The sequence below is a fragment of the Oryza glaberrima genome, chromosome 7, assembly GCF_000147395.1.
Source record: "Oryza glaberrima chromosome 7, OglaRS2, whole genome shotgun sequence".
Taxonomy (NCBI): Eukaryota; Viridiplantae; Streptophyta; class Magnoliopsida; order Poales; family Poaceae; genus Oryza; species Oryza glaberrima.
This window is the reverse complement of record NC_068332.1, coordinates 18,115,178-18,187,266: the sequence shown is the minus strand read 5'-3', so window position 1 is coordinate 18,187,266 and position 72,089 is coordinate 18,115,178. Positions and strand designations below refer to the sequence as shown.

Sequence of the window (72,089 nt, the reverse complement as noted above, 5' to 3'; positions counted from 1 at the left end):
GCGGATCAAAGTGCTGAAAATTCGACAGTTTTCTCCAATTTTTTTTTTTGTTGTTTTCTTCCTTCTTGCCCGCACGAACCACGGAGCGGATCTAAGGGCTGAAAATTCGAGAAAACTGTCGCAAGTTTTCTAGCAATTTTATTTTTGAAATATTAGTACTTGTAAGTACAAGACCATAATTCATAGTTATCTTTAATGACAGACCTTCATATTATTAGAGATACGACTTGGTCTCTAGCTATTTATATAATATAATATAAAACCGGAAAAGTACATACCACCGATGGATCATAAATAATTTTAATAAGAATGAACATTACAACTTACAACTGGTTGCAGATAACTTGTTCTTAGCTCCTTGATTGATTTAAATATTTTTTGACATAATACCAGCTTTTCTTACGTTATAGGGAGATTTTACCAGAACAGTTGTTTTTCCACATAATAATTATAAAACAACATCTTGTCATCGCCCAGTAGTAAAACACACCGTATCCCATCAGAACTCTTTGTCATTGGCCACGGAGATTAGCTAACCTGACGGTGCTCCACAGAAGGGACGAGGACACTGCAGGCTCCCTGCAGAAGCTAACCCTCCGTAAATATAAGCCCTGGTCTGGCCGAAGAACAAACCGTAGCTTTTCTTTGTTGCTAATTTCCCCCGGCCGATTGTTAACGATGCATTAGCAGCAGTACTATTTGCTGAGCTTGCACCTGTTTTAGTTCTCTTTTCCAACCTGTCAATAAATACTGCTTTGTACTCCCTAGTGGGCATGGGTAGAAGAATCTGTGACGAGTCGGTAGTGTCATGCAGCTCGGAAAGGATGGTGGCCGGCCACCGCAGCGGCGGCGGCGCGGGGCTAGGCTGGTTGATGAACCGCACGATGCTCTCCATGAGCCTCCTGCTGGTCGCGCGGAGAGGGCTGTAGAGGTGGAACCCGTGGTCCTCGCCCTCCGACTCCACAAGCGTCACGTCGGCGCCGCCGCGCATGCGCGCCGCCAGCCGACAGCCGCGGTCGCGCAGCGTGTCCATCCCGGCCACGGCCATCAGCACGCGGCGGCAGGACAGGGACGTGATCTCGTGGTCGGCGGGGTCGATCCGGTGGTCGTCGTTCCCGGCCTAGCCGGCCGTCACGAATGGCCAGAGCTCGTCCACCTTGTACGGGGGGAATAACGACACCCCGTCGTCCCAGACCGTCTCGGACGGCAGCCTCTCGGCTCCCCAGAAGAAGGGCTGCACCATAATAAGTCCTTGGATGTCGTCGTCGTCGTTCTCGCGGCTGGCGCGTGCCACCGTGTGGTAGGCGATGTTGCCGCCGGCGCTGTCACCGGCGACGAACGTCCGGCGGAGGTCGCCGTACTCCGCGAGCCACGGGTCGGAGAGCGACTCCACCCACCGGAACGCCGCCCACGCGTCGTCGTACGCCGCGGGTATCGGGTGCTCCGGCGCGAGGCGGTACTCTACGGACACGACGAGGGCGCCGGCAAGCGAGGCGAGGGAGGCGGCGTAGCGGTGGTACGTGCGGCAGAAGGCGCTCTCCGTGCAAAAGCAGCCGCCGTGGAAGTAGAGCACGATGGGAAGCCTCCTCCTGCCGGCGGCAGCGGCGGCACCGGACGGGAGGAATAGCCTCGCGGACACGCCGTTGTCTCGGTCGATGGCGACATCCCTTGTCGCGACCCCTCGTGCGGCGCCGGCGCTGCCGTCCTCCGACGCCGGCACAAAGGTGCTAGTGAGGAACCGCACGACGCAGCCGTCGTTGTACTTGCGGATGAAGGGGTAGAGATCGAGGGCGACATTACTGGAGGCTGCGCGGCCATTTGTTGCCACGCGAGCCTTCTTTGATTGCATGGTGGTGGATATGTACGTTAGTACGTATTACGAGGGCGTTCAGCTATAGGCAGCCGGCCGTTTAGTTTACAGGCCGTATTACGAGTGCTGTGCTGCTAATGCATGGCTCCGTCTTGTGGGGTTTTTATAGCCGACGGTCGCCTAGCTCCCTCCGGAGAACACCGCGAAAGGTATCTTCCTCTCTTTCGCCTTGTTCACGGCCCTAGTTACGAACAGAAGCCCATGGTGTGAAATGCGTAATGAGATCAGGGTTTGAAATTTCGGAATTGGTTTTCTTGCCGGTGGAGATCAAAATTTCGGAATTTTCTGTCCGAAATTATTTGAAAATTTGAGTGATTTTGAATAAAATTTGACCAAATTCACAAAAATTTGCAAAAAAAAAAAAAGGAAATTTTGGGCGAGATGTAAGCTTGCCAGTGGGGGGGGGGGGGCGAAATTACCGAAATTTCGAAAATTTCAAACCCTGAATGAGACCCTAAAATTTAACGGTCGAATACCCCACAATCATGTCATGACGATTGACATGCGATGAATTGTAGAACGGTAGAAAATACGGACAAACATCTAATCATGATGACTCGTAGAGCGTGATTACATCTATTTTTAGTCGATATAGCTTTAGGTATTAGGCATGTTGTGTCCTTTTACTTTTAGTTATGGGCATTAGTTTTGACCTTCTGTTCTTTAGTATTCGAGTTAAGCCACTAATTAAGTATATTTGATACTCCATATCCTATCTTACTATAAAGTTATCTCCCACTAACTACTTAAGCTTAACATGTAAAGATGCCACGTCATCATCCACTAACAAGATGCCACATCATCATCTACTAATTAATAAGATGTCACATCATCATCCACTAACAATGATCACATTTAAACATCATACAAACATGCTATATCTTTATAGTTTTTATAATTTAAGAGCTTTTCAAATACAAACATGTTAAATTATCATCCAACATAATTCACATAAATGTTTCAATGTATATCTTTATTATGTTTTTTGATATCCTATATACTTATATAGTCCATCCTCTCTTAGGTAGTGCTTAAATGATTAATCTTGTCGACGGGGATACCCGTAGACTGGATATAAAGGATATTGGGGTACGCTAGTACGAGGATCTACGTAGTACGACATCAAGCAAATAGGAAACAGGGATTATACTGATTCAGGTCCCTTGGTAGGTAATAGCCCTAATCCAGTTGATGTGGGATTATATGACGAAAATTACAGATTACAAAGGGAATAGTGGAACTCGGTGAAACCGACGAGGCCGTAGTCGAGTTGGTTCAACTAGATCACCCGGCGACTTGGCTCCAATAGGCTTCGGCTTCGTAGGCTGTGATGGTTGTCTTGGCTATGTGACTCGATGCCTTTGGTCCTCCCGAGGGGTCCCTTTTATATCGCAGGTCAGGTGGTTTCCTAGTAGGACTCGGAGACATCGGACCCTGCACGATACAGTGACGACCCAGTCCTATATGGGTAGAAATCTTTCCATTTGTGGACTTCGTGATGAATTTCCTTAACGTATACAGAGAACGTCCGTACACGCGCAGATATACCATATCGCTGTATAGCGTATATCCAAGGGTAGAGGATATGCCTTATCCGTAACCCTGACAAATCTATGGTCCAAATTATCTTTCTTCTTTTTTTCTCTAATTAAGTCATATCACATCAATTGTTTTTAGCCTTGAGATGAATAATCTACGGTCCAAACTATCTCCCTACTTTTCTTCTTCCATAAAGTTATACCACCTTACTTTTTACGTTTGAATCATCATTCTACATACTATTTAAATTTAAATTATCATAAACCATATTAATTTACTTAATCTGATGTTATCTAGCTATCTTACACATTATTTTTTTTATTGTTATCATACTAAATTCCCACAGCAATGCGCGGGGTTTCACCTAGTTATTAAGATTTGGCGGCTCTAATTTCTTTTTTTTGGTTCTTAGAGATCGCACACCTCGTAGCTCGCATATGCCATTATTGTATGGCCTTGGCCTTGTTCTACGTACAACTTGCATTAGGCTATTTTCAGCAACAGCTCATTGGGAGAAAAACTCCTTCGTTCTTCACGTGATCGACTCCCGAACTGCTAAACGGTGTGAGTCTTTTACAAATTTTTCTAAAAAGTTGCTCTAAAAAATCATATTAATTTATTTTTTAAAATTTAAATTAATTAATACTCAATTAATCACGCACTAATGGGTCATCTTGCTTTTGTGTATCTTCCAAATCTAATCTTTTTTGAGTTCCACTACGATGCTCTCTACTGGTAATAGAAAGCAATCTGAACTGTTGATCTTATTTGATCAATTTGTTTTATAAAGCAAAATTTTGTCAATCGATAAACAAGGGCCCCTCGCATCAATGTGATTATCGATTGACAAATAGATGACGTGATCACTTTTTAACAAACATTCAACTATTAGTTTTATTAAAAATACAAAATTATTATTTATTATAATGTTGATTTGGTTTATTATTAAATCTATGTTAAGTTTGACTTATATTTTTACATAACTTTTAATGAAACGAATGAGTCTAAAAAAGTTAATTAATAGCATTATCCATCAAAGGTCAGATGGAGTATTAGCCCTCTAATTAAACTATTCGTAGAACGACCAAACCCGGCACAGAAATGAGATTTTGAATAGATTAAAGTCAATGTGATTTTTAAGGCATTCAGGACAACTTGGAAGATTGTGCCAACGGTATAATTGAGCGTCTCTAAAGCGCAGGCAACTGGGTGCTTGGTACATTCAACATGAGGGCGCAATTTGTGCAAAGCCGACTGTTATCCGATCTGTCCGGTCAACGAGTCTGAAGCCTTTGGCATTAAGGCATTAGCAGCGCGCCACCCATTTTGCGGAGCCTGGGGCTGCCACATAGAACAAAGACACAAGAAAAATAATACTTGCCACAAGTCTCACAGTGCTATGTAGCATCAAACAGGAGACACACAAATAAAAAAAAATATTTCTCTCTCCCTTATCCTCAGTCCGCTCCCCACCCAGTCCGCCCGTGCGCCTCCTCCCTTCTCCGGCTGCCACGCCTCCCCTTCCTCCTCCGGCACAGCAGCAGCGCTGCAGATGGCGACGGCGGCACGGACGGCTCGAGCGGCAACGCCGACGCCTGGTGGCCCATGTGGCGACGACGCCAGCGGCAGATCGGGAGCTCGACGACGCTGGTCGGCAGGGCGGCTCGAGCGTCTCCCCTCCTCCTCCTCTTTCGGCCGCCGTGGATCGAGGGGCGGCGTGGCCGGTGGCGTGACTGCTCGAGCGCCTACCCTCCTCCTCTTCCGGCCGCTGCGGATCGGGGCGGTGCGGTAGCTCGAGCGCCTCTCCTCCTCTTCCGGCCCGATCCCCATCCATCCAGCGCCGGTGCCACCTTACCGCCGGATCCCCACCTCGGCGACGGCCTCTGGCAGTGGGAGGGCAAGGTCGGCAGCGTTGAATCGGCAGGAGTGAGCTCGGCAAGGGACGGCGTGCACGGATCTAGCGGCGGGGGCCGATGAGCTCGGCGAGGGACGGCGGACGCTGATCGGGCAGCAAGGGACGGCGGAGCTCCTTTCTCCCCATCGGTGGCCTCTCCCCTCTCCCCATCGGCGGCCGGTGAGCTTCCCCTTTATGCCCGGCAGCCTTCCTTCCTCCTTTGGCCGACGAGATCACTGGCGTGGAGCGCGAGGATGACTGTTCTCTCTCCTCCCTCTCTCATCCTTGACGCGCTGTGGGTCTCACCTGCAACCGAGGAACCCGTAGCTAAAGTTTGCTACACGGTCCTAGGGAGGCCGTGCATATGGACAATGTGGCATGGAATATTCGACTTTTTGCGCTGAAGCCAAATGCTACGGAGGTGTACTGTGAATGGCCTTATTGGCACTGGCAGCACGGACAAGGACATCAAAAGTGCAGGCGAATGGCGTGAGGGACAACTGACAAGCACGCCTTTGTCAACTAGTTGTTGGAGGAAGAAACTTCAAATTTTTCTAAACTAGCAACGGTGACAAGTGCGCTTCTCATTCTTTGCTCTACAGTTTATAAATTATGAAAATACAAACGAAATAATTAAAAATAAGTTATAGGTAAAAAATATATATCTATATATGTTCTTGATGATTTAAAATAAAATATTGAAAAACATGCTACAATAAAAGTAAATCTCAAAATCAATTCAAAATACAGATTTCGATGGCTAATAAGCCAACGAGCAAACGACGATGAAGTAGTTAGAGGGGCCACTCGGATTGATGCTATTAGTGTTGCCAATCCGTGCATTACAGATGCTATCATATTATTATAGTACAATTTTAAAATTCTAAAAATAGTCATCGTCGATGCTTTATCTTAAAAGAATATATATAGTACGTGTCAGTTACGTTTTTGTTAACTACAATTTCTTTTTAGTTTAAGATAAATTAATAAAACACTAACTTATATAAGAGTCCAAGAATTGTGCCATATATTATATATTTTAAAATTACTAGAAAACATGCCCGTGCATTGCAACTGGTGAAGTCTATTTTAATCTTATTATTGTTATAGAAAAAATACTCGTGCGTTGTAACGGGTAAAAATATTTTTGTATCGTTATATATTTTACTCTTTGGTTTTGGACCAAAAGCTCATTTCATTCCTTGTCAAGTGGAGCTGTAGATCCGGCTAGCATAGCCTGTCCTCTTCAACCTCCGAAAGACAATGTCGTGTCTGTACATGCCAAAACCGATCCTCCCATCAAATCTGGTCGAATCTTTCTTGATCTTTTAAAATTGGTTGAGGGATTTTGATACACTCGATCACCTCTTTCCGTTTTTATTAAAATCGGAGCGATAAAACTCGGGATAAAAACGGTGATTTTTAAATAGAGATTAAATTCAGTGAATTAAAGCGGAGTTAAAAGAGAAAATCAGAAAATGATGAGGGCAGTAGTGGGGAATTGATTTTTGGCGATCAATTAGAGGAGGAACGCATGGGAAGGCAGATCGACCTAGCGACGATGCTAGTGTTCAGCCGGACGATAAAAAAATTTGGCACATAAAAAAAATACTTACCGCGTGCGAGAAAATACAAGTAAAAAACAGCAACAAACATATGAAAACACCCGGTAAAAAGGCCTAGAAAAAAAGCGAAAAAAGGCGAAGAGAAAAAAGCAGATGGAAAAAAAGACGAAAAAAAGACAGACGGAAAAAACTGGGAAAAAAAGAAAAAGAGTGAAAAGGACGGAAAGAAAGAAAAATAATACGGATTAAAAAAAGAATCGGACAGAAAGAAGGAAAAGAAACGGACAGAGAAAAAAAAGGAAAACGGAAAAAAAAGGAAAAAAGGGCAAAAAAAATAAAAAAAGACGTACGAAAATTTTTTTTACGGGGTACTTGCTTATTTTTTAATTAGGTATATATAGATATAGATTAAACTATATATAGTCCATGCAATTTCTAACTGTATGAACTCTTGACATGATTGATCTGGATTGTATTAATTATTCATCAAACCAACGATCAAATCTTTCGTCTTAATTAACGTGTGGGTGTTCTCTTGAAGGGTCTAATTTAGTATTCCCTCCGTCTCATAATATAAGGGATTTTGAGTTTTTCTTACACTATTTGACCACTCGTCTTATTAAAAAAATTTAAAATTATTATTTTTTTTACTTACTTTATTATCTAAAGTACATTAAGCACAACTTTTCATTTTTTATATTTGCACAAATTTTTTGAATAAAACGAGTGGTCAAACAGTATAAACAAAAACTTAAAATCCCTTATATTATGGGACGGAGGGAGTATATGTATAGGTATATAAGGTTTTTTTCCATATCCTAATTTTAACTTGTATGTTTGTGGAGCGATTTATTATATATTAATCTATCTTTTTGATTTTTTTTTAATTTTTTATAACTATTTGGGTGAAATGCAAATATGAGAGGATGTCCCTCAAGAGTTTAGAATCACTCCCTTTTTATTAGAGGTAGATTGTTGATGTTTGCTGGTTTCCTGTAGTGCTACCCTAGCCAACGATCTATGTACTGTTTAGAATTTGTTTTTAGCATTATTAGCTGGTTTCGTTGCATGTTTGCTACCATTAATTGTTTAAAATGAAACGGATAATTATTTACCCTCTCCTTTGATCTGATCATAATTAATCATCCTGATGATGCGACCAAAATTGTTTTCGAATAGATTCTACGTCAACCTAGCTAGCTAGAGGATCTTGCCAACTATTACTGGGCCTCTATAAACCGTAGCCAACTGAGTGCTTGGTACATTTCACCCGTACAGTGAAATCGACTGCGGGCGAGTGTGCACCCGCGTACAGTGAATGTTGCGAGCGAGAGTGCCCTGATCATCCAAGAGCTAGCATGCATGTTGCAGGTTCGGCCATGGCATTGGCATTGGCATATTGCAGGTGCAGACGCGCCGGTCGTCGTCGTCATCCACGATCGAGCGAGCGATCTGGCTTTGGCACTGGCATCATGGACAAGGACCGTGAAGGTGCAGGCAACAAGCAAGCAGTTGGGCAAGTAGTGCCCAGAGAATGAGACTTTGTGCTCAGTATGTGTTGTAAGGACATTTGTGTGATCCTATTTTGAATTTTCACACCACTAGATATTAAGAATTGAAGCTGCTCGCATTGACTATACTAGATGATACCCACGTTTTGCTACGGGATATATGTTAGATATTGGAGAAATATGATGAAAATGATTTGGATTGAAATATTATGTTGATTTTGAGAATAATGATTTAGCATATATATGTTTAGTTTTAGAATGAAATAAATTGTGGATATAATTATTATATACTTGCATGTTGAGCTTTATTTGTTTAATGGGTTGAAATGGAATGCTTGCTTGTAAGTTTTAGGAGTGCAAATAAATAAAATGCTTGCATGTTGAGCTTTTAAGTGTTTAGTGTACATTAGCTTTATATAAAGAAGAGATATAAAGACATATTTTATCTTTTTTCCTGGAAGTATTAATGAGCCCTATAATGTTTAACAGAAAATCTATAAAACGGAATACCGTCCTAACGGGATAGATTAATGATCACCTAACACCCCACGCTCATCTTGACTCGTCGTCTACGCAACATCATCCACCACCCACTACGCGCACGCTAATCCCTTCGTGTCCCCTTCTGTGCACCCACGAGCCACTAGCCACTCGGAGCCTTTCCCCTGCCACATCGATCGTAACAACCTATTTGAGCTGGCCATCAGCACCGTCCTCGAGAAGCCGATAGGAGTGCAGCAGTAGCAGAGGCTGCATGGGGCTAGATGTCCACGAGGAGGAGGAAGATGAGAGTATGGATTTTCTACTAGTTTGTTGCCTGTATCTATTCACAATCTTTATTTTTTGGTTGTTGCTTTCATTTCATGCCTAGGGATCAACGGCTAATTGGGATACAACGTATTAGGGAGAGGAAAAAGAAGATGACTTGTTTGGTACCAGATGATACCACTAGGTACCACGCTTTTATACTTTTTTTTAGTACCAGGCCTAATATACATCTACTGGTCTTGATATGTCATGGGTATCAGACCAGGTACCACCAACCTTAGTACCATAGGTACCAGGTTTGGTACCCCAAGCATCTGATCTGATACGTACCTATAGTACTAGATCTGGTATCATAGGTATCAACCAGATATGATACCTCAGGTATCAAGTATCGGATCAAACGGTACTCCAAGTATATGATCTGATACCTATGGTACTATATCTGGTACCTTAGGTATCAACCAGATATGATACCTCAGGTATCAAGTATCGGATCAAACGGTACCCCAAACATCTTATCTGATACCTATGGTACTAGATCTGATACCTCACGTATAAGTATCGGATCAAACACTGATACTAGATTTGGTACCTGACAGTGCGTACCAGGTTTGGTACCCCAAGTATCGAATCTGATATTATAGTACTAGATTTGGTACCTCAGATACCAACCGGATCTAGTACCTCAGGTATCAAGTATCGTATCAGATATTATTGGTACCAGATTGGTACTACACAGGGGACCTGATGCCAGTGCATGGACACGTGGGGGAGTAGCAGACACATGAGGGGTATGGGTGAACTATGCAGACGTGTGGGGGAAAACGATGCAGACGCGTGGGGACACATGGACACGGTTGGTGGGGGCAACGACTCGTTATTAACCCAATCATAATCTATCCCGTTTAGCGGCGTGGTCTAGCAGTTCTCAATGTTTAATCACTTTAACAAATTATTCATAGCCGTGAAACATTACCTCATTCCGTATTGGAATTCGTTTCATATGGTCTTTCAAAATTTATTTTCACATCAACAACAATATATTTCAATGTTTTCAATTAATTATAGCAGATCGACCTAGATGGGAACGTAAACGCGATATGGGTTGCTTGATGAAATTATATATGAAATCGAATTATATCTCTATAAAAATTGAAGAGAGTTGCACTTCAAAATCAATACACTTTAATCTTGCTCGGTACAAGTTGCAAGGTCGAATCGACAAAATACCGTAAGAGCTTTTCTCCTGTCCTGTACCACAGCTTGCTTTAGTTAGTGCGCTCGTTGGGAGGAACTATATATCAGGTGCAGGTGCTACGGAACAGTTCTGTGCTCCCGTACTACCAAGCTTCAAAAATGCACCCAAAAAATCAAAAAAATGTGAAAAAAAATCAGGGATCTGTAGCACAATAACATGTAGAATCACACAAATCTCAGGTGAATAGTAAAGTGACATGTTTGAACACTGTTTGAGAATGAATTTATTGTTTTTGTTTCTCGGGAAAATATGTAGTGCAAATCCTATATGTAGTGGAAACTTGAAAACTACCGTTAGATCGAAAAATGGACGTCCAAGATTCGTCCACGTCACCATGAGTTAAAATTGTGCTCCTAGTAAAATTTTAACTCATGAGTGAATCTGCGAGTAAAATTTTTACTCATGATGATGTGGATGAATCTTAGACGTCTTTTTTTTATCCAACGGTAGCAGGTTTCTAGTACATATGTAGTACATATGTAGTTTGCACCGTATATTTTCCTTGTTTCTCCTTATGTACATCATATTTTAAGTTGATTTTTCGTGTGATGCTATGTGTCATAGTGCTGCAGACCTCTGAATTTTTTCACTTTATTTTTGACTTTTTGGGTGCATTTTTAAGCTTGGTAGTACGGGAGCACGGAACTGTACCGTTGCACCTGATACTTCCTCGTTGGACCACGACTTTAATTTGCTGGCTTAGTTTTGCCCAAGTACTGTCACAACCGTAATAGTTTGGGTTCTATTTGATTGGAAGAATATATATATGTAGTGTAAACTCCACACATATTGTAAGTCTAAAAACTACAATTCAATAAATATAAATGGACGTTTGACATGTGTCAACGTGCTATGAGTAACACGATTTACTCATAGATAATCTAGGAGTAAAAATAATATGGTTAAATCTAGAGTAAAAGCGGTAGTCATGATGACGTGGATAAATGTCATACACCCATTTGTTTAGGTTTGTAGTACATATTTTCCCTATTTGACTGGCCATCACAAAATTGACGTGAAATGATAAAATTACCCCTTACTCCCTCCCTCATGCTTGCATCATTGCAAGGTTACAATCCATACAACGTCTAGAGATAAAGGAAAAGAGAAAAAACTCTATACATTATACATGGTTGGGTAAGGGGTCGTGTAAGTGCTTTATGCTACGAGTCCACATGTCATTACTTCCTCTTTAATTAATTTTAGCGAAAAGGTATGCCGTGGTGGTTTCTTGGTGCTCGAAGATACCATATTTTCCTTCAGATTTTGCAAACGACGAGGTGAATAAGGTGCGCAGTCCTCTTTTCGAAATGCCTTTCTTATTTCCATCAGTTTTTAACAACTTGATGAGGGTGCCGAGGATTAATCGTCTCCGTAAGTGGAGCGAGCGTTTTCAACAGGATGCTGGGTGCATAGAACGTACGAGGGGGAGCAATAAGGCGACTACCAAGTTGTTGTCGATCGATCGATACGACAAGCATAGAGCCGTAGCATGTTGAACTCAGGGAGCACAAATTAAAGCTAGAGGTCATCGCGATCGCTGGCAGCGTAGCACCACAACAGCCAGGTACATGCAACAAATTAATGTCGTATTAGTGGATCGCAGATGAGAACGAAGACGCTCGCGACAAGGACAGTTCAGGTGCAGGCAATAGTGCAAAGTGATGGTGGCCATCGTGATAGGCAGACGCTAGCTGCCGACAAAGCAAACGTACGTACGGCCAACTTGGAGATTCAGGGGGAGTACGTTTAATTAATCGTCCGACTTAGACGTCCATTCGTTTATTACGTACTCTTACCGTTTCATATTATATTTTTTTCTTAATCAAATCTTTTTATGTTTGAGTACATTTATAAAAAATTTAACAATATCTATAACATCAAATTATTTTATTTTTTTATATACTTGATCAAGTTTTAAAAAGTTTAAAAAAAAAGTATAAATGACTTGTAATATGAAATGAAGGGAGTATCAACTAAATTGTTATGGAAAACTCTAAAAAAAATGGTAAATTTTACTACAAAACACTGAAAAAAATGTGATGTTTACTAAAGGATACTATAAAAATATGGTTTACTCATGGATATGTTCTTTACCACCAGACACCGAGCCTACTATTTTATAATTTCTTGCCATTTTCGACTGTCAAATGACACAAAGGCCCTCTGTAAAGGATCTGTTTAACGGTGACAACGTGGAACCTGCCTAGTCCAGGCAAAGATGAAAACGAGATGAAGCGGCATGCATGGCCAGGAATGGAGGGGGTTGCCTGGTATGCACTGACATAAAAAAATGGAAACATAATATGATGGGTATGCAATTATTGGCTTGGATGGTAGTGTGAAAGCATAAAAATGGAATCCCCTCAATGAATAGAATCCAATTGTGATCATGGTTTGTCGGATGTCCCATAATCGTTGAGAAATAAAATCGGGGGAAGAAGAACAAAGAAAGAAGAATAGCTAGATAAGTTAGGGGCATGATGCTTTGCATCCACACGTTGCTTGCAGCAGTATGCATTAAGAAAAGCAATCAGATTTAGATACAGAAGTAAGGAGAGAGAGGGCACTGAAACTCGGTTGGGATAAGAAGATGATCATGAAAAGACTAGAGAGTGGACACTGTAAAGTATATGTACACATATATATAGGTTTAGATCAATGATCAAATCAATCAAAACCGTGTTAGATCAAGTTAAATCGATCAAATATGAAAATGAACATGGATTACTTTCTTTTCACCTAGGCCACATCCAAGCTTCACTCTCTTTACCATTTATGCTGGCACAAGAGCATCGCCAATGGATTGTGGCAAGGGATGAAACAGGAGTAACAGAATTGCTTATTTCTGAATTGTACATATTTTTCATGAATTTTGTACCACAATTTGATCAGATTTTGAAAAATTCCATCAAAATTTTGCTATGAGACGTTGGTGTTTCTTTAAACAAAAATGTGGTGGAGCGATCTCTAAAATTGTCAAAACTAGTGTGAATTTCCTGTGTCCGCCATTGGGCATGACAATGTTGACGTGGAGAGAAACAAAGAAGGGCATTTTGGTCATTTAGTAGAGTTTCTCTCTCCAAAATAGCGAGAAATAAAAAGATAATACATGTGGTGTCCGGTAGCTACGAACCAAGAAGTTAGGGTATCCACTAGCAAATTAAACCCATATTTTTGCGTTATACGCTAGTAAAAATCATTTTTAATGTCCCTAGCAAACTTTGCGAAAAAATGGCAAGATATAATAATATGTGATTTTTCACTCCACAAACGTACAAGTTCAAATTGAACTTCAATAATATGCATAAAAAACAACAAACTAAACTATAATTTGTATACATATATTAAAAGTTAATATTTGGAAGCCACAATGCTCCTTGGAGGCGACTATGTGGAAGGTACCATTACTTGGATGGGTTAAAGTAAATAGTGATAGAGCGTATGTCAATCAGAAAGGGAATCAACTACTGCCATGATGGCAAGGTGTTGCTCACATCCTGGAGAGTGATAAGGAGTTGTGGGTCGGCAGAAGAGGCAGAAGCTATAACCTGTAGGGATAGTGTCTGTCTAAGGGCGTTCGTAGTGCGCTTAGTTGGCGTTCAGCCTCGGGCTGCCACATTGGAGATTCCACTCCAAGTACGCATTTGCCGCTACCAACCTAAGGATCGCGTAGCCAAGGTGAGCCACCCGTTCTTCGTCTTGGTTTGTCAGGGGTTTGTTAGAGCGGGGCAATGAACGGATCGAGTGACGCGTTAGGATAGGCATGGCCCCGTGCGACTCCCCCACACCCCAGGCAGCAGCGGTCGCTGGCAAGGCCACCACCCCGAGAAAAGAAGAAGGGAAGATGGCGGTGGCGGAGGAAGAGGAGGCGGCGGAACTGGAGTCTAACCTTGTTGTCGTTGTTGTTCCGCCGAGCCCATCGTTGTGACCCAATCCACGCTGCCGCTCGTCGCCGACCCATCCACTGCCGCCCTTCACCCCTGCTGTCGGCAAATCTTTTGGGAGGAGGGAGGGGAGAAGCGCTCGCTGCTATCATGTCGTCGCTTCTTCTCCCAAGCAGCACCGGATCTGTGCCACCAGATTTGTGATGCCAGTCAGAGGAGTGGAGGGGTGGGGTGTCGCCGCCGTGCGCCACCATGGAGAGGACGGAGAGGAGGTGGGGGCATGGGAGGGGGGGTCGCCGAGTGAGTGAGAAAGGGGAAAGGAGCGGCGGAGAAAGCAACGAGTGCTTTCGTGGTGGGGCCAACCTGGGTAGAAAGATTGCTAGTGGGTCCACCTTAAGAACCGCGCACTATGGAGATAGAAGCCTTGTTTGCATTTTCCTACATGGACGCCCTTGGGCTTCTTGGGAGACAGGGCGCACTGCTACTGCCCCCTAATGGCTGAGTGGGTGCAACAGCCCATGATCCTTAAGATAGACGATGCCAACATTATGAAATCCCTGACCTTGTGAGGGGAAGACAGATCCCAGCTGTTGCATATCATTCAGGAAGCAAAGGTGGCCTTAGCTTTGGTTCTGATGTTTTTGTTTTTTGAAAACTCAGATTATATTAAAGCTAGAAGCAAAGTACATATCTAATTGTACTGTTGTTCGAAGTGAAGTAATTTTGAGTACTTCTCTGCCACTCCATGGGCCGGCAGATTTGGTAGTGTGATCCCTCCGCTGCCATGCTACAATGTTGCAGCCCTCCTCCTAGATGATGTATGCCGGCACACTCTCGAGCTCCCCACATCTCCACGCCTCCCTCTCTCGGCTGCCGATTCATGGTGGATGAGGTTGCACCAGTCGAGCTCGGGCCTGTCGAAATCCAGCGGGCATGAATTTGGGGGCCGCCGAATCTAGCCTCCGCATACACTCTTCCACCGTGGCAGAGGACAACGAGTGGTGCCGATGGATCCGAGATGACCTAGACCGAAGAACAGCAGTGTTGTTAATTTGGATTTGTCAGATGATCTATGTGTATTGATTTGTGAATGTATACATTGATATGCATCGATCTGTGAAATGTTTGAGGTTGATTTGGATTTGATTTGGGGATTTGGTATTGATCTGGAATGCATAGCATCTGTGTGTTGATTTGGACGAGCCGGCTCAGTCATTTTTTTTTTTTTTTTTTGCAGCTCGTCAACCTCATCTGTACCGGTTCCTACACCCGGCAGGGATGAGGGGCTCTTATCAGTTTTGCAGGTTTTGTGCAGGTAGGGGACCTGGCACAGATGAGAGTTTCCAACCAGCACTAGAGGTGTTTTTTTGAAGTAATGAGATCGAATAGGAAAGGTGGAGAGAGAGGGCAATGGAGTTGCTCATGGCCCAGTGTACAAAACATTGTATTGTGTGGCGGTTTGCAAGCTCCTGTGTGTGTTTCCAAGCTTTTTGCTCACGGTTGTAATCTTCGAGATGATTAATCAATGGCAAATTTTGCTACAGTACACCTTGACTTTGTTGTTTTTCTGTAGGACACGACACGAAGTAACTTTTGGGGAAAACTCTCTCAAAAATTGGATATTTGCTAGTAGATACCGCACCTATTAAAATAATAATTTCCGGTCGAAGAGGAGAGAGAAATCGTGTGAAATGTTAAATAATTCCCTTGGGCCCACATGTCAGCTCTCCTATCTCTCTTCTCTCTCTATCCCCTCCTCTTCTCTCTCGTCTCTTCTCTTGGCAGGCGAGGTCTGGCGGCAGCGGGAGGGCTAGGGCGGAGTGGCCGCGGCGACGCATGGGCGAGGGCAAGGGCGAAGTGGCTGGAGGCCTCCTCACTCCGCATGCCGGCGCTCCTCCACCCTCCATACTCCAGTGCCGAGAGGCCTCCTCACTCCGCGCGTCGGCATCGGCGCTCCTCCGTGCACCGCACCCGTCGTCGTCTAGCCGTGCCACCGCTCCTTCACACGCAGCTGCCACCGCCAGACCTCGCCTGCTATCCGGCCGGCACCGCTGGTCGGGCGTTGCGGCTGCTCCGCTCTCGCCCTCCCGCTGCCGCCGCTGTCGGGCCTCGCTCTCACCCGCGCGTCGCCACATCCACTCCGCCCTTGCCCTCCCGCTGCCACCAGACCTCGCCTGTCGAGAGAAGAGATGAGAGAGAGAAGAGGAGGGGATAGAGAGAGAAGAAGAGAGATAGAGGAATGACATGTGGGCTCAAGGGTATTTTTGACATTTCACATGATTTCTCTCTTCTCTTCAACGGAAAATTATTATAATGGGTGCGGTGTTCACCAGCAAATATCTAACTTTTGGGAGTGTTTTCCCCCAAAAGTCACTTCGTGCCATATCCTACAGCTAAAACCGCGAAGTCACGGTATCCTGTAGCAAAATTTGTCTTAATCAATAGAGCTCACCTTTTCTTAAAAAACATCAAATCTGTTATTTTTGTCACAATTTTTGAAAGTCGACGCATGTTTATGAAAGCTTCTTCCTTTTTAAAAAAAATTGGATTATAATAATTTATTTGACATGTATTAAACGAGTGGATATTTATGATTAAAAGGGTTTCCCATGTAATTAAATAGAACCTTACTTGTATGTGAATTTATACAATAACATCTTTCTCTAATTGGTAATTGATGATTAATCACTCCTACTTTACGTTGTAAAAGTTGAAATTTATGTAAATACATGCTGAGAAATTTAACTATCTATGAGAAAATACGGCACTGTAAATATTGACGGAGCCGAACGCAAACATTAATCTACTGTATGAGGAAGAAATCCTATATACTTATATAGTTCATCTCCACTAAGTATAGTTAATGCTATTTATATCGTTCTCTCATTAAGTCACATCACCCTAATTATTTTTAGCCTTTGGATAATAGATCTATGGTCTAAATTGTCTTTTCTTTCTTCTCTTATAAAAACATACAATCTCAATTATTTTTAGGCTCAAAATTGTATCAAATTGTTTTAGTTTTGATAATCAAATTACATTTTATTTGTACATACTTAATTTTCCGCAGCAATACGGTGAGGTATTCATCTAGTAAATTAATATAGGCACACCTTGTCTATAAAATGAGAAGCAGGGCCAGCTTCATCTCCAGCCAACACTAGTATCCCATCCATTCTTGCCTTCGAACCTCCACATTTCCCAGAGACGCACACTATGGGCAGCCTCGTTGCTCCGGTCACCGTCCACGAGCACCGGCGTGCCGAACGAGCAGACGGCCCAGCCACCGTGCTGGCCATCGGCACGGCGAACCCAGCGAACTGCGTGACCCAGCTCGATTACGCCGACTTCTACTGCCGTGTCACCAACAGCGAGCACCTCGCTGGCATCAAAGACAAATTAGACACACTATGTAAGCTTGAAAACATGCTGAAATTAAATTGAAATTTAGAAACCATTTTCTATATATTGTTTGGCTTAATTTCTACATCATTCGTCTCATCGTTGTGGTTTTACTTGTGTTTGTGTGTTTTGTTGCTGGGTGATCTTCAGGTGTGTCGGCGTCGGGCAGTGAGAAGCGTTTCTTCCACCACACGGAGGAGATGATCAACGCGCACCCTGAATTCCTCGACCGCGCGACGCCGTCGCTGGACGCGCGCCTGCAGATCGCCGCCGCGGCCGTCCCTGAGCTCGCCGCGACTGCCGCGGCGAGGGCCGTCGTCCAGTGGGGCCGCCCCGCCACCGACATCACCCACCTCGTCGTCACCACCAACGCGGGCGCCCACGCCCCGAGCGCCGACGTCCGCTTCGCCGCGCTCCTCGGCCTCCGCCCCACCGTGCGCCGCACCATGATCCACCTCAACGGCTGCTCCGCGGGCGCCGCCGCGCTGCGCCTCGCCAAGGACCTCGCCGAGAACAGCCGCGGCGCGCGCGTCCTCGTCGCCTGCGTCGAGCTCACCGTCCTCACCTTCCGCGGGCCGGACTGCCCCCACACCGTCAACTGCCAGGCGCTGTTCGGCGACGGCGCCGGCGCGGTCATCGTCGGCGCCGACGCCGTGCGCCCCGTCGAGCAGCCGATGTTCGAGATGGTCTCGGCTTCGCAAACGCTCATACCGGGGACCGAGCACGTCATCACCATGCAGCTCACGGAGCACGGCCTCGACGGCAACATCGATGCCAAAGAGCTCGCCCCTCTCGCCGCGAACAACGTCAAGAAGTGCCTCTCCGACGCGCTCACGCCGCTCGGCCTCGACGGCGGCGAGTGGAACGACCTCTTCTGGGCGGTGCACCCGGGAAGCCCGTTGATCTTGGACCACATCGAGAGCGCTCTCCAGCTAAAGCCGGGGAAGCTGGCGGCGAGCCGGAGGGTTCTAAGGGAGTACGGCAACATGCTCGGCAGCACGCTGATCTTCGTGCTCGACGAGCAGCGACGGCGGATGGAGGAGGAAGGAGACGGAGCTGAGTGGGGGGTGATACTGGGGTTTGGACCCGGTTTCACCATTGAGACCATGGTGTTGCACGCACCTGATCATGACAGCCGGAAGAAGAATTAGCTTAGCTCAGACGAGCAAAGGTAAGAGAAGGAGAGAGCATTGATATTCTTCATCTTTTGATGAGGGTAATAAGGTTCCAAATGGATTCAGCTCCAAATCAGAATTCTACTTGTTCCAACAGGTTTCAGTAAAATTTCAAGCATTAATTCGTATTCTTTTAGATAATAAGGCACAGCAATATAATAAATGTTAAAGTGTATTTGTTTTTCGTATATCGTATTGTTAAAACACATGTCGCCTTTTTATATATTTTCTTGAGATAATTTAATATTTACAGCTCCAGGAGTTGTATTTGAGTATGTACTACTATTTACAACGTAATGGTAATATTAGCTACCTGTATGAGGCTGTATACTATGCTGTTTTTTTAGTTTTTTTTTTCACTAATTGAACTATCTACAAGGAATTGAACTATCTACTCCTTTGTCTTATGGCTCGCATGCATGTGAAATGCCTTTTTTTTTCACCTCTCAACTAAGTTTTTGGTTTTTTAGTCAATTTGAACATTAAAAGTTAATTTGATAAGATGCAACGCTTATTAGCAATAAAAATAATTTCTAGATAAAAAATATACATGCTTGTTTTTAGCAATTTAAAAGCTAATAGTAAAACTAGACTACGATGAAAAAACATCAAATAAACTCTAAAACTAAGCTTTAAGATTTAAATTTCAGCTGCAGCTAGGCAGAAGAGTAAACGCTTCTTATAATATCAATATTACTGTAAAGTACACTAGTGATAGTGGTGGCCACTACTTTTATAGTTTTTTTATAAATTGGTTTATGATATTTTCTGATATTAAGCAATAGCCTAATATTTGTTTGAATCAAATGAATACTATAGTATACTAGCATATTTCATAAAAAATATATATTTAGAACTAGGTGTATATAACTTCATTTTATTTTTCATAAGATTGTATACTAGTAAATAACAATTAAACCAATATCTTGGTAACCATGTTTTCAAAACGTTATTTATTTGCTAAGGAAGGTAATAATACATGATAGGGCTAGTTTGGTTTGAAGAAAAAGTAAATGATTTGTAATCCTAAGGATTAATTTTCATGAGTGTTATTCGGTTGGTAGGAATAAAGTATAGTAAAATCAACGAAAATTATTCTTTACTACAAGTTGTATAGAGAAAACATTGGAAAGTTTTCATTCACTCTTGGAATTATTCCTATGAATTCATCTGTGCATGTATTCTTATTCTTCCGCTTTTTCTATTCCTATGATCACTTAAAATTCATCCAAACTAAATAAACCCTAACGAAATACTCCCTCCGTCCAATAAAAAATAAATTTAGTATAAGAATCTATTGTAAATTACCAATCTCTAATCTGTTAAGCAGCAGATAAAATACACATGTTATTATACATAAAACCGGAAGCCCCATCATTAATTAACCAGGCGTTAATTGCCCTTTTAATCTGGACGTATAGCCCAAACTTTCATCCACGTCATTACAAAACTCTTGGGCCATTAGCCTGCTCTGGGCCATAGTACTCCATAAAAGGAATAAGTTCATTGGAGGTCCCTCAACTTAACAGCGAGATTTTTTTAGTCCCTTAACCACAAAACTAGAAATGTATACCTCTAAACTCACACAAACTATGCATAAAAGGTCCCAAGACAGTATATATGGGTGGTTTCGCTGACATGGCATCCTAGTCAGCAAAAATATTAAAAAAAAGTACATAGGACCCACATGTCAGCTGCACATATTTTTTTTTCTTCTCCTCTCTTCTCTCTTTTCTTCTTCAGGCCAGCGGCGAGCGGAGAGACGATGGGCAGGCGCGGATGCGGGGGCCGGGAGGAGAGCCGGCGGGCTGCAGGCGGAGCGGACGGCGAGCTAGCGCGGCGGCAGAGCAGCGGTGGGTGAGCACGGCAGCCAAGCGGCGACGGGCTGCGGGCGGAGCGGACGCCGGTGAGGAGGCTGGCACGACGACATCGGGCGTCATCGATATGCACGCGGCTATGGCGTCGGCAAGCGTGTCGGCTGGCGCAGCCTTCCCGCGGCAGACCGGGCACGAGGCATGGGACGAGAGCCACATGTCGATGCACTCCTGGTGGAACATGTACTCGTGCGCCAGGAGCTGCCTCACCTTCTCCCCCACATCAACGGTGCTGAGGTAGACCGCGCACTCGACCGACGCCGTCGTGTCCGAGACCTCGCCATTATCATGGGCTTACACGTACGGGAACAACAGGAGGCGTGTGATGATAGCGGCGTCTAGGCCGAACTTGGGCGGCGTCGGCTGCTGCTGCTCCTGCTCCATGACCAGTGGACGATCACGCCGGCGACGGGCAACGTGGAGGGCTTGAGGACAGATGAAGATGGTGATGAGGAAGAAGCTCAGGGCGAACGACGCGGCCAAGGCGCCGAACAATGTCGTGGTGCTGTAGCATCTGGAGGCCCCCGCCGCTGAGCTCGCCTGTCGTCCGCTCCGCCCGCGGCCCGCCGCCACTTCGCTGCCGCACTCGCCCACCGCTGCTCTCCCGCTGCACTCCGCTGCCGCGCTCGCCTGCCATCTGCTCCGCCCGCAGCCTACCGGCTCTTCGCTCGCCGCCCGTATCCACGCATGCCCAGCGTCTCTTCGCTCGCCGCTGGCCTGAAGAAGAGAAGAGAGAAGAGAGAAAAGAGAAGAGAGGAGAAGAAAAGAGAAGAAAAAAAATGTGCAGCTGACATGTGTGTCCTGTGTACTTTTTTAATTTTTTTTGCTGACTAGGATGCCACGTCAGTGAAACCACCCATATATACTGCCTTGGGACCTTTTATGCGTGGTTCGTGTGAGTTTAGGGGTATAAATTTCTGGTTTTGTGGTTAAGGGACCTCAAAAAATCTCGCTGTTAAGTTGAGGGACCTCTGGTGAACTTATTCCTCCATAAAACTGACGCTAACTGTGGGTCCATGCAGGCCCGACAGCTATTGGGCCCGGCACACGGATGCAAGTGTAGTTTCGTTAGGCCCGACAGCATCTTTTGGATGGATATTGGGCCAAAATGTGCTTTCCAGCCCATTTAGAATAACTGGGCGGTATGCCCTAGATAGTAGTTGTTCAACTCTTATCCTAACGCAACAAAGTACTGAAATTTTTGACAAATTGACCCCTTTAGCAAACTTATCCTAAGATTAAACCATACAAAAACTAATAGCAAAAAGAGCGCTGAGGTACAATGCCTCAGCGCCCTTTCTACAATTAGTTTTTGGCAGGATCTAATCTTAAAATAAGTTTTTTTTAAAGAGCCAATTTGTCAAAATTTCAACTGATGGAGTATAATAAGTAACAGGTGCACCTAATGAACGATGTTGAAAAAAATTCGTATTTTCTATAATAATAAATTACACTGGGAAAGGTGGAAATCTACGGAAAAAATATTATATGATACATGTTTCTTTAGGGAAATATGATACATGTTATAATTGAAGTAAAGTGCCACATCAGTATATGTCTTATATTTATAGAAAAAAACAAAAAGTACATAGAGAAATTAATTATGTGGAAAAAATAACTAAATAAAATTCAAACACAATGTAAATCTACTGTTCTAAACTTCTAATCGTTGCATGAAGATTGACCTGTTTGTTTTGCTTCCATATTTTAGGCAAACATACGATTGGTTGGTATTACCTCTTTTCTTTTTACTGATCATTTTGAACATTAACACCTTCTCCAATGTACATATTTAATCCCTAATTTTTAACTATATATATTACAAAAGGTATTAAAAATTATAACAATACATAATTTAGAATGTTCTGTTTTTCGATTTCATGACACTCTCATATCCACGTGAGTAAGCTCTCTAACACATGCCTAATGTCCTAATTAAAGAGACAGAGATGGATATTATCATTAAATTCCTATTAAGAACCCACTCATGCATGCATGTATCTATAATATTTTATAGGCAACATGATTAAACTCTGGTGGGTTGAATTATGCACCAACCACTCTACTAGCGCACTGCGCACGAGTAGTGCTTCCCCTTAAAAAGTTTTTCTGAATATACGATTTTTAGAGAAATTTTATGAGAATTAACTGAATAAAAAATATGGTTTGAAGGTACCTCTATGTTATGTGGATACGAATAAGCAGGAGCTAGCGCCAACAAACATGCTAATGTTCATGGTACAATATCACAAAAATAACAAAAGTAAAACATACTCCCTCTATCTCACTGAATAAGGCACGTGCACATTCTAACATTGAACTATTTAAATATTTAACCAATAATTATTTTATTCTAAAATAAATTTTATTTGATGAAAACACTATCAATGAATTGATCAATTTATATTTTAATTTATTTTCATATGGTTATGATTTTGTTGTTACAAACATTATATTATATATATGAAAAATTTAAAGTCAAATATTAATTTTGGAGACCGTGCCATTTTCGACTGCGTTATTGAGGTGGGACGGAGGGAGTACATTTTTAGAATATTATGTGCCATTGCACAAGATGCTTATCTTAGGCTGCCAGCTATCTACAACAACAATAATCTCAGATGACCGGAGTTCGAAAACGAAACTTATTATCATAACGAAGATAATAAATAGTATATAACTGGTTGGTAGCAAATTATGGGTAGCCGGCACTATTACGAATGAAAAGTTCCAAAGAGTAAAAGTTAAAAAGAATAACCATAAATTTGAATTTAGATTGTATACTAATATTAACATTATTAACATTAAGTACCAGTTAAAATTTAAAAACTTGGAGTACATACTTAATTGCTCATACATTTCATAGCATAAAAATTATGAAATAACATATAAATAAATTAGATAAAAAAGACACACGATGCTATGTTCTCCGATCCATATATGAAATAACATTATGAAATAAATTAGGTGAAGAATGTTGTTTAAGCATTAGAGCGCTCCAACAAAGACAATAGCTACTATAGCAGTTGCTAAGCACTATAGTTAACCGCTAAGTTCCAACATACCATCTTTGATCCGGTACATAATGGTAAAGGTATGCTATCGCTACATCGTCACTATTGCAGCCACAATTAACATTATTAATTTATTTATTACCTTGATCATAACCCACACTTAATACATACACATATATTGATATATATAGGTACATAGAGTTTATTTGAGAGTATACGAGAGCATGTGAGCACACTTCCATCCAAGCTAAAAGAAATTCTTGGCCACAATATTCCGTGAAACTGATGCTGACAGAGGGCGCTTGATTGCCCTGCGATTATTAGGGTTGGCCCAGGTCGCAAATGAACCGAACCCTCTCTTCGATGCTTTATCCAGCCCAACTGTCAATGCATTGTTGATCTTCATGGCACTTGGGCCACGCGGAGCTTGCAAATCCGGCCCATTGAGAAATACTCCCTGGTACGGCCTCGAAGGCACGCTCAAGAGTGGCTGGGCCTTCGACATCTTGCCCTTGCGTGCGCGCGACGGCGAGCACTCGTGCAACTCCGGCAGGACACCGGCCGGCCACGGCGAGGTCGCCGCCACCGCCGCCGCCGCGCTCCTCTCGTTGATGAACCTCACGACGCTCTCCATGAGCCTCCTGCTTGTCGCGCGGAGAGGGCTGTAGAGGTGGAACCCGTGGTCCTCGCCCTCCGACTCCACAAGCGTCACGTTGCGTCCGTCGCCGGCGCCGGCCCACGCGCAGCCGCGCATGCGGGCGGCGAGGAGGCGGCCGCGGTCGCGGAGGAAGTCCTTCTCGGCGACGGCCACCAGCGCGCGGCGGCAGGTCAGCGACGCGACCTCCTCGACGGGAGGGTCGATCCATGGGTCGTCGTTGCCCGCCTGGCCGGACGTCACGAACGGCCAGACGTTCTCCACCGTCTCCGGCCTGATCGCCGACTCGCCGTCCCATCCTACCTCGGAAGGCAGCATGTAAGATCCCCAGAAGTAGGGATGGATGATTATAAGCCCCTCGATGTCGATGCCGTGGCTGTCGCCTTCACGGCTGGCGCGCACCGCCGTGCGGTACGCGATGTGGCCGCCGGCGCTGTCGCCGGCGATGAACGTGCGGCTGGGGTCCGCGTAGTTGGCGAGCCAGGGGTCGGAGAGGGATGCCACCCAACGCAGCGCGGTCCACGCATCATCGTGTGCCGCGGGCACGGGATGCTCTGGCGCGAGGCGGTACTCGACGGACACGACGAGGGCGCCGGCGCGCGAGGCGAGGGAGGCGGCGTAGCGGTGGTACGTCCGGCAGAAGGCGCTCTCGGTGCAGAAGGAGCCGCCGTGGATGTACAAGACGACGGGAAGCCTGATCCGGTGGTCGCCGTCGGCGATGTCGGTGTTGTCGCGGGATGGCGGGAGGAAGAGGCGCGCGGACACGCCGTTGCGTTCGTCGATGACGACGTCCCTCGTCGCCACCCCGCCGCGGCTGGCGGCGGGGTCCTCCGACGCCGGCACGAAGCTGCTGCGCAGGATGCGCTCGACGCGGCCGTCATTGTACTTGCGTATGAACGGATGGAGATCGATGGCGACGTCGCCGGCGGCAATCTTTCGTGCGTGCACGGACATGGTGATCGATGGTGCGTGCGTGTTGCTTGATCTCAGGTATATATATATATACCTTACTCGTTAGCTAGTAGTCGCAACTAGCTTAGTTAGCTTGTTGCAGGCCACGAGATAGATAGGCTGTGTGGTGTGGCTAGCTGCTTGTGGGTGCGTATATATATACAAACGATCGTAGTGATCTCGGACGGGTATCGCGTGTTGCGCAGCCACCTACCTATGCGTACGAGAAGATCCATTATTATCGTATACCGTCAGCCTATGCATATATATACGACCTGTTAGAAGGCAGTAGTCAATGGTAAATAAAACCTGAATGGAGCTGAGGTTTGTGAAGAGTATGAGCACACGCTACTACAGAACTCTAATGTCTCATATGTTCTAATTTCTCCATAATCAACTCAACAAGGCATTTCTCGCCGCTCTAGCTCCTGAGCGGGGCTTAAAGGCTTAAGTTAAAAAACAACGCCCTATAACAGTTTGTCAGTACTGGATTATTAATAAACCAATACTAACAAAGGGCTGGTATGTTTTGTAGCCTAAATTGACCTTACTAATTTCTATCGATGCTAAATTTTGACAAGTTTTAGCGTTGGCTGATCTTGGCAAGACAAAATTGTGTTTGGATTGAAGCTAAAATTAAATACCGAGGTTAACTATTGAAATGGTCTATTTCCTAGGCTTGTCAAAATTTGGCTTCAATCCAAATACGCACTTAACACTATTAAAATTGATAAATATTGGTAAGGACAATTTATGCCAAATTAACCAAACCAGCCCAATGTGTTAGGTTTCTTTTTTTTTAAAAAAAAAAGTACTTATGAGTGGGGGCATCGATGATTGTTTTTCAAACAAACTTGAACTAGTGGGGAACTGGGGATCGATTTAGCAAAGCCGATCAATGCACTAATGGATCTCTTAAGTCTCACTTTCGGCCTCTCTCTCCCTCTTTTCAGTGTATTCTATCTCGAACCCTCCTCCTCATCTTCGCCGTTGTGCATCCTCCCTACAAACATTGTGCCTGTACCATTTGTGCACTCGGAAAGGAGAAGGGGGGGGGGGGGGGGGGGGGGGGGGAGGGGGGTGGTTGGTGGAGGTGGATGATGACCACCGCCCTCGACCTCGCTGGATCTGGCTACACTGCTAAGAAATGATTTTTCATGACATTTTGGTTTTGTTTTTACTGGCAGACCTAAAAAGATTCCCGCTTGTGAATATAACAGGATGCTCTGAATCCTAGCCCCAACAGAAAAAATAGATTTTTACCAGTAGGGTATTAACTATTTTTTTACCAGTAGGGTATTAAGAGCATCACTTGCAAAAATACCTCTATTTTTTCAAGCGGGTCTTATATTAGCTTAGTACGTGAACGGATAAACAACTTTTTTTTCTCGGACTGTATCCTTTCTTCTTTTTGTAGTACTTATAGTCAATGATTTGTCTCTCTTCCTACGAAGTAAACGTAGCTCAACTGCTTAGGTTCCTTCTGGTGGAACCAACTACCAGGATTTAAGTCTTAGGTTTGACACGAGTGTTCGCATTTATGGTAAATTATTTTTTCAGTGGTAGGTGACATGTTCGTTGATAGCGAGGTGTATGTTGTGACTTCATTAATCTCAATGTATGCCAATCTAGTCTTCCAGATGTGCTTATAGGGGTACGGTGTGCATTTGTGCATTCACAGTGGTGAGTGTACGCGCATTATGAGCGCATGCATTTGTATCTATCTTCCTATTGAATCATATTGTGCGTGAAACTTAAAATGAATATTTGGGCTTCTAAATGATATTAATGAAAAGTTTGTCTATTATTAGAAAGTTAAAGATATTATCGAGAACTATGACTTTCATATTTTATATAAAGTTTATGTTTCTCCAAAATTATTTAGGAAAAACTAAACTTCCGTACACTACTATTGAACCTACATCCTTATTGGTCCATCTGTGACGGAGGCCTGCAGTCTGTCATAGAGGCACTCACCATCGAGGACTAGAAAACACCCTTGAAAATGAGGCCTCCTGGCCGAACCTGTCACCGATGACCCTTCATCTTTGATAGGCAGAATTTACGACTCGACACAAGTAATCTATGACGGGCCACAATAAAACCCCGTCACCTCACTGATGAGTGGTCATCGATGACGGGTGCAAGCTATCCATCTGTAAACGATGACTATAGTCATCTTTAACGAGCTCCATTTGTGGCCCCATCACGGATGATATCCCTTCAGAATTATCTTTTATTTCTCCCTTACCTCCTCCCACCCGGCCACCCCTCTCTTTGTAGAACTCCCTCTGTGTGTCTCCCCTGTAAAGAGAGAGTTATATCTCCCTTGTCTCCTCCGCCCTCCGCCTACTCATCCTCTCCACGTACCCTCTTTGTAGATACAGCGTTGGTCGTATCTTCATATCCTCCTTTGCTTCCCAAGCATCGTCCCACGCCACCGCCTACGACCATGAGCACCGGCTGCCTCCTTGTCATCTCCTCCACCTCCAAATCCACGAGCATCGGTCGTCTCCTCGTCTCCCCCTCCACCTCTAAAGTGTCAGCGTCACCGTCGCCTCCTCACCATGAGCATTGGCCTTGCATCCTATGCCCTTCACCTCCAAGGGGGGGGGGGGGATGACCAAATTCATGGTTGGGATAGGGGTCGAGGTAGAGACAGTTGGCACCTCCACCCCTGTGTGGCTGTCCCGTCTGTTGGCGCCAGTTTGCTCATGAACTGGTGCGGTCCAAAGGAGTCTCCAATATATATGCTCTTGTTTTTATTACACTTCCTCTGGTAAATGATGACGCTACTATCACTACTGCAGAAACCATCTTTGCTAGGTTGGCCAAAACCACATTAGTCCCAGTTCCTATTAGAACCGGGACTAAACATCATTTTTTTTGTCTCAGTTGAAAATCTCAACGCCACTTTATGATCTTTAGTCCCGGTTAAAAAAAATTTGACCCCCTACTAACCGGGACTAAAAATCAATATGTTGTATATAATACCTTGCACTTATGCTCTTATCCTCATTTCTAACTTCTCCTCCTCCCTTTCCTCCTCTCTCTCCTCTATCTCTTTCCTCTTAGTTATCCTTATCCTCCCCTTTTATCTCTTTCCTCTCCTCTCAGTTATCCTTATCCTTATATTTTCTCTCTTGCAGCAGCGAGGATCAGCCTGCGCGCGGCGGCGGCGGCGGCCCCGAGCGGCGGTCCGTGCAGTGGGGGGGCGGCAGCTTGGCATAGGGGTGGTGGCGGTCCGTGCAGCGGGGGGCGTCGGCAGCACAGAGCGTGAGTGGCGGTCGATAGCACGAGGCGACGGCGATGGCGACCACCCACCGGTGGAGAGAGATCGCGCGAGGAGAGTCCGTGATTTCGTTGATTATTTGTTGATTATCTGTGAATTTGTTGATTTGTGATGTCTTTGGATCTGTAAATTTGTGATATCAATTCGAGTATGTTCATTTGATATGTGAATTTGAGGATGATTTTGTTATGTTTATGTGAATGTGGATGATTTTATTGTTGAGTTTGGTTTGAAATCAATATGTAAACAACAACAAACTATGAAAAAAAAAGAAAAAATAAACTTTAGTCCCGGTAAGTAACACCAACTGGGACTAAAAATCCATCTTTAGTCTCGATTATTTCAACCGGCACTAAAGACATCGATCTTTAGTCCCGGATTCTTAGTCTCAGTTTGCAACCCGGGACTAAAGTGGGTTGCAAACCGGAACTATAAACCACTTCTCTACCGGTGTATGAAAACAAACACTCACATGTATTCTGGTTCGACTTATGATAGATGCACTACCATGCCATGCCAATGACTCCCATTGAGGACATCATGAGTCATAAGCTAAGGATTTCTTTGATTAATGTCCAAATGGTTCTTCATGGTGTATTTTGGGAGTTTGATTAGTATTCTTGATTGTGATAATTGTGCGTCAATTATGTATATGATCAGTCGTAAACTTATGAGTTACGTGAGTAGCTATGAAATGATTAAATTATCATGCAACTAGCATTAGACATGGCATGATATTACGGTGAAAATATATATATATATATATATATATATATATATATATATATATATATATATATATATATATATATATATATATATATATATATAAAACACAGATATAGGGATTAGATAGATACAAAATTCGGACGAGTACTATGTTCCCGATTGATGCCTTCTTTCTAAACGAACGAATCTTAGGTAGAGACGTAGAGTAACTGATCGTTCTGTCACATGTATGTCGACGGCAGCTAGCATCGAGTATACCATGGTTTCTTACATGCAGGTCCACAGCAGCTAACACTATGAGGCTAATATAATTTTGTATATATATGCAAATTAATCTGGTAGTAAGCAACACTCGTCATAAACATGGTATCAGCTGGACTATCTATTCGTCAGTTGATGATGAAGACAGCTTGAAAAATAAACACCATGATCACTTTAAAAACTAGAAATTACCATATTATTTGGAGAAAAGAAGAAATATTTTAATCGCTAGATCGTGGTCAATTTATATTAATTATAACGGTACAATTGAACATAATTAAATACTATATCTGTCTGAAAATAATTGTAATTCTATATTGTTTAGTATATATTAAGATTTGAGAAAAAAAACTATAATGCCCCTCATTAAATAGTGTATACGTAAGAGTGAGTGGCTGGGAGTAGAATAAGAAGAAATTTGAACGAAAAGTAATTAATGGGACAATAGTAATCTATTGCGATAATTATTTTGAAACAAATTTGAATCCTAAAAATACAATTATCATGGGACAGAAGTAACACATGTTAAGTTATAAGAACGATACAATTCCAATGTAAAAAAGGAAAAGAACATATAAAGATATGCGGACTTGAATTTCACTTTCAATAACATTATTGGATTATTAAACAACGCCAACCAGTAGAAAGCATGCCCCACAAGGAGAATTGTTTTCATATTCATGTTTGATCATATTCTATCATTATTCGTATCCGAGATAATTCGTATTTTGTTTCTGTATCCGAGCTATTCATATTCGTTTTTTATTCGGCAAAAAAATATAAAAACAAATATGATATAAGTATTATCTGTCCGTATTCGCTCCAATTTCTGTCCCTACTTAGCACTCCGCCCAGCCGATGCCACAGTGCCACACAGAGGCAGCAGGCCAGCAGCCAAAAAAACTCAACGGGACAACTTATCTGGCAAAAAACAAAACAAATATGATATGAGTATTATATGTCTGTATTCGCTCCAATTTTTATCCCTACTTGGCAGTTGGCACTCCGCCCAGCCGATGCCACAGTGCCACACAGAGGCAGCAGGCCAGCAGCCAAATAAAACTCAACGGGACAACTTACTCCAATTAATCCTTGCACAGCAAATAGATAACCGTCGCAAGTTAATTAAGTACTATCATTATATAATGACTATTTTTAAGAACACATTTATTCAACTTAATAATTTTATTTAGTTTAATAACGACAATCGGTTGCTAAATTTTGGGAGAATAGCTAATATGGTCCCTAAAGTTTCGCTCATGGGTCATTTTAGTCCTTAATTTTTCATATTGTCCAAACAAGTCCTTTGAATTTATCATGTAGGCTAACATAGTCCTTAGTCCCACCAAAATCGCCACATGGACATGCCATGTCACCTTCCTATGCAAAATCTATATGATTTGTCCAATTTACCCTTACGCATAGGAAAATAAAAACAAAAGGAAAAAAGTTAAAAAATATATGGTATATGGAAGAGCAAAAATATACCTCAAAATGGTGAAAAAAAAGAAGTATTTTTCCTATGGTTATATCTAATTCACCCTTATATTTATTTTTCTATGATATACGTAAGGGTAAATTGGATAATTCATTATAGATTTTGCATGAATGATGACATGGCATATCCATATGATGGTTTTGGTGGACCCAAGGACTATTCTAGGTCTTATGACAAAGGTTAAGGATTTCTTTGGACTATTTAAAAGGTTAGGGACTAAACTGATCCTATAAAGAAACTTTAGGGACTAAAGTAGCTATTCTCTCCTAAATTTTCTTACATTTTCATTAAGAGGTAGATTGTGTGGTTAAAAATTAGATGGAAAGCTAAGATAGAATAATTTATATGAGTATCTGACCATCTGTATATTTTTTACTGACAACTTACTTGAAATGACAAAAATTTGGCATTTATAAACAAAAAGTGAAAAAAATTGTACATCGTCTATTATATTAGGTAAAAAAAACATAATAATAAATTCAAAGACCAAAAGATAATATGCAGAATCTATAGCCACGTTCACTCTAGAGGCCTAGAAAATAACCACATTAATAGGAGAATAGAAAAATTACACTATTAGATCATGTTAATCCAGATTATACTATTTTACTAATGAAGGCTCACTAATATAATTCTAACAAGAACACAATAATAAGGTTATTATACTTATAGAAATAGAAACAATAAATATATCAAATACAACTATATTGTCAATAATATGATGTCAAAACAGATATATAAAATTAGAGTCCTATTCGATAATTGTATCAATCCGCATAGTATGATCTAAAAGAAGCTTGCAAGCCGTCAATACGATACGTTATGCATGCTCCATCCTCTCTTACCTATGTGCCAATTGAGCGATTCTCCTCGAGGTTTGAACCGCATCCACTCCGTCATCGTCATGGGAGAAAACAACATGTGTGCCGATATGCATAGCATGGTGGGGATCGATTGAAACAGTAGCAATGCCGGCATTAGGTGAGATCGAAGAAGGTGGTGACCATAAGTGAGCTCGAGGGAGGTAGCAGTAGCAGTAGCTGTAGCAGTGGCATTCGGTGAGATCGAGTGGGATGGCAACCACAAGTGAGCTCAACGACGACAACAACAACGTCGACGTCAGGTGAGATTGAGGGATACAATGACATCAAGTAAGCTCGAGGGCAGCAACAGTGGTGACATTACAAGATATGGAGGCATCCTATGACCACAAGTGAGCTCGAGGATACAGTAGACCCAGACAAGCTCAACATTACTACAAAACAGGTTTGCACGTGGCCATACTAGCCGCCAATGACCATAGGCCAGAGAAAAACAAAATCTTCATAAGTGGACTTTCAACTGCTAGCGAAAATTAATTTTCAATGGTGGCTAGGTTACGCCAACCGTTAGCGAAAATGATTTTCACTGACAGAGCTATGTTAAGTCGATTACCAACGAAAACCATTTTTGCCCAAAAACATAAAAGAAATAAACCCTCTGCAGCTCCCCTCTGATCACTTGCAAAGAATATTTTTGCAAACAAAAAATGAAAATATCCACACAGGTGCATTCACAATTTCCACATGTCAAATTGCAAATCAAGCAAATATCGAAAGAACAATTCATCACAAGTTCATCCTAGATGTACAAGAAAGATGAGAGAGAAGAGATGGCAGCCTAGCTAGTATTGGAGGCGGCCTATGTAGTCACCTATCCACGGACGTCACCGTTGCCAAGCCACGATTGCCGCCATCACCGAGTGGCGTGCGCACAATAGCGCTGAAACCGGCAGGCTTTGTGGATCTGAGAGAGGGAGCAGGGTCGTCGCCGCTCGATCTGGTGCTTGAGGCCTTGCCCTCCCCCTCCCCCTCCACCGCCACTACTCCCTTCCTTTCTCCATCGTGGAGAATCTTGTCTTGATCTAGGACTAGGAAATGTAGGCGAAGGGAGGGAGGGCACACGTGGGGGTGGAGTGCACTCACTGGCCGCTTTCTAGTCAGCGGAAGGCTGTGATCGTCGGTCGTCGACGCCTCTGTAGGATCGAGATGTCAACTAGAGGGGGGGGGGTGAATAGGCGATTTAAAAAATAAATAACACCTAATCAAATCTAACCTAATTTGCTAGGCTTGGTGAGGGTGAACTCTAACTAAGCAACTAAGTTATGTTTTGCAAACCTAGGGTGATAGTGGCTCAATTATATCTCTAGGAAAGTAAATTGCACAAATGTAAATGCGACAATCAAATGAGACAATGAGACAAGAGATTTTTCACCGAGGTTCGGAAACTCGCCGGTTTCCTACTCCCCGTTGAGGCGAGCCCAACTCCACCGCTCAACCACGAAGCCACCGCACGCCCCCTTCGTCAAGGGGTGGGCAAGGCGGGAGCCGGCCCACGGAGAGGACTACCCAAGCCTTGATCACTCGGGGTAGTTCTTCCTTTACTCCGAAGGTGGTGAACTCCAAACCACTCACAAACCGGCGCCGGGCCTCCTCCACAATCTTCTCGGAGAGGTCACCGGACAACTCCTCCACAAGCCGTCTAGGAGGCGGCAACCTCCAAGAGTAACAAGCAATGACCCGGTGTGGAGATGATCAAGTGCCACACTAGCTCTACAATGGAAGCAAATGCACTTGACTCTTGGCTAAACAACCCTCTAACACACTAGATGGATGAACACAAAGCTCAAGTGAGTGTGAGAGAGGTGCAAGGGGTGTATGCAATTGAATTGGGTGCCAAGAGAGCCCCCTTGCTGCTAGTGGGGGAGTATTTATACTCCCACCCACCAAAACTAGCCGTTGGTGGCGAAATCCCTCAACTTTGTGCTCTGCCGGTCTGGCCGAAGGTATGTGGCTGGTCAGACTGTGCTACTCTGCAACGGCTAGAAAACTAGCCATTGAAGTGCTGTCAGAGGGCCCCATCAGCCTGACCGGTCAGATCGACATGGGGTGGCCGGTCAGACCGGCCTCGGCTCGGTCAGACTGCCATCAGCTCGGTTTGACCGACTACGGCTCCGTCGGCTCTGTATCGGCCATCCCGAGCAGCATCATCTCGGCCTCCAGGGGGCCGATCTGACCGGAAAAGTGCCGCCAGTCAGACCGCCCCTATGTGGCCGGCTGACTGCCCCTGGTTAGGCCGAACCCAGTGAATTTACAAGTGAATGTGTGTGTAATGAAAAAGAGAGCACAAATGAAAATGCAATGACCTAATGTGGCAATTAAAATCATCTCTTTGCTAGGTCATTACCCCTCTTAATAGTACGGCGAAACTAAAATTAAACTAGCAAATTTGATCGCCCTACACCTCGATCAATTCTAAATTAAAGCGCTAGTTTTACCGTCTTCTTTCCCTTTGCTTTGCACCGTCAATTTTAATCCATCGATAATCATCCATGCGCACATATGACATGGACCTAACTTAAAATGTATAGCTCAAAGACAACGGTTAGTCCACAATTAGTGCTTGTCATTAATTACCAAAATTAACACCGGGGGCCTAGATGCTTCAATCTCCCCATTTTTGGTAATTGATGACAAACACCACAAATATATATAATCAAACATAGAGCACATGGACATATATTGTATTGACAAGCAAAAGCTCCCCCTAAACATATGCATAACAATCACAAATAGCAAATATGGAGCCAATGCACAATTCAATTTCACATTTCAACATATCATAAACACAAGAGCAATATCTCAGTGTGAACTTCAAGAAATATTCATTCATGAGCATAGGATGGTCACAAATATATCAATTCACACCAACCATCCATCATAGCACAAGTTCATATTAAGACCACATAAAGGGCTCACAAATAAATATAGGCTATTACAAGACCACGAAGGGTCCAAATGACATAGAGAACAACAAAACGAAAAAAGGAACACACAATATAGAGTAATAGCCCATACCCATACCAAATATAGCCCAATCCTCCTTAACCTATTAAATATGAGGTGACTAACCTCACTACTACTAGTCCCAACCCACAAAACATAAAACACACTTTTCTCCCCCTTTTGGCATCAAGCACAAAAAAGGTCTTCACTCTTGTGGAGGAGAAGGAGGACGCGCCGAAGTGGAAGGATGAGAAGCATCACGGCAGCGATGATAGACAAAAGCTTGGGTACTCTCCAAGGTTTGGACTCGAGAATCCAATACACCCACCCTAGTATGCAATCTTCCCACCGAAGTATTCAAGTTGCCAATATCGGTGCGCAAGCCACGAACATCCTCATGCAATGCTTCATGTCTGGTGGATAAGCGTTGAATGCTTTCACTTAGGGTATTAATAGCCCCAAGGATCGGGTTGAAGAATTCATTGGGTTGCATTCCAAAGTAGGCATATTGTGGATGGAAAAAAGCACTTGGATCATACCCTTGAGGAGGAGGGGGGGCTGCACTTGAGCTTGCACCTTGATCGAATGTTGGTTAGCACACACGAGGAGCTCTAGGGGAGGAGAGTTGGAGACGAGGCTTGTACTCCTTATGTTCTTTTAAATTGTGACCAATTTGTCCCAACTTGCTTTGAATCAACCTCATTATGTAGGGAGCATAATAGATTCCTTGTCCAATAGTCCCCTTTGAGATGGCAATCTCCTTCATCATAAGGTTGATAACATCAAACCGACGACCATCCATAATGGCATCAATAACATGCCAAGCAACTCCGCGTATGTCATCATTGTTGCCGCATCTTGGGAGGATGGTGGCCCTTACTATGCGGTTGATCACACTTGGGAGAGCCCTCAAACCCACCACCTTTCCATATGTGTGCCTTCCCCCTTCTTCATAAAACTGAGAAAAGTGATCAATGGGGAAGGGGTTGTGGGTGTGCTCATCATGAAGGTCATCCCCGTTGTTGAAGCGAATGTGCAAGAGCTCCTTGAATTCACGGCGGTTGATAGAGCATCGGAGGGTCCCCGACATCCACTTCATTGCATCACAATCGCTGGACACCCATACAGTGGCATAGAATTGCCGGATGAGATATTCATCAAAAGGTTGCTTCATGGTGACAATTCTATCAATCCCAACGGTCCGGAACATCTCTTGCAAATTCTCAAACTCCGGTGTCTCACCAATGTGCCTCCAAGAAATCCACTTGTGTTCGGCGAAGGCTTTGTTGGCATACACTTGTGCGTACACGGACTTTTGGAACAGTGTATGAAATCTTGGATCATTACAATCGTTAGGCCTCCGGAATTGATCATGATGACGGAGGATAGTGTATTGTTGAGCATTCCTCAAATTAAGCACAAATTGGATGGTGGAATCGAGAGGACTCCCATCATCACTTGCCTCATCATCTTCACCATTTCCACTCTCATTGTCATCACCATCATCACTTACTTCCATCTCATCACCCTCAACATTTTCCATATTGTCATCATCACTTTGAACATACTCATCTCCGCTTGAATCCTCATTCTCACTGATGGGATCGGGCGTGGGCTCACGACGACCATGACGAGTGCGAGGAGACATGGCTGAAAAACAAGGAGCAAAGGATGGATAAGCAACAATTTTAGAAGCCACATAGTGAAGTGGGAGAAGGGGGAGTGTTGTCTGTCAGGGGCGGTCAGACCGAGAGCCAAGGCCAGTCAGACCGCAAGCCCCAGGTCGGTCAGACCGACGGCCATAGGCCGGTCAGACCGGAGGATCACGGCCGGTCAGACCGACGGTCTCGGCCGGTCAGACCGCCGGCCCTCGGCCGATCAGACCGTCACTGACAGTAGCACAACCGAATCCTTCCACAATCCACACAAATGATTCTAAAAATTGCTAGGACAAAGTTGCACAAGATTGGAACATGAACATCAAGGTGTAGGTCTATTTCATAGAGATTGAAGCAATGGGGGAAACTACCCTTAACCCTAGAGATTTAGATAGACCAATTTGAGAGCAATGCACAAGAGGGAGAGTGATTTACCGGTTGAAGGAGTTGAATCACACCAAGAAACCACCCTCTATTGGTGCAAATCGAAGAACACCTCTTCCTTCACCTAGGGTTCCATGCCATGGATCACAAACTCAATAAGAACTCAAATCAATCCATGGAATAGAGAGAGGAAGAGGAGGAGATTCACTTACGGTGTAACTGGAGTGATTTTGACGGTTGAACCGGATGGATTTGGTGGAGGGAGGTGGCTAGGGTTTGGGAGAGGAGAGAGGAGGAGTTTTTTCGAGTTGGAGAAGAGAAGAGATGAGATGGGATGAGGAGGAGTCGGGTAGAAGGAGGAGGAGGAAGAAAGGACAAAGTCCTAGGCCCACCATCCCAGGCCGGTCAGACCGGCTTTACATGTCTGGTTAGACCGCCGGGTTGCTGCCGGCCAGACCGAGCCCTAGTGGCCGGTCAGACCGCTGCCACCAGGCCGGTCAGACCGCGCATATAGCGCCGGTCAGACCGCCTGGCCCCCTAGCCGACTGTGCACAGCCCTTGCACAGTTGGCTGCCCCCACTCAATAAAATTCAACAAAATTTTGATTTTTGGAGCAATTTTGAAATGTGTGAGTTGAAATATTGCCAACCATTCATAATATTTGAAATTTATGAAGATTTGCAACAAAACTCACTTGAGTGCTAGGAGGTGGCCTTTTATGGTCTATAGGGGTTTTTTGGGCGAATTTGATTTTCAAACAACTTTTGAAATATTTGGTTTTTCAATATGATTTGAATACCAAAAACATTTCAAATCCTCCTCTCTACCAACTTTGTTTTGAATCTTTTCTCAGATTTCTTCTCAAACTCATTTTGGGGTTTAATCTCATTTTGGCCAAAAACAAGAATCTAGATTCTTCAAAAGAGAGCCAAAATGGCATTTTTCATTCAAAAATCATTTTTCTAGCAATGTGAGGCTTGGAAAACATATAGGGACCCTTTTGAAATATTTTCCAAGAGATAGTTTTCAAATTTCATTGATTTTGCAAAAGTTTTGACTTATGTTGACTTGGGCATTTTGAAAAACACTACTAGCACTTTTAGTTGATTTGCTCACATATAAAAGGAAGTAGAGCACATGCAAGAGTCCAAAACTCCCCCTTAATGTGACATGCTCCATTTTCGCAATGAAGAACCAAATGGCAATAAGTCCAAAGCATAAGAGCAAATAGGAGCAAATATACAAAATGCAAAAGAAGCAACCATGGTGCACCATCTCAAACCACATTAGAGAAATCTATGACATTTAACTTATTCCTCAACTTGCAAAAGCGGGTTTCATCAAGAGGCTTGGTAAAGATGTCGGCTAGTTGGTCCTCGGTTCTTATGTGGCTAATGACTATGTCACACTTGGCAGCATGGTCTCTTAGGAAGTGGTGGCGAATGTCAATATGCTTGGTTCTAGAATGTTGGACCGGTTTATTGGCTATTTTTATGGCACTATCATTGTCACATAGGAGTGGGGTTTTGGTGAAGGATATGCCATAGTCCAACAAGGTTTGTTTCATCCAAAGCAATTGGGCACAACAACTACCCGCCGAAACATATTCCGCCTCGGCAGTAGAGAGGGCTACGGAGTTTTGTTTCTTGGATGACCATGACACAAGGGATCTACCAAGCATTTGGCAACTACCAGATGTGCTCTTTCTATCCACTTTGCAACCGGCATAATCCGAATCGGAATAGCCAACAAGCTTAAATTTAGCACCTTTTGGGTACCACAAGCCAATAGTAGAGGAATGCTTTAAATATCTTAGAATCCTTTTCACGGCCACTAAGTGACACTCCTTAGGAGCGGCTTGAAACCGTGCACACATGCAAACACTAAACATGATATCCGGCCTAGATGCGGTAAGGTAAAGCAAGCTACCAATCATGGAACGATAAAGCTTTAAATCTACCGGTTTACCTCCCTCATCAAGGTCGAGATGCCCGTTGGTTGTCATAGGTGTCTTGATGGGCTTCGCATCCTCCAAGCCAAACCTCTTGAGTAGATCCTTGATGTACTTGGTTTGGCTCACAAACGTCCCATCCTTGAGTTACTTGATTTGAAGTCCAAGGAAGAAGCTCAACTTTCCAATCATGGACATCTCAAATTCCCTAGACATCATATCACCAAATTCCTTGCAAAATACCTCATTAGTAGAACCGAATATGATGTCATCAACATAAATTTGACACACAAAGAAATCATCACCAATGATTTTGTTGAAAAGAGTGGTGTCAACTTTTCCAATTTTGGAATCCTTTGATAAAAGAAAATCTCTCAATCTTTCATACCAAGCCCTAGGATCTTGTTTTAAACCATAAAGAGCTTTTAAGAGTTTGTAAACATGGTTAGGATTTTTAGGATCTTCAAAACCGGGAGGTTGTTCAACAAAGACAAGTTTGGCAATTTCACCATTTAGAAAAGCACTTTTCACATCCATTTGAAATAGTTTTATATCAAAGCATGATGCAAATGCAAGAAGGATGCGAATAGCCTCAAGTCTTGCCACGGGGGCAAAAATTTCACCAAAGTCCAAACCTTTAACTTGTGTGAAACCTTGCGCCACCAACCTTGCCTTGTTTCTCACCACTAATCTGTTCTCATCTTGTTTGTTCCTAAAGATCCACTTTGTCCCTATGACATTGTCACGCCCGGAATTTCTATCCAAAATTCCAAACGCTTACATGTGCGCGAACCCTCGTCCAGGAATCAGCCGAGGCACACAATAACAAATTGGTAATAGAGTACAATTATTACTCTAATTAATAAGCGAATAAAATGTCATTACAGAGGTAGATAGTTCCTCTCAATCAATAAAGATCTAAGCAGCGGAAAATAAGATAAACGGCGCAGACGATTCCACTCCACAGGCAGCTTGACCAGGGCTACACCTAATCCTCCACACCATCAGCATCACTGTAGAACTCCTCCTCTGATGAATGATTGCAAGGTGAGTATATGACATACTCAGCAAGCCACGCAGCAAATATGCAAGTGCACAGGATAACAAAGGATGGCATAGTAGGGTTTCATTTGCATAAACAGCATTTAATAAACATTTCAGAATTTAGTAAAACAGTTGAGTAATAATTAAACAATATTAATCCAACGCTATACAACATACCCTGTTGCATAGGCCCAACCATTCTGAACAACCAATCCCGGCTGCACAGTTCTATCTCCAAACCAGGAATATTCCATTCCAAACCAGGAGCTAATCAAATTATTACCAGTCATAGTATCTTTTATTATGATGAGAGGTGTGAGACTAATCACGAAAGACATTGTTAGACCCGCCCATAACCGCGGGCACGGCTATTCGAATAGTTTTACTCTGACCAGAGGTGTACCACTGTACCCACAAGACACAGCCCCACGACATGTCACCATGCGCCTTGATACCACCACGGTACCTCAGAAAGGAGCTGTGACAGTACCCCTCGCACAACACAATCCACCACAGCGCACCGTTCCTGGATCATAATCACCCCCTTATAAACAACGCATGGACTCCCCAGCGACCCCCGTGGGCTTATCTCCGCCACTTCTCAGTCTGGTGCCCCGCCATGAACCATGCTATACAAAAGGTAAAGCCGTTGCCCACGCTGGCTTGTGGTTGGCACGGTTAATGTTTCACAACCGAAACTCGTGAACCGGTCCTTAATTGTCATGAGCACGACCATCAAAACCATGTGCTCACAACCCACCATTATCAGGTTTTAGTTGGCAAATTAATTAATTTACCAATCATGATTAACCATCATGAGTCATCATTAAGCCATCATTAAATAATAGTGAGTCATAAGTTATCCCAATAGTGTGCTAAAGTTTCTAAGCATGGCTAAGCAATCACATCTAATATCTAGCTGAACCAATATAAAGCTCAACTAGTCAATTTATAAGAACCCAAGGTATCAAGGAATAAAGTAATCAAGAACAAAAGGGCTATAACAAACAATAGGTTAATTCCACCCAATGACATTCGAAAATAAATGCAATAGTTGAATAGAAACAATAGCTTTAAATGGGATTAACATGCTCAAAGGGGTTGTTTGGGATCTGTGTGACTTGCCTTGCTGGCCTTGGAACTCTTCAAATTCTTCTCCTGCGAAAACGGACTCTCCGGAAACGTCGGAATCTAAACAAAAAAGAGCAAAACACCAAAACAGCACATAAACAAGTATGAACAGTACATGTGGATATTTTTAACATGTAGATCTCAATTTTAGAAAAATTTAGAGACTTGAACCAACTAAATCCGAGCTAAGATGAATTAGTTATGAATTTTTAAAGATTAAATCGGATTAAAACACTTATATGGATTTTAATTGAATTATGACGCAATAATGAATTATTTTTGAAAAGGAAAAGAGGATTTATTGCGTCAGCGGCTAGGGTTTGCGGTGGACCGGGTGCACGGCGACGGTTCACGAGAACGGACGGCCGAGATCGATCCATCCAAAACGAACGGCCGGGATCGATCGGTCCACAGCCAGACCACAGTGGTCGGCACCGATGGCGTCAGCGGTGACGTCACCTCCGGCGGCGACCGAACCGCGCGAGCTCGCCGGCGAACGACGGCGCGGCGGCGCGAACGGAGAGCACCTACGGGTAGCGGACGGCACGGCGAACTCACCGGTGACCAAAGAAACGGCGGAAGAACAACGGTCGGCAACAGCGGCGAAGAAGAAGCGGCGGCGACCTCCGGCTTGACGACGGCGACGATGTTCCGGCGGTCGACAGCGACGGCGGAGGGGCGGACGAGGTCGGCGACGCGACGGCGACCACGACGGCGGCCTTCCCGAGCGACGGCGACGACTGGAGCGACGGCGGCGCACGGCTGGAGCGGCGGCGGCGACGGCGGCGCTAAGCTACACGGTGCTAGAGCTCTACCGGCTACGAGAGGCGAAGGCGAGGGTGGCGACGGGTAGCGGAGACACCGGGGATCCTTTTAAAGGGGCAAGGAGGCGGCGGCGAAGGCCCACGGCGACCGGCGACGCGAAGGAAAGGTTAGGGTTCGGGAGAGAGAGACGAATCCGATTCGAGATCGAATCCACGAATTTCCAAAGCGATTTAGATAAAGTTCCAAAAGGGAAAAGGTAGAGGAGGTCCCGAAGATCATTTCCCCTCTATTGATTTCATCGAAAACGGAAAGGATCGGCCGGATTTGGAAGGAGACGACGGCGGCGCGACGCTAGGGTTTCGGGCGGCGGCGGCGCGAGGAAGACGACGACCCTGACAGGCGGGCCCCACCTGTCAGCGGGCGGACGCGCGCGAACGGCGGCTGCGGACTGGGCCGACTTGGGCCGAGGAGGAGAGAGAGAGGGTTTTGGGCCGACTTTCGGCCCAAAGCCAAAAGAGACTTTTTGAAACTTTTTCCAATTTAAATTATTCATGAAATGCAATTCCATTTATTAAAAATACTTCCTTAGCTCAAATAAATCCCAGAAAAATCTAGGAATTATAGAATTAAGCAAAGTATTTAATAAAATTTTATCTGGCCCCATTTTATATTGGAATTTATTATTTAAAATTAGATCTTCTCTTCTAGGCTTTTATAATCAATTCTAATAATTCCAATTAAACAACAATTTATATATTTGAAATTTTTAGGATGTGACAGACATTGTGGTCTCTAGGTCTTTCAACCAAAGTCCACACCTTGTTTCTTGCAAAGTTGTTGAGCTCTTTATGCATAGCATTCATCCGATCCGAATCACCAAGAGCTTCATCTACATGTTTTGGCTCAAGACAAGAAACAAACGAGTAATGTTCATAAATCGAAGCGACACGAGATCGAGTTTGAACACCCTTACTAATGTCACCCAACACTTGGTCAATTGGGTGATCCTTGGAAAGAGCGGTGTGTATTCTTGGAGGCATAGGTGGATCTTGTGCCTTCTCCTCCTCCACTTCAACTTGAGCTTGACTTGGCGAAGCGGAAGTAGATGGCTCATCTTGAGTGGAGGTGGATGGCTTGTCTTCCACTTCAATAGGCTTGACATCTCCAATAGACATGTTCTTCATAGCTCTCATCAAGCCTTCATCACCTACATCATCCAAATTCTCGTGCCCCTCTTGGGAGCCATTAGTCTCATCAAATTGAACATCGGCGGTTTCTTCCACAATACCTTTGTTCTTGTTGTAGACCCGGTATGCCTTGCTATTTGAGGCATAACCTAGAAGAAACCCTTCATCACACCGACTTTCAAATTTGGTTAGTCTAACACCCTTTCGGTAAATATAACACTTGCAACCAAAAACTCAAAAATAGGCAACATTTGGCTTCCTCCCAACAATTAGCTCATAGGAAGTCTTTTTCAAGAGACGATGCAAATAAAGCCTATTGGTTGCATGGCAAGCGGTGTTTATGGCTTTTGCCCAAAAGAAATCGGAAACACCATATTCATCTAGCATAGTCCTTGCCATCTCAATCAATGTACGATTTTTCCTTTCCACTACACCATTTTGTTGAGGTGAGTAGGTAGCAGAAAGTTCGTGTTTGATACCAAGATCATCACAATAGTCCTCGATATTGGTATTCTTAAATTCGGAACCATTGTCACTTCTAATTTTCACAAGAGTGCAACTAAATTCATTTTGGGCCCTTTTTGCAAACTTTTTGAAAAGCTCGGCAACAATAGACTTATCATGCAAAAATAACACCCAAGTATAGCGAGAATAATCATCAACAATCACAAGACAATGACTATTACCACCAATGCTCTTATAGGTTGTTGGGCCAAACAAATCCATATGCAAGAGCTCCAATGGTCTAGATGTGGACATGATACTCTTAGTAGGATGAAAACATGCGACTTGGTTGCCGGCTTGACAAGCACTACAAAGCTTATCTTTCTCAAACTTCACATCTTTCAAGCCCACAACTAGATTACGTTTTGAAAGTTTGCTCAATTGATTCATGCCAACATGAGCTAGCCTCCTATGCCAAAGCCAACCCAATGAAGTTTTTGCAACTAAACAAGTTTTGAAATATGCTTCACTAGAACTGAAATCAACCAAATAAAGATTTCCATATCTAAAACCTTTGAACACACAAGACTTGTCAAGAAGGCTAGAAACAATAACTTCTTGTGGGAAGAAGACACATGACAAGCCAAGATCACAAATTTGAGCAACCGAAAGCAAATTGAAATTTAGAGATTTAACAAGAGAGACATTATCAATTGACAAATCATTGGAGATAGCAATTTTACCTAACCCAGTTACCTTTCCTTTGCTATTGTCTCCAAATGTCACTTTCTCTTGTTCATTCCCTCCTACTTCAAATGTGGTGAACATAGCCCTATCACCGGTCATGTGTTGAGTGCATCCACTATCGAGCACCCAATGGCTCCCACCGGTGCGGTAGTTCACCTACAAAAGAAGATCAAGCTCTTTTAGGTACCCAAACTTGTTTGGGTCCTTGGAGGTTAGAGACCAAAGCTTTGGGCACCCAAATGACATTCTTTTTACCATCGAGTATAGGGGAACCCACATATCTAGCAACAATACTACCATCATAAGCCTTCCTAAGCATATAATGAGAATCGAACATGCATGTCTTAGGAGGCTTACCACCGGGGCAATCACTCACCAAATGCCCAACCTCACGACACTTGGAGCAATACTTACCATTGCTCTTGACAAAACGAGTGGCACGGTGAGAAGGTTTCTTACCCTTCTTTGGAATGAATCTAAGTCCCTCCTTGTTAAGGATGCACTGTTGCTCACTCAAAATCTTGTCAAGAGTGTTCTTACCCTTGAAGCATCTCTCCAAACTCTTGTTGAGCTTAGCCACTTGCTCCTTAAGCTCATTGTTCTCAACAACAAGTGAGGCATCACAAATAGAAACACAAGAGCTAGAGCTAGAGCTAGGGCTAGGCATATCCATAAGATCATCACAAGAGGTAGAAATGCTAGATGATGCAACATGAGCAATATGGCAAGTAGCACTATCATCAAGCAAATCACAAGATATGCCAACATCAATGTGAGCTCCATGTTGAGTAGTGGAAAGGAGGTTGTCATGAGCTTCCTTAAGCTTCTCATGAGAAATGGTGAGTCTCTCATGAGAGGTCTTTAACTCCTCATACAAGACCTCCAAAGAAGCATGATCCTTCTTTAGGGCCTTGAACTTGACAATCTCCTTCTCACTATAAGCATGGAGCTCCTCAAACATACTCACAAGCTCATCATAGGAAACACCATCACAATCATCATCACTCTCACTATCACTAAGAGATGTTACCTTAGAGGAGCCCTTTGCCATGAGACAAAGTGGAGCGAAGAGTGATAGAGCCTCCTTGATGGCAACAACGGCCATCTTCTTCTTCTTGGAGCTTGCATCATCACCACCTTCTTCCTCGGACCCGGATGAGGCGGAGCTCTCCTCATTTGAGTCCCATTCCCCGATGAAAGCCTCAATCTTCTTCCCTTCCTTCTTAAGCTTCTTCATGAGCTTGTAGCCTCCACTCTTCTTCTTGGATGACTTGTCTCCATCATCGTCCTTGGAAGGGCACTTGGAAGCAAAGTGTCCCTTCTCACCATACTCAAAACACCTCAAGTTGGAGAGAGTCTTGTTGGGTCTTCTATGTCTTCTCCTATTTGAGTTGGAGCCCCTTCCTCTCTCCTTTCTCCTTCCCAAGAGATCATTGAACTTTCTAGCAAGAAGGACCATCTCTTCCTCCAAGTCCTCATTGACTTCATTCACCTTGCTCTTGCTCTTGTCTTCAACTTCGGCTTGGAGAGCAATGCACTTCTTGGAGGGTGAGGCTTCCTCCATCTCCTTCTTCTTCAACTTGTACATGTCATTGGTGTTGATCTTCCTCAAGAGGCTTGCGGGTGTCATTCTTGACATGTCGGAGTTGATGAGCATGGTGACAAGGGTCTCATACTTCTCCGGTAGGGCTCTAAGCATCTTTTAGGCAACCTCAAGATCGGTGTAGTTTGCCCCAAGCCCCTTGAGATCATTCACAATGACATTGAGCCTCCCATACATGTCATTCACACTCTCATGAGGCAACATGTAGAATGTCTCATATTGGATCTTGAGGAAATGAAGCTTGGCATCCTTGTACTCACTTGTATCCTCATGGATCTCCGCCAACTTGTTCCAAATCTCATATGCGGTCTCAAGGTTGCTCACTCTATCGAACTCCTCTTGGCTCAAAGAGTTGAACAAGGCATTCATGGCTTGGGCATTGAGTTGGAGGTTGCGGTGATCAATCTCCGTCAAGGGTGTGCCGGTGATAGCAAAGCCTACATCCACAATACTCCAAATATGGAAGCTCATAGCTTTGAGGTGAGTAGACATTTTAATTTTCCAAGTGGAGTAGTTTGTGCCATTAAACATGGGAGCCTTCCCTACATGGTTCACTTCGTTCGACATCTTCTCTCTAGGCGGTGAAGCCCAATCAAGAGAGACCAAGCTCTGATACCATTTGTAGGATCGAGATGTCGACTAGAGGGGGGGTGAATAGGCGATTTAAAAAATAAATAACACCTAATCAAATATAACCTAAGTTGCTAGGGTTGGTGAGGGTGAACTCTAACTAAGCAACTAAGTTATATTTTCCAAACCTAGGGTGATAGTGGCTCAATTATATCTCTAGGAAAGTAAATTGCACAAATGTAAATGCGACAATCAAATGAGACAATGAGACAAGAGATTTTTCACCGAGGTTCGGAAACTCGCCAGTTTCCTACTCCCCATTGAGGCGAGCCCAACTCCACCGCTCAACCACGAAGCCACCGCACGCCCCCTTCGTCAAGGGGTGGGCAAGGCGGGAGCCGGCCCACGGAGAGGACTACCCAAGCCTCGATCACTCGGGGTAGTTCTTCCTTTACTCCGAAGGTGGTGAACTCCAAACCACTCACAAACCGGCGCCGGGCCTCCTCCACAATCTTCTCGGGGAGGTCACCGGGCAACTCCTCCACAAGTCGTCTAGGAGGCGGCAACCTCCAAGAGTAACAAGCAATGACCCGGTGTGGGGATGATCAAGTGCCACACTAGCTCTACAATGGAAGCAAATGCACTTGACTCTTGGCTAAACAACCCTCTAACACACTAGATGGATGAACACAAAGCTCAAGTGAGTGTGAGAGAGGTGCAAGGGGTGTATGCAATTGAATTGGGTGCCAAGAGAGCCCCCTTGCTGCTGGTGGGGGAGTATTTATACTCCCACCCACCAAAACTAGCCGTTGGTGGCCCCAACTTTGTGCTCTGCCGGTCTGACCGAAGGTATGTGGCCGGTCAGACCGTGCTACTCTGCAACGGCTAGAAAACCAGCCGTTGAAGTGCTGTCAGAGGGCCCCATCGGCCTGACCGGTCAGACCAACATGGGGTGGCCGGTCAGACCGGCCTCGACTCGGTCAGACCGCCATCAGCTCGGTCTGACCGACTACGGCTCCGTCGGCTCTGTATCGGCCATCCCGAGCAGCATCATCTTGGCCTCCAGGGGGCCGATCTGACCGGAAAAGTGCCGCCGGTCAGACCGCCCGCGGGGCCGGTCAGACCGGCCAGGGCACGCCGGTCAGACCGCTACTATGTGGCCGGTCTGACCGCCCCTGGTCAGGCCGAACCCAGTGAATTTGCAAGTGAATGTGTGTGTAATGAAAAAGAGAGCACAAATGAAAATGCAATGACCTAATGTGGCAATTAAAATCATCTCTTTGCTAGGTTATTACCCCTCTTAATAGTACGGCGAAACTAAAATTAAACTAGCAAATTTGATCGCCCTACACCTCGATCAATTCTAAATTAAAGCGCTAGTTTTACCGTCTTCTTTCCCTTTGCTTTGCTCCGTCAATTTTAATCCATCGATAATCATCCATGCGCACATATGACGTGGACCTAACTTAAAATGTATAGCTCAAAGACAACGGTTAGTCCACAATTAGTGCTTGTCATTAATTACCAAAATTAACACCGGGGGCCTAGATGCTTCAGCCTCCACGACGAGTTCCAAATTCAATGCCTCCACCGGTCTCGAACATCGTCACTCCTCCCCTTCATGGCAATTGAGGCCCAAGCAGCAAATCTATTGCTCATGAGCTTGCGGGTGTCATATCCGCCGATCCAGAGCTCATTGGCAGCGGATCTGCCGCTCTCGAGACCGCTATTGGTGGACCCATCCCCTTTTGAGCCCATCGGTGGTGGATGTACTCCTCCCGATCTCATTGTGGTCGTTACCGTTGTCGCCCTAGCCACCATCATCTCCGTTGTCGTCGCCAAGAGCACCATGTGGCCGAGTTAGGGAAGCTGAAAGGAGGAGGGAGAGGTAGGGAGGGAAGAGTGGTAAGAAGAGGAGGGGGGAGAGGGACTTATTTTTTGGGCTTTGGGCTTGCTGCGGAGACTCCACTATTTAATATGGTGATTTTATTTCCTGGTAGTGCGCGGTGACTTAGGAGGCCCACATGCAAAAAAGCACTTGATTTTTCCAAGCGAACTTCTTAAGTAACAACAAGAGAAAATCGATTTTCTCTGATGGTTGTTGACCAAAATCTCCCAAATGCATACAACCGTATGTTTTCTAATTACGCCACTTAAAATAAAGTGTGGTGCCATGAAAAATGGTATTTTGAGTAGTGCAAGAGCACAACAACTGAAGTTTTGCTTGAGGATAGTGATGTCTAGAGTGGTAAACAAGCTCAAGGTAGGATAGCTCAAGTGCGATAGCAGGCAAGCGTAAGGAAGTAGTGCCGATGGTTTTGAGTGAGTTTGCGGGGAGTGGTAGTTAGCAAGCTCTCACATATAGCCATGCCTGCAGGTTTAGGTCACCCTATGTGTCGGAGAAAACAAAAGATGAGAGGGTACGTAGAGGAAGAAAGAGAAAAAAAATGTATTTTATGCATTTCACATCATGATTTTTGGAAACAAAATTAACGCAGAAAACATAAATCTGACATAAATAAAGGAAAGTAAATATTTATATGCTTTTAAAGTTTGATGAACAAAATAAAGAGAAGTACAATATAAAAATAAATTAAATCTAGCTGCGTAAATGCGCGAGCCAATATACTAATTATTGATAATGTAGTATTGACTTAAAAGTAGTACTATCTCTTTGGTGTGGCTGCAGCAAGATGTCGTACTTCACGGGAGTTACATGGCAATACCAAACTTGAGAACTGCGTACCCTGTGGGGGTTAGAATAATAAGTACCTCAAAATGTTAACATTACATTTTAGTTTGACCTATATTAAACAAAGCGCCTCAGTAGCTACGCGTGTTTAGTTCCAAAGTTATTCTTCAAACTTCCAACTTTTCCATCACATCAAAACTTTCCTACACACATAAACTTTCAACTTTTTCGTCACATCGTTCCAATTTCAACCAAGGTTGTGTTTAGTTCACGTCAAAATTGAAAGCTTGGTTGAAAATGGAACGATGTGACGGAAAAGTTGGAAGTTTATGTGTGTAGAAAAGTTTTGATGTGATGGAAAAGTTGAAAGTTTGAAGACATATTTTGGAACTAAACACGGCGCAAACTTCCAATTTTGGTTTAAACTAAGCACGGCCCTAATAAGAGGATATGGCGACCATGAGGTGGTTAAATTAATCACGTGGTGATGGTTGGATTGCAACAGAAACATGAAGTTGAAAAGAGAAAGGATAGAAAAAGCAGAGAGCGGAGTTAGGAAGTTAAGGGCATTTTGGTTCACATGATAGAAATAATATAGGAATAGAAAAAAAGTATATATTGAAATATTATTTTTTTGTAAATCCTACCGGGATGAAAACACAGGAAAGACAATAAAAACCCTTTGAGAGTGCCATGGGATTAGCAAAGGAGTGTTCACAAAGATATCACATTTCTTGCTATTTTTCTACGAAATGTGAAGCATAGGAATATAATCCTATGAAAATTTTGCTTTCTTTCCTATAAATCAAAAGGATATGTAGAAAAACAATGCATAAGAATTTTAATCCTATGAAACTCCTTTGCCAATAAAACGAGTCAAACAGGCACTGAAAAAGATGATAATTCCAATAAGAAAGAGGATAATAAATGGTACGAACGGAGTGACATAACATGGAAAAAAAGTCTGACTACTGGCAGGGCAATACTACTAGCATAGAAGATATCCTAGCAATTTAGGATGCCACAAAAATAATTTTGCCATCAGTTATATCATCCACCGCTATTTATTTAACACAACCAAATTAAAGTAGTTAGCAAGGGACGGAATATTTTTATTTGACTCATATAAAGTCAGCGCTACGCGTAATGGTACTACTTGTTTTGTTCTTCATTGGAAATTTGGAATCTTTATACTTGAACATCGGTCACATGGACATAAGAAGAGGTCATAAACCCATGTGATCGACCTGAAGTCAGGGGCTGTGACCAGACTGACCACATGTCTGCAACCAGTCATAGGAAATAAGAAATCATGCATCAATCTTGTTTCTTTCAAATGCATCGGTTTCCTAAAAAAATTTCGCAAAAAACATCACATCGATCTTTGGACACATTCATAAAGCAATAAATATAGGCTGTGTTTAGTTCCTTCAAAAGTTGGAAGTTTGGGTTAAAATTAGTACGATGTGACTGAAAAGTTGTGTGTGTATGATAGGTTGATGTGATGGAAAAAGTTGGAAGGGATCTAAACACAGCCATAGATTAAAAAAACTAATTACATAGTTAGGAAGAAATCGGAGACGAATCTTTTGAGTCTAATTAATCCATGATTAGCCATAAGTGCTATAATAACCTATATGTACTAATGATGAATTATTTAAGCTCAAAAGATTCATCTCGCGGTTTCCAAGCGAGTTACTAAATTAGTTTTGTCATTCGTGTCAAAAAAAATTCCTTCCAATATCTGATCAAACATCTAATTTAACACCTATAAATTTTCTTCTCGTGAACTAAACAACTCCTGAAGTTAGGTTTCCCCGCTAAAGATAAGATTCAATTGCTTAATTTGCCGTCACAAGAAAGCTAGGGCCCACATGTGACCAGGTAAGAAAATACCGTCAACACGAATGTCCAGCTTCTAAGATTCCTATCATGTCCTCAGGCCCAACTTTCGAGGTCCGAAGGAGACAAATTTAATGACTCAACTATGATGACATGGATAGACACAGAGTCTTAAATAATTACTGGCTCTGGTCACCGAAGAAACACGTTTTACATATTTTCTTTGTCTCATTTTAAATACAGTTATAGATTTATATATCCGAAGTTGATTTCGAGCACTAATGAAGGGGTCATCAATCAGTACCAGTTTTAAAGCCGGCATTGATGACCCTTGGGGGAGTAAAGGGCAGTATCCATCGGTGCCGGTTTTTAGGCTAAACTGCTACTAATGTTTGTTTTCAAAATATAATATAATTATATATATAATAATAATAATAATAATAATAATAATAATAATAATAATAATTCAATAATTTCAAAGCTCCACGGATCATTAAAAATCATCAATTTTTAATAGCTCCAACAGACCATTACAAATCAACATTCATTAGAAAACAACAATATCATAATTTCAATAAAAATCTAGAACAAATAATCAAACAGACGATGGGACGGTAGCCTCTATCCTCTCACAAGACGGATCGCCTCGCAAGTGGACAGTGGCCGCTAGCCTTCCACTAGTCAGATCCTTCGCCCGCTGGCTCACAACGGTGGCACAGTAACCTCCGCTAGGTCGGGTTCAACAATATGACACAGATGGGGTCGACAACCTTCATATGACAGATGGACACATCAGTAACGGATCTAGAAAATTAATTCGTCGGTGTAAGAACGCGTCTATCGGTGTCATAGTATGCCAATTATAATTAGATCATAGTTTTATTGCATATGAATAAGCAGTTTCGCTATAGATTTTGCCGAAAGTCGTCGGTGTCGCCTGACACCGGTCCTACAACTGTAGATCCGCCCCTAGGACACATTAAGAGGAGAAGCGTATCTAGGGATGGCAATGGGTCGGGTCGGGCACGGGTAGAGCAAAACCATGCCCGACCCGATGCCCGACATTGCCCACCCAAACCCTACCCATTAGAGTTAGCGGGCAAAACTTCGTGCCCGTACCCATACCCAGCGGCCGCGGGTATATCCGGCGGGTACCCAATGGATCTCACATGAATAATAACTTAAAAGATATGTAATTTAACAAAGAGAAATAAAATCAATAATTTACCAAATTATCGTTTATCAACAATAATTTGAATTACATCACAACTTAGTATCAGTTAGCATCACAAATGAACCGAGAGAAATGGTATAAGAATTAAGAAATAAGTCAAAATTAGCTAATACATATGTATCGGGTCGGACATGGGTTACCCACGGGTAAAAAAATGAAACCCTCCTATTACCCATAACGTTTTCGGGTCTTGGGCGGGCGTGTCCATGGGTAAAAGTCATACCCACGCCCATGTCCATCAGGTCGGGTATCCACGGATACCTGGACCCATAGGTAAAATTACCATCCCTAAGCGTGTCGAGGCTGGGAGGAGTTGAATAGTAGACTGAGGAAGAGAGGCTCACATAAGGAGAGGAAAAGAATGAGGACAGGATGGTGGAAAGAAAATAGAGCGAGAAATGTATACACTCAGGAGGAGAAAACAGTAAAGAGGGCAAAAGAAAGAGAAAATGAGAGGCATATGCTCTAGCAAAGGAAAAATGACTATAACTGATAGAATTTTATTTGTGCCGGCTTGTTTTTTAAATTGGCATAAATAACCCCTAGTGATTAGTGCCGGTTGGTCTCATATATAAACCAGCACTGATGTAATTAATGGCAGGTTTTACCTGCATGGGTTATGGTGGGAGACCTTTATAAGGCTATTTCCAACCCAATAATTAGAATTGTGTCCATAACATTAAATAAGCTGTCACATAGGATGAAAAATGATGAGGCAAGTGAATAAATGAGGAAAGAGAAAAAAAAACCATGTCATGCGTAAGACATGGTTTCTACACAGCACCCAAGACATCATATGAAATAAGTAGCATTAAATTTAAGTATGGAATAGTGGTATTTACATTGAAAGAGTATTGTCTAGTATTAGTTTCTTGATGATGTAGAGTTTATGGAAACTATGTCTAGTGTCTTGGGTTGGAAATAGCCTAAGTGCCTTTTTCTTTTTCTAGCCGTCAGTGAAAGGGAGGATGTTGTGTTTCAATTTGACCAAGTGTGAGAGTTACAGTGAAATTACTATATGTGTAGTAGTCAGTAGGGATATAGCTTGATTAGAAATACCAATGATTAATTGTTTCTTGGTAGCTGCAACCAAGTCCCAAACATCTTTCTTTATTAGTGACCGGAGGGAGCAGTTATGCATTTTAACTTATTGTGGATCTATGCGAAGGTAAACTTCAATATTGCCATGTTGGTGGTCCGGAGTCTAATATATAGTAGCGAACTGTTGGAATCAATTAAAGTTGGTTGTGCTATACAAGGAAAGACCAACTAAATTGGTCTTGTATATAAAACGACATTAGTATGTACTTGTGGCATGTGGTGTGTATGCATGTGCTAGATTCATTGTCTTGTTTTACACGATGGGTAAACTAGCTAGATTAATTTTATTTGAGATCCTTCTCATGCATATCTTATTGCAATTAGTTTACCAAGCATACAATTATGTAATCGACTGGCAAACAGGATTAAACATGTATACGTGACTGACGACACAGCGTGTTTCATATGCATGCATGCCTTCACTACATTTCTCTCTTTCTTTTTTTTATAGGGTATCCACTACATCTCGTTTTGAATTAGTTTAGTGATCAACAAGGCAATAGAACGTCTGGATTCATTGTTCTGATGAAGAGACATATTTTGTTGTAGAAAAATGACTGGATCCTTTGAGTCCCAAAAAACAGTTTAGCAAAAGGGAGTAGTTGAGTAAGCAGACGCTAAAACGGTTGGTCTATGTACGTACAGTATTGGTTTTTTCAGCACCTAGGACAAGCGTTTATGCAAGGGAATCTACCTATATCTATATTCCTAGAGAGGTACGGCATAAGCTCCCACATAGAAGGCTAATAGCCCACAGTCCAAATCCTTTGTACTCTATGATTAATCCCAGATAACACGTTGTATCTTCATGGCCTTTTTTGTCACGATGCGATACCAGATATGAATGTAGTAGTAGCTATTTAGCCTAATAGATGCTTACATAGGTTGCTTGGTACTTTTGAATTTTGTGCTAGCATTAAGCTAAAATTAATGGGTCCTGTAAAGCTGCGAGATATGTATTAACCCTGACACCATTGACTACCGGACCTGATATCATCGGGTATCAAACACAAGGTATCAGACCAGGTACTATTGGGTATTAGTGACGGTACACAGGTATTAGGCATTGTATCTGTAGGTATCAAACCAAATAACTTGTAGACCTTTTATATCCTCCAGCAGTACAATACAATAATACATACTCCAGGAGTATACGTCAAAGTTAAACTCAGTGCATGAAAAGACATACCAGATGAGAAGTGTTGGAGCAGGCCTCTCGTGTGGACTTTGGTTGCGTAAAAAGATGTAGAGTACCATAGAAATACAATGGTAGAAAACTTTACTACGTATACATTAGTACAACTATAAGATCAGTAGGTAAGTAGGTGTCTGATCTGGTCATGAGAAATATGGTTCACTCGTAATTTATCCCTTGTCTAGATGGCATATTGTTCCCTAGTCTTTCTGTTTGCTTAATTAGCTGCTTGGAGACGTATACATATGCCCTAAGCACAGCTACATTATGGCTGATGTTAGTTCTGTACTGTGCCTTGATGGACCATATCACGCTTCCTAGCATTCGATATGAACTTTTTACTGACAGTAAAAAACATGAGGAATTCAATAAACATTGCCCAATATACATGTACTGGTGTTACACTATGTAATTTACATAGTCGGTAATTAATTATTTGATATGTGAATCATGTGATGATCGGTATATCTTTTCCAAAAAAAAAAATTGAAGTGCTCATATTAGGTAAATTTGCAACAACTACCCTAAATCACTTGAAGTTTGATGTTCCACCCCATAAGTCATTTTTGTTGCAAATGCCCACCCCACTTAATTTTGTTGCAAAAATCACCCCAATGTGCCCGTGATTAGTTGAATCAATATGGTTTTTAAATTACGAGATGTTAATGTGCTTTTTACCAAAATTAAATACTTCCAAAAGTATAGTGTTGACACTTTTTTTTTATATTCTACAAATAAATTGTTGATGAAAGCTTAAAGTATCGCACTGAGTTTCGCTATATGAAAAAAAAATATCAATGAACCATGAAGAATAAATCTAATACAAGCACTTGGACATGATTATCTTAGCTAACTTAAAATGCGGTGGCTCTACATCAGCGATGACGGGTTGATACGGCTAAGCACATGTGCACGGGCGGGGTGGTTTTTACAACAAGGGTAAGGATTTGCAATAAAATGACTTATAGGGTGAAATGACAATCTTCATGTTACTTATATAAGATGGTTTTGCAATTTTCTCCTCATGTTATAGCACGCTTTATAGTTGTCGTTTTTCTTACAACAATTTAAGAGCTCATATTGTTGCATGTACTTTTTTTTTTGCAAAATTTAAGTGCTCTGAAGTGTAGTTTATTTACTCTCTCCGTTTCAGATTGTAAGATGTTTTGACTTTGGTTAAAGTCAAACTGCTTTAAATTTGACCAAGTTTATAGAAATAATAGTAATATTTTCGACCCAAGATAAATTTATTATAAATATATTTAATTATTAATTTAATAAAACTAATTCGGTAATATAAATATTACAATATTTGTCTATAAACTTAGTTAAATTTAAAACAACTTGATTTTGACCAAAGTAAAAACATCTTATAACCTGAAACATCAAACGCGGAGGGAGCAGGGTTGGAAATTTCGGACCGAAATTTTCGAAATTTCGGAAATTTCGGCCGTTTCGGTGGGTCCCGATAGTAAGTGCGCTCTGGTCAAATATTTCGGCCAAAAAAATTCGACGGGAATTTCTCCCCAAACCCTAAAGTCGCCGTTCGCTCTTCCCCTCCGCCTCCCCTCATTGCGCCGCCACGCAGAAACCGCATTAGATCGAAAAAAATCACCACTCGCCAGTCGCCGCTTCCGCGCCTCGACGCCGGTCGCCGCCTCGCCACCTCGATCCAGTCCACCGCCGGTGCTACACGCCCCCCTCCAAGCCGTTGCCCCCAGCCGCCCTAGCCATCGCCCGCTTCTCGGCGCCCCGAGCCATCGCCTGCTGGTCGGCGTCGCCCCTAGCCGTCGTCTGCTGGTAGCCATGGCACTGGGAGTCTGGGATTGGGGAAGCAACGGTGGAAGCAACAGGGAACAGAGGTAAAAAAAATCCTATTTCTGCCATTGGGAGATTAAGATCTGATGTGCTGCTATATTTGTGGACATTATGAATTGATATGCCGTGGAAATTTGTATCTGTCAGTGGGTATGTTCGGCTGATGTGTTGATGTGTTGCTGTTCAGACTTTGAACCTATATTTTATCATCTGTTAGTGCGTTTGTATGGCTTTATTTTGTGAATTTGTGATGCAGCAGCTGCAGCTTATATGCCTGCCGAACAGAGCTTTTGTTGCTTTCTGTTTTTGTTCATTTTTTTTGGAAATTTCGCCCGAAATTTTTAAATTTGAATTCAAATTCTTTTAAAAAAATTTCGTCCGAAATTTTCCCGAAATTTCCGAAATTTCCGAAATTTCGGAATTTCGGTGACCCCCGATACAAATCAGTGTTCCGATAGGTTGAACCCTGGGAGGGAGTAGTTCTTTCTTTCTAGGTTGAAGCATGCATGTTTTGGTTTTTCCAGCCTCGGTTTTTCTCGGTGTAGCGGATTTCTGTTGGACGGAGCATTTCTTTAGGGTTGCACATGGTGGGGGAAGACTAGAGAGAGCAATGCAATACGTACGTTTTTTTTCCCCCTTTTTCCTATCGATGATGCAGAGCGCCTTGCTTGCGCCTGTATATAAATTACCGAAGATGAGAGCTTAGCATGTCCAGCACTCGTCTCTCCAGATTGAACGCATACCCCGGCCCCTCCCCTCTCCTAGACCAAAGCCCCAGCAAGAGAGACTATGGCAACCACCAGCCATGTCACCGTCTACGACATCCGTCGTGCGCAGCGTGCAGACACCACCGCCGCCGTGCTGGCCATCGGCACCGCGAACCCGGTCACCTGCATCTCCCAAGCCGACTACCCCGACTACTACTTCCGTATCACCAACACAGAGCACCTCACTGACCTCAAACGCAAACTCAACAACCTATGTAAGATGCGTACATATATATTAACTCAATTATTCCAGATAACAAAAGTAACGATGATTATTATTAAATTAACGTCTCATCTACCATAAGGGCTTAAACATCACATGATATACTAGGATCTAGCTAAGTGTCATCTTTGATTATTGTGTTTTTGTTTCATTTTGCTTCGTATGGTTGATCAGGCCAGGCATCAGGCGCCGACAAGCGTTTCTTCCACCACAACGAGGAGATGATTGCCGCGCACCCGGAGTTCCTCGACCGCGCCACGCCGTCGCTGGACGCCCGGCTGGACATCGCCGCCGCCGCGGGGCCGGAGCTCGCGGCGCAGGCGGCGGAGAGGGCCATCGTCCGGTGGGGCCGCCCCGCGGCCGACATCACCCACCTCGTCGTGGCCACCAACGCGGGCGCGCAGGCCCCGGGCGCGGACCACCGCCTCGCCTCGCTCCTCGGCCTCCGCCCCACCGTGCGCCGCACCATGCTCCACCTCAGCGGCTGCTCCGCGGGCGCCGCCGCGCTGCGCCTCGCCAAGGACCTCGCCGAGAACAGCCGCGGCGCGCGCGTCCTCGTCGCCTGCGTCGAGCTCAACGTCGTCGCGTTCCATGGCCCCAAGGAGGACTACCCCCAGACGCTCACCTGCCAGGGACTGTTCGGCGACGGCGCCGGCGTGGTCATCGTCGGCGCCGACGCCGTGCGCCCCGTCGAGCGCCCGCTCTTCGAGATGGTCGCCGTGTCGCAGGCCGTGATCCCGGGAACGGAGCACGCCCTCAACATGCGGCTCACGGAGCACGGCCTCGACGGCCACGTCTCCATCAAGGACCTCATACCTCTAGCGGCGGCCAACGCCGACGAGCTCCTGTCCGACGCGTTCCGGCAGCTCGGCCTCGCCGGCGTCGAATGGAACGATCTCTTCTGGGTGGTGCACCCTGGAGCCCCGTCGATCTTGGACCAAATCGAGAGCGCTCTCCGGCTGGAGCCCGGGAAGCTGGCGGCGAGCCGGAAGGTGCTAAGGGAGTACGGCAACATGCTGGGCAGCATGCTGATCTTCGTGCTCGACGAGCAGCGGCGGCGGATGGAGGAGGAAGAAGGCGGTCGATCAGCTGAGTGGGGGGTGATGATGGGGTTTGGACCTGGTTTCACCATTGAGACCATGGTGTTGCACTTGCCTGAATGCCCTAAAGAACAGTAAATAAGAATTTGCATCGCCTACATCAAGGTAATTGATCAATAAATAAATTAATCAAGAAGTCGTTGAACACAAACTTATACTTATAGTCCTTCTTTGGTCATCAACTTGTTGGTTTTCTATCCGTGATGTCAGCTGTAATCTAAGGAGTGCATGCGCATGTACGAAGTTGTTGCAAACTCTTGTGTCACATGTCACCTCTTTTTATATTATTTCATGCATATGTTGCCTAGTTTTGTAATAAAATCCTTGTATCCGGCCGTGGACATGTCAGGGAATGCGTATGTACAGTGTCCTACAAAATAGAACCAAGCTCAGCCTTCGGAATGAACTCAAAAATTTCATGCCTTCCATATATTCAATGTATTTGTTTTCGCTTTAGCAAAATCTGAGAATTTTAACGTTGTTGGCCCCGTAAGAAAAATCGGTGTTTCTGGCCCCGACGCTTGCCCACATATAGTCACATCAAAAAACTATAGCTCATCATACGGTGCTGGCTTCACCGTACGTTTCACTGCTCAATGGTAGTCATATAGCTCACATCAAAAGAAATGTAGCTCAAGGTGACAAATTAATGTAAATGCATGTTTTATGTGTTAAATATTTTATTTTGTCCACTGTTTCAATATATTTTCAGGACGCAACTCTTCCAGACTGACCACTGTCTCTAGTCGTCGCACACCATGCATGTGTTTGTTTTTTAGTAGGGCAACTAAAAAGAGTAGCCCATTCCTAGCGCGGTTGGAGGGACACTAGCCGTTCTGACGCGGATCGAGCAAAGGGTAGGGGCTAAAGAGACACCTACATATTGGTCTGTTTGGTCAGACTCTAACTTCTAGATTTAACTTAAGAAGTTAAGTCTGGATTAAAGTTGTGAAGCTATCTAAACAACCTACCACCTTTAATTCTAGCTTATTTTGTGAAAACACTTCAATTAGCTCCATTCATTTTTTGGTAGAAGCTGAAACTTTTTGATTATATAACTACGGTTAAAATATACGAACTCAAAGTAAAATAAATTTGTTGTGGGATAAAAAAAAGAGGGTCTTTTTCCACAGAAGACCACAAGAATATTGCTTTATCAATGTGCATTGCAAATACATGTTTTTTTCCCTTTTCCCGGTAGACACCACGCACACGTGATTTTATAATTTCTAGTTGTTTTAGATATAAACTTTTATATGAAATGACCGTTTTGCCCCTGGAATCAAACAACTTCCTCGGCTGGTCTGACCGGATAAGATCTTATGCATGTCCATGATGACGGTAAAGGCGGCCAAGGGCGTTGGATAAGAACATAAAGAGACCAAAGTGATTTTTTTTTTAGCCGTGTTCACTCAATAAATCTTTATCACTAAGGTGATGATTAGTTGGTCACCAACTTCTTGTTTCTTAATCCGTGATGTCAGCTGTAATCTAAGAAGTGCATGCATGACCTTTTTATATTGTTTCAAGCATATGCTGCTTAATTTTGTAGCAAAATTGATCCTTGTATCCGTAGACATCAGGCAACGTGTATGTAAACTGTTCTACAAAATAAAATAGGAGCAATCTCAACCTTCTTTTGGCACTTCCAATTCGGAATAAATTCAAAATTGTGATGTCTTTCATATCTCCAGCTAAAGGGTAAAAATGTTCTCAAAACAGAGCTGTGTGTGGCTACAGTATTCACACACCACAAACAGCTCATTTCAACTTGTATTGAAATTGTTGTGTATCAGAGGCATGCTACCCACACCACCTTCTGTCTTTACAAGCAGCAAAATCATGGAGTAGAAAGAATTCGAGATCTTTACATACAAGGGTCGCATTCTTCCTGTACTCAGACCGACTAGCTGGTAACTTCACAAACCAGTATATTCCAGGCCGATTTTAGATGGCGAGCATTCTGTCAAGTATAGTTTGCTATGTCCACATGGAAAAGAATCACCCAGTGAGAAGATATGTTACAGTTTAGGGTTTCTTTGTCTGTACCTGACGAAACAAGAGATGTTATGTGTTCAGTTCATAAGCACCAGAAAATCAGTTCACAACATATGTTTTCTTTGTTAGTCTTTTAGTTCTGAAATTGACATGCTTTAGAGAAAGTTTAGCTCATGATATTTCATAAAAAGTAATTACATTATCACCTAAGTAACGCAACAAGAATAGCTACTTACTTTTTTCAGGTATTTCTTATGAAGCTTCAAAGCACCAGCACAAGCTTTTTTGGCATCTAAATTTCCATTTACATCATTCAGAATCTGAACCAAAACAAAGGTCAAGAGTTAGATCTGTGAACAATACATGCTTGAACATAGGAGCTTATGAAATACAATCTTACAAGAGACAAGATTGGCTCAAAACCAATTTGAATTTTTGAGTTAGTCCAAAATCAGCTTTGTTTCAACTATAGCAGATTGAGGAGTATAAAATTGATTGCAAACTTTTAATGTAGTCTGGGTGCTAATCTTTTCTTATGAATTATATCAATCATGTTTTTTGCCGCAAAATCATGTAGGACTCCAGATTCCATATTTAACAACAGAGACGAATTGGAAATTTTTTAAAATGATGTGGCACTTACCCTAATAAGATCATCCAGTCCTCTAGCTTCCTGTAATAGCTTTTCTCTTTTTTCCTTGAGAACACTTGCAACCATGAAAACTGAAATTGGAACTGGACCATCAGTATCCTCAGATCCATTTTTCGAATTCTCTTTATCTTTGTCTTTGTCCCACTTGCCAAAATGGCGTACCCCTCTCAATTTTGATTTAGATACTTTACTTTTGTGAGCACTTGCATCTTCACAAGCGGCAAAGAAGATGTCGGGATCATATTCCAGAGCCCACATCATCTGTTGACAGGTTATAAACAAACGTGAGCAGCTACACAAAACTCACTTGGATACTCAAGTATACATTGCAGTCTGCACTGTGTGTTTGTCTTCACAAAGGAACAAACTTATGAATTAATACAGTGTTCATCCTTAAAACTTGTAACAAATCACAATTTGTATTTCTGCAAGCACACATAAATAAACCTAATGTCCTAATCCACAAGCATCAACCCCAATTTGAGTAAGATGGTCAAATTTTGTGGCTACATGTACAAATGAATGGAGCACCTATTTGAAAAAGGTACTATATATCACTTATCACTAAAGTAGCATGACTTGTAAATATGTAGTCTATTCAGAAGAGTAATTCATACCAAAGCAAAACTATTCTAGTGTTAGAAATATTCATCATTCGCTATTTCATACCTCCCAGAGATACAGGGAGTCCCCAAATGACACTTCGCGTCGAAATAGCACCATGAACATACGAAATGCAAAAAGATAATCACCTCCACCAAGTATTTCTGCATTCAGAACTCAATATTAAAAAATTGTAGGTACTTTGGAGAAGAAGGTTGAATGTTTGAAAGTTTCATTGATCTCAAATTTATACCTAGGTGGTCATGTAGCTTTGGATCAAGCACCTGAATAATAGATGCAAGGTACTGAAGTTGATTAGCCACACCCACAGATTGATCCGTGCATTTGAAATTTCCTCTCTTCAAATTCAAAGCATCAGAGTGAGTACAATTATGTTAAACACAAAAGGAATCAACTATATGTAATTATATAAGTACAAATACACTATCATAATTTCTAACATTAGGGGGAAGATGTCCTGAGAAAAATCATGAGAAGAAAGCTTACCAATCTACGCATCAATTTCTCAAAGCACCAAAAGGCATCTGCTTCATCCTTGAGTAGCACGATCATTGGCGAGCATAAATCGCTCATTCCTGTTTTGAGGTATAAAAGTTACACCTATAAGCCTTTTTGTTTTGGACACTAGGTGCACAACTCAGATATAGTAGCTCACCTTGACAGTAACCAACATCTTTATCAATCCAAGCATACACAGCTAGAATATCCCACAACTTGGAAAGATTTTCTTTGTTCTCATAAAATACCATGGTGCGGTCCGTACGTAGCACATCAAGTCCTATCATGATTTTACAGTTTTCATAAGTGGGTAGAAGTGTAAAATAAAGTATAAAAGTAGCAGAAAGAATGGGGGTTTAAAGCATACCAATTTGATGCAAAGTAAGCTTCCAGTCAATAATGAGCTTATCTGTAATACGGCTTGCAGATTCATCTATTTCATTTCCATTTGTGCTGCTTGTTGAAGTACCGTCTGATGTGTTTTCGGATGAAGTAGCCTCGAGTAAAACCAAAGGGTCTTTGATGGGTCTACCATCCTCAGTGATTAATGGTGCTGTGATCACTTTCCCGCTACCAACATGAGAATCCATCTCTCGGCAGTCTTCCTTCCATCTAGCATATTGTAGCCTGTGTGTGCACAAGGTAAAATATTTTCAGGCTAAGTCGAGAAAATGTTTCATCGGAGAAAATTATGTCTGAACCCCCATCAAAATAAATATACCAAAATACTAAATTATTGCACATGGATATTATATGAAACTGTTGAATGACAATTCCATTTTTATGGGTAGTTGGTCCCACTAGAATTTAACAACCGAAATAAGTTTAACAAATCTGTCATAATCATGTTTATACACGTGATACTTTTTAGGGTTCACAATAATTATTGTTATGGAAGACAATTTATCTAAAAAATAGAGTCCAAAAGCTCAATGGAATGTATTCTGGCGCCCAGGGCTCGAAAAAGTTAAGGTTATTGGGTCATCTCATTCAGTTGGACCACACCCTAAACTATTAAACTCTCTGGTGTTTTCGTCCTGCCTTTCACGCAAAAAAATCCAGATCGAAGTTAACATCCCTCAAGCGTCTTCACCTTATAAACTGCTGCTCCTCAGCAGAACTAGCGAGGTGGTATTATTGGCGCTACTGTGCTGCTGCTGCATGCTGGGCTGCTAGCTAGATGCTTGGGCTGCTGCCGCTTGCGGTTGTGGGCTGGGCCAGCTAGGCTGCTAGCTGCTGCTAAGCTCTTTTCTCTTTTTCTCCCCTTCTTTCTCTTTTTCTTTTCTCTAATTATTTGCGGGGTGTTACATGTATTCACTGATTTTATAGAAATGGAAAATGATCACTTATCTGTGAAAATCATCTATTTGTAAAACCAAAATTGTAGTGTATGAGAGAAGTGGCTTTGAGAATCGCAGTAAGTGCAATATAATAAAAAAATACATCAGATAAAAAGCATCATCATGTTAGTTTGAAACAAAAGAGAAGTGAAAATGAAATTTTAAATGCCTGCACGTTTCAAGAAAAATCATTCCAATGATACCGGACAAAGCAAGAGAAAAAATGTGCAATGAAATGTGAAAGATATAAATTTCATATTTTTTTTAAGAAAGTGAAAAAAAAATCAACTGTTCAATCTATGGTGGAAGCATGGATTCAGACATTATCATCGATTTGTAAGGTAGGGAACTTTTATATTTCTTCAAGTGAACACAGATTGCATTATGAAATGAAAGATATACCAGATATTGTTTAGGAATGAACCAATGAAAGTACCTTCTTATTTGCCTGATTTCCTCCCTCTCATCAAAGGTACTCCTGGGATCAAAACATCCAAGTAAAAACTCCCAAACCTCTCCCCTTACTGTTGGATGCACACCCTAGAAGAAAAGAAATAATTACCGATCAGTATATTAACGAAACCTATTAAATGATACTCAGTGCAAAAAAAAAAAAGTCTAAAGAGGAGCCTATTGTGAAACCGACAAAGAACTCTAAAAAGGTGATCATACTCCTTTTTGTATCCGGCTTAGGACTGAGGCAATATCAAGACAACCATCAGTGCTAAATGCAGCCTGCCATTTCCGGACACTCAATGTTTTTCCTGCCTGAAATGAAGAAACAAATAAGATAAACAGCTAACAACAAGATAGGACTATTTTTTCTCTGCAAATAAGAAAATAGAGTGATAGTGTGACACCAAGACCATTCTGAGAAAATGCTCAAAATTTTGAAGCAAATGTCACTTTATGAATAATAAAAATTATCAACTTGAGAAACTCTGTTCATTTCATCTAATGCAGTTTGATTTATGCTACCGAACAAATCCACAACGAATGACACATTTGCAGTAAATTTGAGCAATTTATTTGTAGAATATAATGTAGGATACAAAAGACATATGACCAGAAATGCATGGCTTGAACGGGTTTATATGTTAGGCACTAATGAGGTTTGGGAACAAAAACAACATACCTATCTATTCTATTATATACTAAAAGTCCATTAAACTTTCTACAAACACTCTCAAACCGCCATATGGCGTTCCTACAAACGCTCCTAGATCGCCACGTGGCACAGTCTAATCTCACCGTTGATTTTCATTTAAGTTGGTGGACCCGTTATTTTATACCGTTAGATTATATCTATAGCTACCATCGTTTTTAATTAAATTGGTGGATCCAAATTCTTGCCCCAAATCCGATCGTGCTTTCTATTGCCTACTTCAGTGCCTTCCGTCCGTGTTGGGCTCAAGGCCTCGATAGAGGAAAGCTTTCCTGCTGCCGCCTAGACTTGGATTAGGTTTCAAATCAAAGCCTCCACACAGATTAATCAATGGGGAAAATGAGCTACACGAGACTGGGATTGTACAAGCGTTTGACTTTCAGTAGCTGGCAATGTAATCACAAACAGTAGCATTTGATCATTTGGTGTAATCCACAGGCAGCAGCAGCTCAACGAAATTTTACCATCTATAATTGGTGATTAGGTTTAATAAGTAACTATGCAAACGAATTTTCTCGATGCTATTCCAGCACACAAATCGGTTTCATACTGTGCTATTAGAAGGGACAAAGAATAAGTACGTACAGTTCGTAAAAAAAAAAAAGCTAAAAAGCGACGTCTTTTGCTGAAAAGTCACGATATTATTCCTTCGCTCCTCATTCTCAAATCAAAAATTAAAATATCGTTATATCAGTATGTACGTACATATGAGGCCTCCTTTGTGGCGCTACTAAATCTATCTAACTTAGGTCTATAAATACACTAAAAAAATATTGCATCATATATATGTTATATATAAGTAAAAGTTCACTAACAACACTACATACATCCAAATGAATGTACTCCCTCGACCGACTTAACCATCCTCTCCTATTTTATACATGTGAAAACTGGACAAGTACAAACTTACATTGGAGGCTTCCTCTTTGGCTCGACTAGGATCTATTCAACTTAGGTCTATAAATACACAAAAAGTTATTGCATCATACATCTGTTATAAGTAAAAGTTAATTAACTTTGTACAAATGCTCCTAAATGCTCCAACACTGTCATGTGGTGCTCTAATAAATTATAGAAAATTATAAAAATTCTTAGAAAGTAACAAAATATCATGCAGCCATCGATTTTCATTTAAATCAGTGCTGATGGACATGTTATTAGTAATTAATCCTAATATCATGTACATAAACCTCTCCTAATCTCCCATACAAGTACGATAATACGTATTTTTCTCATAACAACACCACATACGTCACCAACTTAACCATCCTCTCCTATGAGTATTTCCTTGATAGTCCATTGTCTAGATCATATCAGAAAATAGTAGAATAAGGAAGAGAAAACATAATACCCATGGGTATTAACCACGTATGTGCGCACTTACGTATTCCCTCCACCTTACCACTCTCCCCTCCTCTCCTATTTTCTATTTAACTTCTCCTATTTTCTAACTAGCGCTAACTATATAAAACAATATTAGATAGCTAAATCATCATGACTCTTGTCCTAGACCATTACATCTCTAAAAAAAATTCTTCTAAATAAATGGACCCATTAATTTTAAACATTAGATCTTTAACAAAATATGTTTTACATAAAATAACCAAAGATCGAAAGAAATTAGCTTCAACTAATTGTTGATATTTTACAGTACCAAGCCATTCATCTTATTTCGTGTAAAATAATTAACCCATAGATACTATATGGCCTCAATTAAACCACCAATTACAAAAAAGATCTAGCATATATGGCCTCAATTGCACCACTTCTATAGGCTGTTAACACGCTAGGGAGTCACGCTAAAAGATTAACCAAGCTATAGATATCATATTAATCAGTGCCAACACATTTAGTTAAATTTAAAATTATGAACGATCAATTTGAAACCATTATAAATCATGATAAAATCCTCGAGTCATTAAGAAAAATAGTGATATCAAAATTCAAAGAATAATTAGTTCTATATTATCTGAAGATACCAGTCATAGATTTATTCATCAATGTTCATAGGTGAAACAAGCTAGGCCTCAAATTTTTTACTTCCAATCAAGCTTTGAAGTATCAAACAAACTGCATGATATGGGACTGACTAACTTATATATATTGAACATTTTACAAAATCTTTTCATATAGATACAAACAATTTTCAGTCATCATAAAAGATTTTAACATTTAGAAACAAATAGATGCCCGCGCAATTGCGCGGGCTACCTTCCTAGTTGTACAAAAAGAAAAACAAACAAGTACGAAATACAGTTCCCTAGGCTGAGACCTAGCAAAAATTTCTAAATGTCATCATTGAATCATATACTCACAATTGTTGATGCACAAATACTATTAACATATTAATTACATTTTATAGTGCAGTTACCTCAATCTATGTTGCAGAAATTGCACTGTCCTTAACTGAATTTTGGTGGCTATGGCGGTTCCAATTTCTAGGATGTCTTAAGACTCTCACCACCTATCTCTAACTTAAGGATGAAAAACTACATGTTGTTTGATTAAAGGACATGACTAGCCAACAAAATGTAGTAACTGCATTTTTATTTTGAGATTATAGAACACTTTTCCGAAGAGGAGTACGGAAGCATTCTCCACTTATTATGTTTCATTTCTTCGATCTGCAAAATGTTATGTATTAGGATAATTTTATCCATTCACTAATTAACCCACCCATAGTTTTACCATTTTTCACGATATTTTTATATCCTTCCTCGAGACTCTTAAGTTATTGACGAGATTCTAGAGCTATCAAGAACCCTATTTTGACTAGAACAAGAACCACATTATTGCATAATGCAAAAAAAAAAAAAGTCTGGTCATGCAACAGCAATCAACTCCCAACGCATGAAATGAACTGAAAGGGAAATTTAAGAAAATCAAACCTTGATCTTGAACTTGCTCTTGGGCACGTCATCCGTGCAATCCGAGCGGACCTCATAATACGAATCCGCCGGCGTCCCGCTGCTACCGATGCCCCACTTGATCATCTTCCGACCAAATCAACCAAGAACCGGAGCAAACCAACAAAAATTGGAACCGCCAAAATCCAATCCAGTCAAGAATCCAATAAGAACGTGACAACACAGACGTTGAGGCAAGGCTGGGCCCCGGGCTCCAAATCCAATCGACCGACCTCTGAGAAGGCGGGAAACCGACCAAGAAACAGGTGACAAGAAGGAAAAGAAACCCGAATCACGCGCGCAAATGGAATGAAGAATGAGGAATGGAGCCGATCCCCCCTTAGCAACCTTCCTCCTGTGCCGACGGATGGAAGTGGAATTGCAGGAGGAGGAGCCAGGGGAAGGGTAAAGGGGGGACGCGAGAACTGGGAACGCGGGTATGTGGGGGTTAAATTGGGAGGTCGGAGATGGCGCAAAGCGGATGGGAGGAGGACGACCACTGCTTCCAAGCCTCTGCGACGCTCGAGCTCGCCGCCTTCTCCGGGCAATTATTTTTGGTTTTCTTGGTGGGACATGTGGAAGCTACTACAGATCGGACGCCCGATCAAAAGAGCAAAAAAATTGGGTGCCTTCTTTACCTTTCCGTATTAAGCTTGGATGCAAAGCTGACACCTCTCCCTAGACTCGCGTCGTACTTTGCTGCTGCATGCATGCACATGCATATCCTAGTGGAGCTTCTCTCTCCTCCTAGCATATCCTAGTGGAGCTTTTCTCTCCTCCTAGCATTTTTCATTGACTTTTTAAACTACGTTTTCTCTTAAGTTATTTATCTTATTTGTGATTTGATTACACCATTATATTCATTGCAATTAAATCTTCACAACAAGATATCATATGACTATATTCCAGATAAAGAATACGTCTAAAATATTAGCTGTTGTTCCAATACATTTAGAAAATTGTTTCATCACTTGGTAAAAAAATGTCTCAATTTATTTCATAAAATGTTTCAACAAGATGCAACATTCCCAAAATACTAAATGTGCAACAAAGTTGACTTTTAGTTGAAACGTTCTCTTCTCATATATGAAACATGAAACATTCAAATGACATAGAGTGCAACACTAAACAAATAACAATTGCAACAAGAAAACTAAAATTATGCAACAAAGTTGACTTTTAGCTGAAACATTTCCTTCTCATATATGAAACATGAAACATTCAAATGACATCGGGTGCAACAATAAATAAATAACAATTGCAATAAGAAAACTAAAAATGTGCAACAAAGTTGACTTTTAGCTGAAACATTTCGTTCTCATATATAAAACACAAATATTTCAATTATTGAAACATTTACGTTTTTTTCTCAGAATATAATCATATGAGATCTTGTTGTAAAGATTTAGTTGTAACAAATATAATGGTATAATCAGATCATAAATTGGATAAGCGGTTCAAAAGAAAAATTAGTTTGAAGTTAAAATTTATAACAAATACATGAAAAAAAACTTACATCACCATACGACATCACACATTTTTTAATTTTTGTGATGCATGCATGTGCTACCCGCCGACGCCCTATTTTATTTTGCTTTGCATCGGGTGCCTAGTACGAAGGATTTTCGGTGAAATGGAGAGCGACGTTTGCTCCTCTTCTTGAGAGGAAGATGGTGAGTTTGTTGGTGTGACAATTTTCGGTTAGATGGTTTTTTTTTCTTTTGTGAGAATTTTATTATTTTGGATAATTGCATTGGCTTTGTTGTGGCTTCTGATAAGCTTGTTGGACTTGATGGCTTCAATTTTGTTAGATGTGGATTTGATGGCCCGGATTAGCATGACCTGAAGTCAAAGTGTTGGATCAGACTTTGTCAAATTATACTAAGCATTCAACTTTCTACCAAACAGGACCGAGTCTAAATAAAAAAAAAGGAAAATGGAAAAATGCAGGACCAGGTCAAGTCATTTTATTCCAATTATCTTTCATACTGCTAATTTTACATTGAGATGTTTTTTTCCATTGAAACATAACACAATCGTAGACGCTCATGTGTGCACTCGCGTTATAATAGCATCAACTTACATCATATCCTTATAAACACATCCGAGAGCATATTTTGTATTTACACAATGTAATGATAAATATGCAACTTGAAAGCAAAGCAAGCAGATGTACGAACTGTACAGCATAACTTGAGTGATTGAGAAAATTATACATACATACATACATATATATATATATATATATATATATGTATATATTTATATATATATATGTATATGTATGTATATATATATATGTATATGTATGTATATATATATATATATATCTATATATACATATATATGTAAATGTACATATACATATATATGTATGTACATATATATATATATATATATATATATATATATATATATATATATATATATATATATAGGAAAATGATTCTATACTCCTAGGAGTACGTACACCTGCTCCCATCCACCGTTGATCAGTAGCCACCCACGATCAACCCTGTTAGCGGATGCACTCACCGGACCCGTTTCCATTTTTTTAAAGAATATTCTCCTAGTGTTTAATTATCCCGCACTAATCGGTTCTGAACCGGTCGTATAAATCCCTTGGTTCCCATCCCATCCGCGACGGCAACAGCTCGCTCTCTCCGCTGTATTCGGATCAAGCGCTAGCTACCGGCGACTGGAAGCGGAGGTACGGCACGATCCATTGGGGATCGAGCAACCACGCCGGCGGCAACATCCATCGGTGATTTGCTGGGATGCGGCGACAATATTCATCTGCAGCAACACGGCGTTCCCAGGCGGTGCCGGCCCTTGTGGCGACGGTATCACGGCATCGATCCATCGGTGGCCCGTGCGGTGACGCTGTCTACGCGGAGGGGGCGGTGGCTTCACCTTGGCTGACCGATCGAAGCTAGCGCCGGTGACCTTAGTGCCCGTGCAACGATCAAGGCAAGCCCTTTCTTCCTTCTTCCGGTTTTGTTTGATTAACTTTTTCCAATAGAATGATAATACATAATCTTCCTTTTTCTATTGGGTATATCTCTGTTATTGTTTGCAGACGAGGATGCAAACATGAAGTATGACGTTGATATATAGAATGATTAAGCCTCTAATGAATGCATTTGTTTGGTGCATGCAGATGCGAGACACATCTATCATGGGCATAGATGGTGCTAACAACAGAACACTCCAGCATGTATGGTCGTTTGGCGACGGCGTTGAGTCCGTGATTCCGTTGATCTAGCAAGCTGGCACATTAATACTCGTTTCCCTCTCCAGCGCGTGTTTGGCGTGATCCCATCGATGCTAACCGATTTTGTTAGCCTGCATGTAGAATTGTCTATTCAAAATTCAGTGCACTTCTAGCGTATTTCATTCATTTAGCTTTATTCAGAATGCAGCAACCCGATACTTTGCCAGTGATTGACGACACTTCTTTATCAATCATTGACTGATACAGTTTATTCAAAATTAGCAACCCTACACATACCAAATTTACGTATTGTTCTATTCTATAAGAAAAAAATGGTACGTACTATTACGTGGAAAAAAAAACCTGTACTACTCCCTTCATTTCATATTATAAGTTGTTTTGATTTTTTTTCCTTATCAAACATCTTTATGTTTGTTCAAAAATATACTCATCAAAAACTATATACTGGTACTAACTTGAAAAAAAGGTATGTACTATTACTAAGTTAAAAACGGTATATACTGCTACTAAGTTTAAAAACAGTGTGCACTCCTACTAATTAACTTACTATAAAAAAATATATATATGGCTACTAATTAAGTTTAAGAACAGTATATACTCATAAAAAGTATATACTAGTAATTGAAAAGTATGTAGCATATACTGGTACTAATTAAAAGAAGTTATATACTTATACTAAGTTAAAACAAGTATATACTTCAACTAAGTTTAAAAACAGTATGTACTCCTACTGACTTACTAAAATAAAATAGTATGCACCGCTACTTAAAGACTACTACTCTCCCTGAAAAAAGGAAGAGCTATCGTACCTAAAAAAACAGCATTTGGTCTAGTATATACTGAATCTTACAAAGAAATTAAAGCGGTACGTAGTACCTACAACCAACCAGTACATGATCTAGTCCAGTTTATACCGGATTAAAAAAAGTATATATTGCTCTCCTAATTTAAAAGTTATATACTGTTACTAACATAAAAAAGTATATGCCATACCAAAAAAGATCAAGTATGTACATAGTGGATATTAAAAAAATGCATACAGTCCAACAACAAAAAAATGTAATACGGTGTACATACTAAATCATACACATAAACACACAGTATATACCGGATACTAAAAAAGAAAAGGCATTTTCAACATTGGTTCTAGTACATATATATACCGAATATTATGAAGCAAAAAAAGGTGCAATGCAAACGTAACTACTTTGCATGCAACACGCGGACTAATTTTCAAATTATTAGTTG

At 42.3% G+C, this 72,089-nt stretch overlaps 4 protein-coding genes and 1 pseudogene across 4 annotated transcripts; 2 read left to right on the top strand and 3 right to left on the bottom strand.

Annotated features, from left to right (window-relative positions):
- Positions 1-532: 532 nt before the first annotated feature.
- On the bottom strand, positions 533-1,849 carry LOC127778293 (2-hydroxyisoflavanone dehydratase-like; annotated as a pseudogene).
- Positions 1,850-17,463: 15,614 nt separating this feature from the next.
- Positions 17,464-19,135, top strand: LOC127780085 (bisdemethoxycurcumin synthase-like). The gene is made up of 2 exons (XM_052307037.1): positions 17,464-17,704; positions 17,845-19,135. The coding sequence occupies exons 1-2, from the start codon at positions 17,509-17,511 to the stop codon at positions 18,843-18,845; spliced, it is 1,197 nt and encodes a 398-aa protein (XP_052162997.1). The 5' UTR covers positions 17,464-17,508; the 3' UTR covers positions 18,846-19,135.
- Positions 19,136-24,004: 4,869 nt separating this feature from the next.
- LOC127780263 (probable carboxylesterase 2) lies at positions 24,005-25,366 on the bottom strand. The gene has a single exon (XM_052307188.1). It carries the CDS (start codon positions 25,364-25,366, stop codon positions 24,005-24,007), a length of 1,362 nt encoding a protein of 453 aa, XP_052163148.1.
- Positions 25,367-57,083: 31,717 nt separating this feature from the next.
- Positions 57,084-58,766, top strand: LOC127780589 (bisdemethoxycurcumin synthase-like). Its single transcript, XM_052307511.1, has 2 exons — positions 57,084-57,315; positions 57,498-58,766. The coding sequence occupies exons 1-2, from the start codon at positions 57,123-57,125 to the stop codon at positions 58,499-58,501; spliced, it is 1,197 nt and encodes a 398-aa protein (XP_052163471.1). The 5' UTR covers positions 57,084-57,122; the 3' UTR covers positions 58,502-58,766.
- Positions 58,767-60,040: 1,274 nt separating this feature from the next.
- On the bottom strand, positions 60,041-68,048 carry LOC127778962 (rab GTPase-activating protein 22-like). The gene is made up of 11 exons (XM_052305614.1): positions 67,589-68,048; positions 64,208-64,303; positions 63,972-64,075; positions 62,563-62,822; positions 62,353-62,475; positions 62,184-62,272; positions 61,930-62,035; positions 61,743-61,840; positions 61,065-61,334; positions 60,658-60,741; positions 60,041-60,472 (listed from the first exon to the last, which is right to left on the bottom strand). The coding sequence occupies exons 1-11, from the start codon at positions 67,691-67,693 to the stop codon at positions 60,452-60,454; spliced, it is 1,356 nt and encodes a 451-aa protein (XP_052161574.1). The 5' UTR covers positions 67,694-68,048; the 3' UTR covers positions 60,041-60,451.
- Positions 68,049-72,089: the final 4,041 nt, after the last annotated feature.

Excerpts from the sequence above, each read along its gene's own strand:
- LOC127780263 (XM_052307188.1), bottom strand. The coding sequence starts at position 25,366 with ATGTCCGTGCACGCACGAAAGATTGCCGCCGGCGACGTCGCCATCGAT.
- LOC127778962 (XM_052305614.1), bottom strand. The coding sequence starts at position 67,693 with ATGATCAAGTGGGGCATCGGTAGCAGCGGGACGCCGGCGGATTCGTAT. Across the intron at positions 61,841-61,929 it reads AAAGCTACATGACCACCTAG|AAATACTTGGTGGAGGTGAT; the intron begins GTATAAATTTGA and ends TTCTGAATGCAG. Across the intron at positions 60,742-61,064 it reads GACTGGATGATCTTATTAGG|ATTCTGAATGATGTAAATGG; the intron begins GTAAGTGCCACA and ends GTTTTGGTTCAG.
- LOC127780589 (XM_052307511.1), top strand. The coding sequence starts at position 57,123 with ATGGCAACCACCAGCCATGTCACCGTCTACGACATCCGTCGTGCGCAG. Across the intron at positions 57,316-57,497 it reads ACGCAAACTCAACAACCTAT|GCCAGGCATCAGGCGCCGAC; the intron begins GTAAGATGCGTA and ends ATGGTTGATCAG.
- LOC127780085 (XM_052307037.1), top strand. The coding sequence starts at position 17,509 with ATGGGCAGCCTCGTTGCTCCGGTCACCGTCCACGAGCACCGGCGTGCC. Across the intron at positions 17,705-17,844 it reads AGACAAATTAGACACACTAT|GTGTGTCGGCGTCGGGCAGT; the intron begins GTAAGCTTGAAA and ends GGTGATCTTCAG.